The sequence below is a fragment of the Oncorhynchus keta genome, unplaced genomic scaffold, assembly GCF_023373465.1.
Source record: "Oncorhynchus keta strain PuntledgeMale-10-30-2019 unplaced genomic scaffold, Oket_V2 Un_contig_13151_pilon_pilon, whole genome shotgun sequence".
NCBI lineage: Eukaryota > Metazoa > Chordata > Actinopteri > Salmoniformes > Salmonidae > Oncorhynchus > Oncorhynchus keta.
The window spans coordinates 442-72,530 of NW_026278134.1; the positions used below are offsets into that span (position 1 = coordinate 442).

General features: G+C 44.3%; 2 long non-coding RNA genes across 8 annotated transcripts; one reads left to right on the forward strand and one right to left on the reverse strand.

The window, feature by feature from the left end:
• The first annotated feature begins 34,386 nt into the window (after positions 1-34,386).
• On the forward strand, positions 34,387-38,804 carry LOC127918091 (uncharacterized). Of its 7 annotated transcripts, none has more exons than XR_008098772.1 (3): positions 34,387-34,861; positions 38,288-38,529; positions 38,588-38,804. It is a non-coding gene; the product is annotated as an uncharacterized LOC127918091 (long non-coding RNA). The 7 variants fall into 7 exon arrangements; XR_008098769.1 differs by having other exon boundaries at positions 38,288-38,403; positions 38,467-38,804; XR_008098771.1 differs by having other exon boundaries at positions 38,288-38,403; positions 38,530-38,804.
• A 3,523-nt stretch (positions 38,805-42,327) lies between these two features.
• On the reverse strand, positions 42,328-43,637 carry LOC127918092 (uncharacterized). The gene is made up of 3 exons (XR_008098774.1): positions 43,463-43,637; positions 43,065-43,232; positions 42,328-42,699 (listed from the first exon to the last, which is right to left on the reverse strand). It is a non-coding gene; the product is annotated as an uncharacterized LOC127918092 (long non-coding RNA).
• Between the last annotated feature and the right edge of the window lie 28,452 nt (positions 43,638-72,089).

A 72,089-nucleotide genomic window follows, 5' to 3' on the forward strand; every position in this document is an offset into this window, starting at 1 on the left:
TAAACAAAGATGTAGGCCTACTCAATAACATTAATAACTATTTTAGTGGTGACTCAAATCTGTAGCCTATAGTACGGTGAGTGGTCTAGATAGCTAATTTAGAAACATCTGTAGTACAGTGAGTAGTCTAGATAGCTCATTTAGAAACATCTGTAGTACAGTGAGCAGTCTAGATAGCTCATTTAGAAACATCTGTAGTACAGTGAGTAGTCTAGATAGCTCATTTAGAAACATCTGTAGCCTGTAGTACAGTGAGTAGTCTAGATAGCTAATTTAGAAACATCTGTAGCCTATAGTACAGTGAGTAGTCTAGATAGCTCATTTAGAAACATCTGTAGTACAGTGAGTAGTCTAGATAGCTCATTTAGAAACATCTGTAGTACAGTGAGTAGTCTAGATAGCTCATTTAGAAACATCTGTAGTACAGTGAGTAGTCTAGATAGCTCATTTAGAAACATCTGTAGTACAGTGAGTAGTCTAGATAGCTCATTTAGAAACATCTGTAGTACAGTGAGTAGTCTAGATAGCTCATTTAGAAACATCTTTAGTACAGTGAGTAGTCTAGATAGCTCATTTAGAAACATCTTTAGTACAGTGAGTAGTCTAGATAGCTCATTTAGAAACATCTGTAGTACAGTGAGTAGTCTAGATAGCTCATTTTAGAAACATCTGTAGTACAGTGAGTAGTCTAGATAGCTAATTTAGAAACATCTGTAGCCTGTAGTACAGTGAGTAGTCTAGATAGCTCATTTAGAAACATCTGTAGCCTGTAGTACAGTGAGTAGTCTAGATAGCTCATTTAGAAACATCTGTAGCCTATAGTACAGTGAGTAGCCTAGATAGCTCATTTAGAAACATCTGTAGCCTGTAGTACGGTGAGTAGCCTAGATAGCTAATTTAGAAAAATGTGATATTATTCTTCCCTTTTCAACATTGCAAGTAATAATAGAAATCGACATCTCTGTCTAATTCAATCTCCATCTGTTTCTTTCTCGTAAGCCTTTTCCCCATCCTGGAATCTGAGACTTTATGGGAATCTGTGGTAGAGAAGAAGAATGTATGACAATTTTGGCATAGACACTATACATTACTCCCTAGTTATCATCATCGTGATTTCTATAGTTTAGGCATATAGCTAGTTACCTAGCTAGTGTTTGTGTTATCCAGCTAGCAATAACAGTGTTTGGTAACATTAATACGTTTGCTAGCGTTTAGTTACATTGAAAAGGGGTAAACGTTACTCATAGTGTGTTGACTCAAGTAGCTAGCTATAGCTACAGTAAGGGACCTAAATATTACAGTAAGGGACCTAAATATTACAGTAAGGGACCTAAATATTACAGTAAGGGACCTAAATATTACAGTAAGGGACATAAACATTACAGTAAGGGACCTAAATATTACAGTAAGGGACCTAAATATTACAGTAAGGTACCTAAACATTACAGTAAGGTACCTAAATATTACAGTAAGGGACCTAAATATTACAGTAAGGGACCTAAATATTACAGTAAGGGACCTAAATATTACAGTAAGGTACCTAAACATTACAGTAAGGGACCTAAATATTACAGTAAGGGACCTAAATATTAAATATTACAGTAAGGGACCTAAATATTACAGTAAGGGACCTAAATATTACAGTAAGATACCTAAACATTGCAGTAAGGGACCTAAATATTACAGTAAGGGACCTAAATATTACAGTAAGGTACCTAAATATTACAGTAAGGTACCTACATATTACAGTAAGGGACCTAAATATTACAGTAAGGGACCTAAATATTACAGTAAGGGACCTAAATATTACAGTAAGGGACCTAAATATTACAGTAAGGGACCTAAATATTTCAGTAAGGGACCTAAATATTACCCAGAAATGATTTGATATCGAGATGTTTTTAAAAACAGGATCTTTTAAAGCTAGAATCTTTAGTTTGACCGAAAATTATAGTTTAAACTATAATCTGTTTTGAGGCTCATATTACAATGTGTGTTTACATTTACATTGTTTACAAAACATTGGTGCAAATCAAGCGTGTATTTTGGAATCTGAGTATGACAGTTGAACTAAGCTCATGAGGCATTTTTATAAGTTATGTTCAATCAAGAATCAATGAGTATCATTAATTTAGAAGTTTTTTAAAAAGTAGGCAGCAACTAAGGATTCTATCATCGAACCAAGTTGATTTTACGTGACATGAACAAAAACACTACTTCTCAGTCAAAAACTTAAGTCAGAACACAGCTTCTTCATTCTCTCATGTGCTTTCAGGCACCATAACCGGGTAAAACTCTTGCCACACCGGGAACAGTGGTATGGCTTCTCTCCCGTGTGTGTCCTCTCGTGCTCTTTCAGGCTCCCTAACTGGGTAAAACTCTTTCCACAATGAGAGCACAATGGTTTTTCGTCTGTGTGTATTTTTTCATGCGCTTTCAAATGACAACGCTGGATAAATCTCTTTCCACACTGAGAGCATTTGAAAGGCCTCTCTACAGAGTGTGTTCGCTCATGTTTTTTCAGGTCCCATGGTGATAAAAACACGTTTTCACACTGGGAGCATTGATACGGCTTCTCTACAGCGTGTGATCTTTTATGCCTTTTTAAGTTCCCTAAATGGGTAAAACTCTTTCCACACAGGGAGCAATAGTAAGGCTTCACTCCTGTGTGTGTCCTCTCGTGCTCTTTCAGTTGCCCTGGCCAGCTAAAACTCTTGCCACACTGGGAACAGAGGTATGGCTTCTCCCCGGTGTGTGTTCTCTTATGTGACTTCAGGGCTCCTGATGAAACATATCTATTTTCACACTGGGAGCAGTGGTAGGGCTTCTCCCCTGTATGTGTCATTTCATGCATTTTCAGTTTCCTTAACTGGATAAAACCTTTTCCACATTGGGAGCAGTAATAAGACTTCTCCCCTGTGTGCGTTCTCTTGTGTTCTTTCAGGTGGCTTGACCGGATAAAACTCTTTCCACACTGGGAGCAGTGATGAGGTTTTTCCCCTGTGTGTGTCCTCACATGTTCTTTTAGGTTCCAGAACCTTGTAAAACTCTTTCCACACTGGGAACATTGGTAGGGCTTTTCTCCTGTGTGTGTCCTCTCATGGTTTTTAAGGCTCCCTAACTTGGTAAAACTCTTTCCACACTGGGAAGAGTGGCGTCGTCTTGCTGGTTTGGACGTCTCTGGTTCTTCTGAAAGACGCTTTTCGCTGTCAGAGTGAGAGTCTTGTCTCTCTCCTGCCAAAGACAAATAAATAGAGCATTTAGTTAAATACTAAACTGAAGACCCTAAAACAAACCTGAATTATACCTAGGGTTCAATCCAGACTCGGTCTCTCAAAATCCTGAGTTCAGTTTGAAGAACATTCTAGAACATCCTGGTTGGGTTCTGGAATGCGTGGCTATATTTGAAACGAACTGACTTCTTTTCAAAATAATTGTCAACGCATAGCCCAATGTTAAGGTGTGAGAGGTTCACCGAGGCTCCGCATAATCTGTCTGTGGGAAGGAACAATGGCTGCTCTCAACACCAGACACCAGAAAGAGTTGGCCACGACTATCCAAGAGACTGTGCGTGAGGAAATTACCTCTCTGCCCTCCACTTGCAATTAAGACCGATAAATTAATCTCTTGCAGTGCTCACTTCTAAAGTGGACACCTACTAAGTCTCGCAATGAACTCAAAATAGCATTGGTCCTCGAGGGCTTTGAATAAAGGCAAATCAGCTGGATCGGATGGTATTCCTACTGAGGTCTATTTAAAAATGTTGGTATCAATATTTAGACTTTGGTACTTTCTTTGCTTTCGGGCCCCTGGGGAAGGAGTGTTACGGGGGGTGGGGTCTCTGGTAATTTTTGGGGGAGGGTGTAAGGGGGCTGAAAAGCTGGGGGGGCGAGGTGGGGAGGGAAACATGGTTTCTGGCTGTGGAGGGAGGATGAGGGCGGGTGGGGGCTGTGGAGGGAGGATGAGGGGGCTGTGGAGGGAGGATGAGGGCGGGTGGGGTCTGAGGAGGGAGGATGAGGGGGCTGTGGAGGGAGGATGAGGGCGGGAGGGGGCTGAGGGGCTGTGGAGGGAGGAGGGGCTGTGGAGGGAGGATGAGGGCGGGAGGGGGCTGAGGGGGCTGTGGAGGGAGGATGAGGGCGGGAGGGGGCTGTGGAGGGAGGATGAGGGCGGGTGGGGACTGAGGGGGCTGTGGAGGGAGGATGAGGGCGGGTGGGGACCGAGGGGGTAATGGGTTGGTGGGGAGGGAAACCTGGTTTCTGGCTGTGGAGGGAGGATGAGGGCAGGTGGGGGCTGAGGAGGGAGGATGAGGGCGGATGGGGGCTGAGGGGTCTGTGGGGGCTGTGGAGGGAGGATGAGGGCGGGTGGGGACTGTGGAGGGAGGATGAGGGCGGGTGGGGACTGAGTGGGCTGTGGAGGGAGGATGAGGGCAGGTGGGGGCTGTGGAGGGAGGATGAGGGCGGTTGGGGGCTGAGGAGGGAGGATGAAGATAATGTCATGTTTATAGGCTGAGCAGAGCTCTATAATAATAGATAATGTCATGTTTATAGGCTGAGCAGAGCTCTATAATAGATAATGTCATGTTTATAGGCTGAGCAGAGCTCTATAATAATAGATAATGTCATGTTTATAGGCTGAGCAGAGCTCCATGATAATAGATAATGTTATGTTTATAGGCTGAGCAGAGCTCTATAATAATAGATAATGTCATGTTTATAGGCTGAGCAGAGCTCTATAATAGATAATGTCATGTTTATAGGCTGAGCAGAGCTCTATAATAATAGATAATGTCATGTTTATAGGCTGAGCAGAGCTCTATAATAGATAATGTCATGTTTACAGGCTGAGCAGAGCTCTATAATAGATAATGTCATGTTTGTAGGCTGAGCAGAGCTCTATAATAATAGATAATGTCATGTTTATAGGCTGGGCAGAGCTCCATGATAATAGATAATGTAATGTTTATAGGCTGAACAGAGCTCTATAATAATAGATAATGTCATGTTTATAGGCTGGGCAGAGCTCTATAATAATAGATAATGTCATGTCTTCAGGCTGGGCAGAGCTCTATAATAATAGATAATGTCATGTTTATAGGCTGGGCAGAGCTCCATGATAATAGATAATGTCATGTTTATAGGCTGGGCAGAGCTCCATGATAATAGATAATGTCATGTTTATAGGCTGAGCAGAGCTCCATGATAATAGATAATGTCATGTTTATAGGCTGGGCAGAGCTCCATGATAATAGATAATGTCATGTTTATAGGCTGAGCAGAGCTCCATGATAATAGATAATGTCATGTTTACAGGCTGGGCAGAGCTCCATGATAATAGATAATGTCATGTTTACAGGCTGGGCAGAGCTCCATAATAATAGATAATGTCATGTCTTCAGGCTGAGCAGAGCTCTATAATAATAGATAATGTCATGTTTATAGGCTGGGCAGAGCTCTATAATAATAGATAATGTCATGTTTATAGGCTGAACAGAGCTCTATAATAGATAATGTCATGTTTGTAGGCTGAGCAGAGCTCTATAATAATAGATAATGTCATGTTTATAGGCTGGGCAGAGCTCCATGATAATAGATAATGTAATGTTTATAGGCTGAACAGAGCTCTATAATAGATAATGTCGTATTTATAGGCTGGTAAGGCTCTATAATAGATAATGTCATGTTGCATAGGCTGGGCAGAGCTCCATGATAATAGACCAATGTCATGTTTATAGGCTGGGCAGAGCTCCATGATAATATAGATAATGTCATGTTTATAGGCTGAGCAGAGCTCCATGATAATAGATAATATCATGTTTATAGGCTTGGGCAGAGCTCCATGATAATAGATAATGTCATGTTTATAGGCTGAGCAGAGGCTCCATGATAATAGATAATGTCATGTTTATAGGCTGAGCAGAGCTCCATGATAATAGATAATGTCATGTTTACAGGCTGGGCAGAGCTCCATGATAATAGATAATGTCATGGTTACAGGCTGGGCAGAGCTCCATGATAATAGATAATGTCATGTTTATAGGCTGAGCAGAGCTCTATAATAATAGATAATGTAATGTTTATAGGCTGGGCAGAGCTCTATAATAATAGATAATGTCATGTTTGTAGGCTGGGCAGAGCTCTATAATAATAGATAATGTCATGTTTATAGGCTGAGCAGAGCTCTATAATAATAGATAATGTCATGGTTACAGGCTGAACAGAGCTCTATAATAATAGATAATGTCATGGTTACAGGCTGAGCAGAGCTCTATAATAATAGATAATGTCATGTTTATAGGCTGGGCAGGCTCCATGATAATAGATAATGTCATGTTTATAGGCTGGGCAGAGCTCCATGATAATAGATAATGTCATGTTTATAGGCTGAGCAGAGCTCCATGATAATAGATAATGTCATGTTTATAGGCTGGGCAGAGCTCCATGATAATAGATAATGTCATGTTTATAGGCTGAGCAGAGTTTAATAGATAATGTCATGTTTATAGGCTGAGCAGAGCTCCATGATAATAGATAATGTCATGTTTATAGGCTGGGCAGAGCTCATGATAATGTCATGTTTATAGGCTGAGCAGAGCTCCATGATAATAGACAATGTCATGTTTACATGATAATAGATAATGTCATGTTACATAGGCTCCATGATAATAGATAATGTAATGTTTATAGGCTGGGCAGAGCTCTATAATAGATAATGTCAGAGCTGAGCAGAGCTCCATGATAATAGATAATGTCATGTTTATAGGCTAGGCTCTATAATAATAGATAATGTCATGTTTGCACTGAGCAAGAGCTCTATAATAATAGATAATGTCATGTTTATAGGCTGAACAGAGCTCTATAATAATAGATAATGTCATGATAATAATACAATGTCATGTTTATGAGGCTATAATAATAGATAATGTAATGTTTACAGGCTGAACAGAGCTCCATGATAATAGATAATGTCATGTTTTATAGGCTGGGCAGAGGCTCAGGCTCCATGATAATAGATAATGTCATGTTTACAGGCTGGGCAGAGCTCCATGATAATAGATAATGTGGACTAATGTCATTGGATGCATTCGATCCATTGTTTCCGTATTGTTAGTGGCCCACTGTTTAATGGTGTACACGTCTTACATTGCAGCTTTAATCATTCCCACAGTAGAGAACGTATTGAAGTATCGAACTTCAGTGGAATGCCCCTTTATAACCACACATTGATTTGCGCCCCTGTTGTTAAGATAGTACTCACTGGTGTTAATCAGATCTCATTCTCTGGTGTTAATCAGATCTCCATTCTTCTCTTCTTCCTCCTCTATAACTGTGACAGTAATCTCATCCTCCTCCTCTTTCACTCTGAACGCGTCTTCCTCTTCTTCAACAGTAACATCCACCTCTTCTTTCACTGAAACGTCTTCCTCTTTCACTGTAACAGCCTCACCCTCTACTTCCTTTTTAACCGTGATAGCCTCATCTTCCTTCTCCTCTTTCACTGGACCTTCTTTCTCCGTCCAGCAGACCTCCTCTTCTTTAGCAGGTGGGGAGTAGGACAGTGAACTCATGGTCGGGAACGTTAGACTATCCCAGTGCTAACTAAAACAGCTAGCTAGCTGACAACGTAAATATTAAAGTAACTAGTAAACAGTGTGTTTGAAACACTGAGGTTAATATACACACAAATTGTCTAAATATGACCGGTTTTATGTTTGCTAGCGAACAACCGATGTGGTTTAATCAGTAGCCTGTCGTCCTTGTTGAAGAAGTGTCCCGTCCCGTCCACTAGATTATACGTCACGCAACGAGCATCAGCTGAAAGACTCCCATCGCCATCTGTTGACTGGAGTGGGTACCGCAGTTAATAAGGAAAATATTCACCACATTGTTTATACTGTCTAAAATATCAAATGAACTGATATGTTTTCTCTTACTTCTTACAAGTAATACTTTCCTACACACATATATAGAAGCTGAATATAAAATACATATAAACTGAACAAAAATATAAATATATATATAATATAACATAAAATATAAACACAAAGTGTAAAGTGTTGGTTCCGTGTTTCATGAGCTGAAATAAAAGATATCATAAATGTTCCATATACACAAAAAGCTGAGCATTTCTCCTTTGTTAACAAAACGAAGGAGCTGATTGTGGACTTCAGGAGACAGTAGAGGGAGCAGGCCCCCATCCACATCGACAGGACAGGAGACAGCAGAGGGAGCACACCCCATCCACATCGACAGGACAGGAGACAGTAGAGGGAGCACGCCCCCATCCACATCGACAGGACAGGAGACAGCAGAGGAGCACGCCCCATCCACATCGACAGGACAGGAGACAGCAGAGGGAGCAGGCCCCCATCCACATCGACAGGACAGGAGACAGCAGAGGGAGCACGCCCCCATCCACATCGACAGGACAGGAGACAGCAGAGGGAGCACGCCCCCATCCACATCGACAGGACAGGAGACAGCAGAGGGAGCAGGCCCCCATCCACATCGAGACAGGGAGGCAGAGAACACGCCCCCATCCACATCGACAGGACAGGAGACGGCAGAGGGAGCACGCCCCCATCCACATCGACAGGACAGGAGACGGCAGAGGGCAGCCCATCACTCCAGACGGGAGGGCAGGGAGCCCACCATCGACAGGACAGGAGACGGCAGAGGGAGCAGGCCCCATCCACATCGACAGGACAGGAGACAGCAGAGGGAGCAGGCCCCCATCCACATCGACAGGACAGGACAGGAGACAGCAGAGGGAGCACGCCCCCATCCACATCGACGGCAGAGGGGCACGCCCCATCCTCGACAGGACAGGAGACGGCAGAGAGCAGCTCCATCACATCGACAGGACAGGACAGGAGACGGCAGAGGGAGCAGAGGGCACCCCCATCCATCCACGACAGGGACAGGAGACGGCAGAGGGAGCAGGCCTCATCCACATCGACAGGACAGGACAGGAGACAGCAGAGGAGCAGGCCCCCATCCACATCGACAGGACAGGAGACAGCAGAGGAGCACGCCCTCATCCACATCGACGGGACAGGAGACAGCAGAGGGAGCACGCCCTCATCCACATCGACGACAGGCAGACAGTAGAGAACGCCCCTATCCACATCGACAGGACAGGAGACAGCAGAGAGAGCAGACAGCAGACAGGACAGGAGACAGCAGAGGCCCCCATCCACATCGACAGGACAGGAGACAGCAGAGAGGAGCACGCCCCCATCCACATCGACAGGACAGGAGACAGCAGAGGGAGCATGCCCCCATCCACATCGACAGGACAGAGACACAGAGGAGCAGGCTCCCCATCCACACAGCAGACAGGAGACAGCAGAGGGACAGGCCCCATCCACATCGACAGGACAGGGAGACAGCAGGGAGCACGCCCCCATCCACATCGACAGGACAGAGACAGCAGAGGGAGCACGCCCATCCACATCGACAGGACAGGAGACGGCAGAGGGAGCAGGCCCTCATCCACATCGACAGGACAGGAGACGGCAGAGGGAGCAGGCCCCCCATCCACACCGACAGGACAGGAGACAGCAGAGGAGCACGCCCCATCCACATCGACAGGACAGGAGACGGCAGAGGGAGCACGCCCCCATCCACACGACAGGACAGGAGACGGCAGAGGGAGCAGGCGCCATCCACATCGACAGGACAGGAGACAGCAGAGGGAGCAGGCCCTCATCCACACGACAGGACAGGAGACAGCAGAGGGAGCACGCCCCCATCCACATCGACAGGACAGGAGACGGCAGAGGGGAGCAGGCCCTCATCCACATCGACAGGACAGGAGACGGCAGAGGGAGCACGCCCCCATCCACATCGACAGGACAGGACAGGAGACGGCAGAGGAGCACGCCCCATCCACATCGACAGGACAGGAGACGGCAGAGGGAGCAGGCCCCCATCCACATCGACAGGGACAGGAGACAGCAGAGGGAGCACGCCCCATCCACATCGACAGGACAGGACAGGAGACAGCAGAGGGAGCACGCCCCATCCACATCGACAGGACAGGAGACAGCAGAGGGAGCACGCCCCTCATCCACATGGACAGGACAGGAGACGGCAGAGGAGCACGCCCCATCCACATGGACAGGACAGGAGACAGCAGAGGGAGCACGCCCCCATCCACATCAACGGGACAGAGACAGCAGAGAGGGAGCACGCCTCATCCACATGGACAGGACAGGAGACGGCAGAGGGAGCACGCCCCCATCCACATCGACGGACTACAGTGGAGCAGTGGAAAAGTTCAGTTCCTCGGCGTACACATCTCTGACAATCTGAAATGGTCCACCCACACAGACAACGTGGCTGAAAAAGTTTGGCTTGGCCCCCAATACCATCACAAACTTTTCCAGATGCACCATTGAGAGCAACGTGGTATCACCGCCTAGTACGGCAACAGCACTGTCCGCAACCCCTCTCCAGAGGGCGGTGCAACTGCCCAAAGCATCACCGGGGCACACTGCCTGCCCTGCAGGACACCTACAGCACCCGATGTCACAGGAAGGCCAAAAAGACCATCAACCACCTGAACCACGGCCTGTTCACCCCGCTATCATCCAGAAAGCAAAGTCAGTACAGGTGCATCAAAGCTGAGAGACTGAAAAACAGCTTCTATCTCAAAGCCATCAGACTGTTAAATAGGTGTTATTTTGCCCCCCAAGTTTTCAGAGCTGTGACTTCTACAGGCTCCACACAAAGAAATAAATAGAGATGAGAAATCTATTTCCATTAATAGAAGGTGTTTGTACGGGTTGTTTGGTTTGCATTCATTCCCTCAAAAGGTCCATTCTGTTACATGACTGAACGTACATGGGCTGTACAGTGGGAGAACAAGTATTTGATACACTGCCGATATTGCGATTTTTCATACTTACAAAGCATGTCGAGGTCTGTTATTTTTTTATGTCCTGCAATATAATGCAAATGAATTACTTAAAATCATACAATGTGATTTTCTGGATTTTTGTTTTAGATTCCGTCTCACAGTCTGAAGTACCCATGATAGAAAAAAATTACAGACCTCCACATGCTTTGTAAGTAGGAAAACCTACAAAATCAGGCAATGTAACAAATACGTGTTCTCCCCACTGTATACATTATGGTTCATTTGCCATTTTTTAAGACCAACATTTTATTCTAATCCCGATGAATAGGTCTTCTATTTATAAACCCCTTTTATACAGTTAGTGGGTGAATGCTTTTTTATTTCTACAAAAGGATTGTCGCTACAACAGTAATGTGGTGAAACTCAATCCAAAGATTGACAGAGAATATTTAAGGTATACTACAAAACAAATCTTGAATCGAGCAGCTGAGGTAGATCTCTCTCTGATTCAGTCAGGAAGGAAGCTCCCACAGTAAATGGTTCCATGTCTCTTATATAGCGAGGAGATCTCTCTCTGATCTCAGTCAGGAAGGAAGCTCCCACAGTAAATGGTTCCATGTATCTTATATAGCGAGGCAGATCTCTCTGATCTCAGGAAGGAAGGAAGCTCCCAGAGTAAATGGTTCCATGTATCTTATATAGCGAGGTAGATCTCTCTCTGATCTCAGTCAGGAAGGAAGCTCCCAGAGTAAATAGTTCCAATGTCTCTGATATAGTGGAGTGTAATAAGGTACAGTGCCTTGCGAAAAGATGGCCCTTGAACTTTGGGCGTAATCTTTTGCCACATTTCAGGCTCAAACATAAAGATATAAAACTGTATTTTTTGTGAAGAATCAACAACAAGTGGGACACAATCATGAAGTGGAATGACATTTATTGGATATTTCAAACTTTTTTAACAAATCAAAACTGGAAAAATTCATGCAAAATTATTTTCATATCATTATCATATCCAAGGCTGAACAATGTTCTATCATGGACCTCTGGGGATCCATAGGCTGAACAATGTTCTGTCATGGACCTCTCAGATCCATAGGCTGAACAATGTTCTGTCATGGACCTCTGTGATCCATAGGCTGAACAATGTTCTATCATGGACCTCTCAGATCCATAGCTGAACAATGTTCTGTCATGGACCTCAGATCCATAGGCTGAACACAAGTTCTGTCATGGGACCTCTCAGATCCATAGGCTGAACAATGTTCTATCATGGACCTCTCAGATTCATAGGCTGAACAATGTTCTGTCATGGACCTTTCAGATCCATAGCTGAACAATGTTCTGTCATGGACCTCTCAGACCCATAGGCTGAACAATGCTCCTATCATGGGCCTCTCAGATCCATAGGCTGAACAATGCTCCTATCATGGACCTCTCAGATCCATAGGCTGAACAATGTCTTTATCATGGACCTCTAGATCCATAGGCTGAACAATGTCTCTATCATGACCTCTCAGATCCATAGGCTGAAAAATGTTTCTATCATGGACCTCTCAGATCCATAGGCTGAACAATGTTCTGTCATGGACCTCTCAGATCCATAGGCTGAACAATGTTCTATCATAGACCTCTCAGATCCATAGGCTGTACAATGTTCTATCATGGACCTCTCAGATCCATAGGCTGAACAATGTTCTATCATGGACCTCTCAGATCCATAGGCTGAACAATGTTCTATCATGGACCTCTCAGATCCATAGGCTGAACAATGCCCTATCATGGACCTCTCAGATCCATAGGCTGAACAATGTTCTATCATGGACCTCTCAGATCCATAGGCTGAACAATGTTCTATCATGGACCTCTCAGATCCATAGGCTGAACAATGTTCTATCATGGACCTCTCAGATCCATAGGCTGAACAATGCCCTATCATGGACCTCTCAGATCCATAGGCTGAACAATGTTCTATCATGGACCTCTCAGATCCATAGGCTGAACAATGTTCTGTCATTGACCTCTCAGATCCATAGGCTGAACAATATTCCTATCATGGACCTCTCTCAGATCCATAGGCTGAACAATGTTCTATCATGGACCTCTCAGATCCATAGGCTGAACAATGTTCTATCATGGACCTCTCAGATCCATAGGCTGAACAATGTTCTGTCATTGACCTCAGATCCATAGGCTGAACAATGTTCTGTCATGACTCTCAGATCCATAGGCTGAACAAATGTTCTGTCATGGACCTCTCAGATCCATAGGCTGAACAATGTTCTGTCATTGACCTCTCAGATCCATAGGCTGAACAATGTTCTATCATGGACCTCTCAGATCCATAGGCTGAACAATGTTCTATCATGGGCCTCTCAGATCCATAGGCTGAACAATGTTCTGTCATGGACCTCTCAGATCCATAGGCTGAACAATGTTCTATCATGGACCTCTCAGATCCATAGGCTGAACAATGTTCTGTCATGGACCCTCTCAGACCCATAGGCTGAACAATGTTCTATCATGGGCCTCTCAGATCCATAGGCTGAACAATGTTCTATCATGGACCTCTCAGATCCATAGGCTGAACAATGTTCTATCATGGACCTCTCAGATCCATAGGCTGAACAATGTTCTATCATGGACCCCTCAGATCCATAGGCTGAACAATGTTCTATCATGGACCTCTCAGATCCATAGGCTGAACAATGTTCTGTCATGGACCTTCAGATCCATAGGCTGAACAATGTTCTATCATAGACCTCTCAGATCCATAGGCTGTACAATGTTCTATCATGGACCTCTCAGATCCATAGGCTGAACAATGTTCTATCATGGACCTCTCAGATCCATAGGCTGAACAATGTTCTATCATGGACCCTCAGATCCATAGGCTGAACAATGTTCTATCATGGACCTCAGATCCATAGGCTGAACAATGTTCTATCATGGACCTCTCAGATCCATAGGCTGAACAATGTTCTATCATGGACCTCTCAGATCCATAGGCTGAACAATGTTCTATCATGGACCTCTCAGATCCATAGGCTGAACAATGTTCTATCATGGACCTCTCAGATCCATAGGCTGAACAATGCTCCTATCATGGACCTCTCAGATCCATAGGCTGAACAATGTTCTGTCATTGACCTCTCAGATCCATAGGCTGAACAATATTCTATCATGGACTCTCAGATCCATAGGCTGAACAATGTTCTATCATGGACCTCTCAGATCCATAGGCTGAACAATGTTCTATCATGGACCTCTCAGATCCATAGGCTGAACAATGTTCTGTCATTGACCTCTCAGATCCATAGGCTGAACAATGTTCTGTCATGGACCTCTCAGATCCATAGGCTGAACAATGTTCTGTCATGGACCTCTCAGATCCATAGGCTGAACAATGTTCTGTCATTGACCTCTCAGAGATCCATAGGCTGAACAATGTTCTATCATGGACCTCTCAGATCCATAGGCTGAACAATGTTCTATCATGGGGCTCTCAGATCCATAGGCTGAACAATGTTCTGTCATGGACCTCTCAGATCCATAGGCTGAACAATGTTCTATCATGGACCCTCAGATCCATAGGCTGAACAATGTCCTGTCATGGACCTCTCAGACCCATAGGCTGAACAATGCCTCTATCATGGGCCTCTCAGATCCATAGGCTGAACAATGTTCTATCATGGACCTCTCAGATCCATAGGCTGAACAATGTCTCTATCATGGACCTCTCAGATCCATAGGCTGAACAATGTTCTATCATGGACCTCTCAGATCCATAGGCTGAACAATGTTTCTATCATGGACCTCTCAGATCCATAGGCTGAACAATGTTCTGTCATGGACCTCTCAGATCCATAGGCTGAACAATGTTCTATCATAGACCTCTCAGATCCATAGGCTGTACAATGTTCTATCATGGACCTCTCAGATCCATAGGCTGAACAATGTTCTATCATGGACCTCTCAGATCCATAGGCTGAACAATGTTCTATCATGGACCTCTCAGATCCATAGGCTGAACAATGTTCTATCATGGACCTCTCAGATCCATAGGCTGAACAATGTTCTATCATGGACCTCTCAGATCCATAGGCTGAACAATGTTCTGTCATGGACCTCTCAGATCCATAGGCTGAACAATGTTCTATCATGGACCTCTCAGATTCATAGGCTGAACAATGTTCTATCATGGACCTCTCAGATCCATAGGCTGAACAATGTTCTATGAAGTCTAATACATCCACAGTGCGATGTCATCTGATTACATTTTTTGGGGGAGTAAATTAACAAATTATTGTCTTTTGTTGTATTTATACAACATTTCAAACATAATCTGGTCCAAATATGGAGTGATTCCACTATATGAATCTGTTTGCTTCCGTTTCAAATGCGGGACTTTATTTTGAAGACAAACCGCAAATTCTACTATTGAGCAAAGCGCTGTGACATTGATCAGAAACCACAGACACAGACATTTACTTGACACCACCTCGTTATCATATTGTGTGTTAGTTACCACAGACAGACAGACAGACAGACATTGGCTTGACACCACCTCATTATCATATTGGTGTGTTAGTTACCACAGACAGACAGACAGACATTGGCTTGACACCACCTCATTACCATATTGGTGTGTTAGTTACCACAGACAGACAGACATTGGCATGACACCACCTCATTATCATATTGGTGTGTTAGTTACCACAGACACACAGACATTGGCTTGACACGACCTCATTACCATATTGGTGTGTTAGTTACCACAGACAGACAGACAGACATTGGCTTGACACCACCTCATTATCATATTGGTGTGTTAGTTACCACAGACACACAGACAGACAGACATTGGCTTGACACCACCTCATTATCATATTGGTGTGTTAGTTACCACAGACACACAGACAGACAGACATTGGCTTGACACCACCTCATTACCATATTGGTGTGTTAGTTACCACAGACAGACAGACAGACATTGGCTTGACACCACCTCATTATCATATTGGGTGTTAGTTACCACAGACAGACAGACATTGGCATGACACCACCTCATTATCATATTGGTGTGTTAGTTACCACAGACACACAGACAGACATTGGCTTGACACCACTTCATTACCTCATTATCATATTGGTGTGTTAGTTACCACAGACACACAGACAGACATTGGCTTGACACCACCTCATTATCATATTGGTGTGTTAGTTACCACAGACAGACAGACATTGGCTTGACACGACCTCATTACTTCATATTGGTGTGTTAGTTACCACAGACACACAGACAGACATTGGCTTGACACCACTTCATTACCTCATTATCATATTGAGGAAGAAACACAGACATTAATAAATATATAAGATGAATAACATTTATTGGAGATTGAAGAATTAAATAATAGATCATTATGGCAGGTTTTGTCCTCGTGATTCACAATTGATTATTTTGATTCACCAGAATCCTAACTAATACAAATGATGAAGTGAATCATTTGTTTGCAAAAAACAACAAAACAAGAAGAAAACAGTTTAAATGAATTGTCCAAAAAAAGTGAATAAACTTTGCATGGCCTTAACCGGCAAGTGTCGGTGGAATAAATGCTAACAGCTAAACAGTTAACTAGCATGAATAAATGCTAACAGCTAAACAGTTAACTAGCATGAATAAATGCTAACAGCTAAACAACTAGCATGAATAAATGCTAACAGCTAAACAACTAGCATGAATAAATGCTAACAGCTAAACAGTTAACTAGCATGAATAAATGCTAACAGCTAAACAGTTAACTAGCATGAATAAATGCTAACAGCTAAACAGTTAACTAGCATGAATAAATGCTAACAGCTAAACAGTTAACTAGCATGAATAAATGCTAACAGCTAAACAGTTAACTAGCATGAATAAATGCTAACAGCTAAACAACTAGCATGAATAAATGCTAACAGCTAAACAGTTAACTAGCATGAATAAATGCTAACAGCTAAACAGTTAACTAGCATGAATAAATGCTAACAGCTAAACAACTAGCATGAATAAATGCTAACAAATGCTAACAGCTAAACAGTTAACTAGCATGAATAAATGCTAACAGCTAAACAGTTAACTAGCATGAATAAATGCTAACAGCTAAACAGTTAACTAGCATGAATAAATGCTAACAGCTAAACAACTAGCATGAATAAATGCTAACAGCTAAACAGTTAACTAGCATGAATAAATGCTAACAGCACTTGAGGCCCACTCCACGGTGCTACTGTCTCTCTCCCCTTGAGGCCCACTCCACAGTGCTACTGTCTCTCCCCTTGAGGCCCACTTCACAGTGCTACTGTCTCTCTCCCCTTGAGGCCCACTCCACAGTGCTACTGTCTCTCTCCCTTGAGGCCCACTCCACAGTGCTACTGTCTCTCTCCCCTTGAGGCCCACTCCACAGTGCTACTGTCTCTCTCCCCTTGAGGCCCACTCCACAGTGCTACTGTCTCTCTCCACTTGAGGCCCACTCCACAGTGCTACTGTCTCTCTCCCCTTGAGGCCCACTCCACAGTGCTACTGTCTCTCTCCCTTGAGGCCCACTCCACAGCTCTACTGTCTCTCTCCTTGAGGCCCACTCCACAGTGCTACTGTCTCTCTCCCCTTGAGGCCCACTCCACAGTGCTACTGTCTCTCCCCTTGAGGCCCACTCCACAGTGCTACTGTCTCTCTCCCTTGAGGCCCACCTCCACAGCTCTACTGTCTCTCTCCCCTTGAGGCCCACTCCACAGTGCTACTGTCTCTCCCCTTGAGGCCCACTCCACAGTGCTACTGTCTCTCCCCTTGAGGCCCACTCCACAGTGCTACTGTCTCTCTCCCCTTGAGGCCCACTCCACAGTGCTACTGTCTCTCTCCCCTTGAGGCCCACTCCACAGTGCTACTGTCTCTCTCCACTTGAGGCCCACTCCACAGCTCTACTGTCTCTCTCCCTTGAGGCCCACTCCACAGTGCTACTGTCTCTCTCCCCTTGAGGCCCACTCCACAGTGCTACTGTCTCTCTCCCTTGAGGCCCACTCCACAGTGCTACTGTCTCTCTCCCTTGAGGCCCACTCCACAGCTCTACTGTCTCTCTCCCTTGAGGCCCACTCCACAGTGCTACTGTCTCTCTCCCCTTGAGGCCCACTCCACAGTGCTACTGTCTCTCTCCACTTGAGGCCCACTCCACAGTGCTACTGTCTCTCTCCCCTTGAGGCCCACTCCACAGTGCTACTGTCTCTCCCCTTGAGGCCCACTCCACAGCTCTACTGTCTCTCTCCCTTGAGGCCCACTCCACAGTGCTACTGTCTCTCTCCCCTTGAGGCCCACTCCACAGTGCTACTGTCTCTCTCCCTTGAGGCCCACTCCACAGTGCTACTGTCTCTCTCCACTTGAGGCCCACTCCACAGTGCTACTGTCTCTCTCCCCTTGAGGCCCACTCCACAGTGCTACTGTCTCTCTCCCCTTGAGGCCCACTCCACAGCTCTACTGTCTCTCTCCCTTGAGGCCCACTCCACAGTGCTACTGTCTCTCTCCCCTTGAGGCCCACTCCACAGTGCTACTGTCTCTCTCCCTTGAGGCCCACTCCACAGTGCTACTGTCTCTCCCCTTGAGGCCCACTCCACAGCTCTACTGTCTCTCTCCCCTTGAGGCCCACTCCACAGTGCTACTGTCTCTCTCCCCTTGAGGCCCACTCCACAGTGCTACTGTCTCTCTCCCTTGAGGCCCACTCCACAGTGCTACTGTCTCTCTCCCTTGAGGCCCACTCCACAGTGCTACTGTCTCTCTCCCTTGAGGCCCACTCCACAGTGCTACTGTCTCTCTCCACTTGAGGCCCACTCCACAGCTCTACTGTCTCTCTCCCTTGAGGCCCACTCCACAGTGCTACTGTCTCTCTCCCCTTGAGGCCCACTCCACAGTGCTACTGTCTCTCTCCCCTTGAGGCCCACTCCACAGTGCTACTGTCTCTCCCTTGAGGCCCACTCCACAGCTCTACTGTCTCTCTCCCCTTGAGGCCCACTCCACAGTGCTACTGTCTCTCTCCCCTTGAGGCCCACTCCACAGTGCTACTGTCTCTCTCCACTTGAGGCCCACTCCACAGTGCTACTGTCTCTCTCCCCTTGAGGCCCACTCCACAGTGCTACTGTCTCTCTCCCCTTGAGGCCCACTCCACAGCTCTACTGTCTCTCTCCCCTTGAGGCCCACTCCACAGTGCTACTGTCTCTCTCCCCTTGAGGCCCACTCCACAGTGCTACTGTCTCTCTCCCTTGAGGCCCACCCACAGTGCTACTGTCTCTCTCCCTTGAGGCCCACTCCACAGTGCTACTGTCTCTCTCCCTTGAGGCCCACTCCACAGTGCTACTGTCTCTCTCCCTTGAGGCCCACTCCACAGTGCTACTGTCTCTCTCCCTTGAGGCCCACTCCACAGTGCTACTGTCTCTCTCCCTTGTATGTGCAGGTGATGCGGTCACACAGCATTAAAGCATTCTGATCCTGGTTGATATGGTGATTTGCATGTGATTAATAACATATTTACAAACTATGCCTAAATAAATGGCTAACAGAAGTTCAATTCATTTCCATTGACTTTTTGAAAACACTTTTTGGAAAACACAACAACAAAAAAATTCATGACTTTTCCCAGATTTTCATGACCGAACCCAGGAAAACACATTCTCAGTCGAAAAGTGTGGAGCACTGCGTGTTATGAGATGTGAAAATCTCTTTCCACACTGGGAGCAGTGGTACGGCATCTTCCCCGGTGTGTGTTCCGTCGTGGTCTTGCAGGTTCCCTAACTATTGTTAATGGATGCCTTTTCTAACCATTTCTTTCCACACTGGGAGCATTGGAAATGCTGATCTCCTGTGTGTACTCTGTGTGTTTTTAGTGTGCTTAACCTGGTAAAACCCTTTCCACACTGAGAGCATTGGAAATGCTGATCTCCTGTGTGTACTCTTGTGTGTTTTTAGTGTGCTTAACCTGGTAAAACCCTTTCCACACTGGGAGCATTGGAAATGCTGATCTCCTGTGTGTACTCTTGTGTGTTTTTAGTGTGCTTAACCTGGTAAAACCCCTTTCCACACTGAGAGCATTGGAAATGCTGATCTCCTGTGTGTACTCTTGTGTGTTTTTAGTGTGCTTAACCTGGTAAAACCCTTTCCACACTGAGAGCAGTGGAACGGTTTTTCTCCTGTGTGTGTTGTCATGTGATCTTTCAGATGTACATGACTGGATGAATCTCTTTCCACACTGAGAGCATTGGAACGGCCTCTGCCTCTCTACTAAGTGGGTTCTTTCATGTGATTTCAGGTCCCTTAATGCGGAAAAGGTATTTTGACACTGGGAGCAGCGATATGGCTTCTCTCCAGTGTGTGTCCTCTCATGCGTTTTCATGGACCCTAACTGGGTAAAAGTCTTTCCGCACAGGAGCAGTGGAAATTATTCTCTCTTGTATGTGTCCTCTCATGTGTTTTCAGGGCCCCTAACTGGGTAAAAATGCTTTCCACACAGGGAGCAGTGGAAAGGCTTCTCTCCAGTGTGCGTCCTCTCATGTATTTTCAGGGGCAGCTAACTGGTAAAACTCTTTCCACACTGGGAGCAGTGGAAAGGCTTTCTCCTGTGTGTATTCGCTCATGCATTTTCAGATTCCCTAACTGAGTAAAACTCTTTCCACACTGCGAGCAGTGGTAAGGCTTTTCTCCTGTATGTACTCTTTGATGAACTTTTTAGACTTTAAATTAATAATACTCTTTCCACAGTGGGAGCAGTGGTGTGGTCTCGCTGGTTTGGCCATCTTTGGGTCTGGTTGCCCTGAAGTACTCTTTCCTCTGTCCAAGTGAGAGTCTGGTCTCGCTCCTGCCAAAGACAAAAACAAGTATTTAGTTTAATACTAAAAACATGGATGTTTTGACTATACAGTGTTTGTTTTACAATTACAAGCTTATCTTTGGGGTTCTGAGGGGTATACTACGACACTAGAGAGATCTAGTCAGGGTTTTCTAAAGCTAGCCAGCTTCAGTTAGCTTCACATTCCAGCTCAGGCTTCATCCCATATTATAAAGGTGAATATTGATCCTGCAGCTGCACAAAGACCATAAACACAAACAACTTTTAATTAATTTTTCTGAAAGCTGGTTCCCGTTTGCTGTTCTCCTTTTGTTGTTAATTAGTTCAACTTGTCTTTCTAAAGACCGTTTCTAATCTCCCTAATCTACTCTAATCTACTCTAATCTACTCTTGTATTAGAAAGGTACAGGTGGTGAAACCCCTATTGTTGTTAGTTAGTTCAACTTGTCTTTCTAAAGACCGTTTCTAATCTCCCTAATCTACTCTAATCTACTCTTGTATTAGAAAGGTACAGGTGGTGAAACCCCTATTGTTGTTAGTTAGTTCAACTTGTCTTTATAAAGCCAAAGACCCTTTCTAATCTACTTCTAACCTACTCTTGTATTAGAAAGGTACAGGTGGTGAAACCCCTAAAAACAGAATCACCTGGATGAAGGCAGGACAACAATATGACACCCCGGCCCGAACTGCCACGAGTATTCGGTCAGTAGTCATCTTCTTGTCCTTCATTTGTTTGCCCAGATCTTCTATCCTTGATATCCTTCAACCCTGACCTTCTTCTTCTTTCTCTCTGCATCAACAACTACCTGTCTACTTCTAACGTGCTGCAGAGAGTACAGAGGTTTCTAGTTGTTCTTAATGATTTCATCTTGGTAAAGGACACTATGAATAATGTGCATAACTGTAGTTTGAGTACTTTAATCAACTTAAATCTGAAGAAAAAAAACATTTATGCTCGGGTTTATTGATTTATTAGGTGATAAACACAATCTCCATGTGTTTCAATGCAAACTGGGCTTATTTGGAACATCAAGGATTTATGGTATAAAAAAATACAGAATAGCAAAAATGTACTTCACATATTTGGAAACCATTGGGTATAAATATACACAATATATTACAACATTATGCAAAGTTAGTATTGATCATAAAGTTAGTATTGATCATACTGAACAATATTTATTTATTTTGATTTTCATTTTGTATAGCTTTGTTGCTACTGTATTTCAGGACAAGCCTCTGAATGTCCTTGAGTGGCCCAGCCAGAGCCCGGACTTGAGCCCGATCTAACATCTCTGAAAAGACCTGAAAATAACTGTGCAGCAACACTCCCCATCCAACCTCACACAGCCTGATAGGATCTGCAGAGAAGAATGGGAGAAACTCTCCAAATACAGTGTGCCAAGCTTGTAGCGTCAAAACCCAAGAAGACTGGAGGCTGTAATCGCTGCCAAAAGGTGCTTCAACAAAGTACTGACTTCTTATGTAATGTGATATTTCCTGTTTTTTTATTTATTTATATACATTACCTCAAATTAAAATAAAACAGTTTTTGATTTGTCATTATTGGGTATTGTGATGTCATTATTGGGTATTGTGATGTCATTATTGGGTATTGTGATGTCATTATTGGGTATTGTGATGTCATTATTGGGTATTGTGATGTCATTATTGGGTATTGTGTAGATTGAAGGGAAAAATAAGTTAAAGCAATTTTATAACAAGGCTGTAAGAGTTAGTTGAACTAAGTTCATTCAGCATGTATCAGTTATTTTCTCCAATAAACAATAGCTAGGCCTATATATTATTAATTTAAAAGGTAAAAAATGCATGTACCAATGGCAGATTGCCTCGAACAATTTCTACAGTCCTGAATAACCTATTGAAGTATATCACTTCAGTAGAACGCCTATTTAAACAACATATTACTTCACAAGTGCAACGTTTGTGTCCCTGTTTTTAAGACAATACTCACCGGTGCTAATCCGATCTTCAGTCTCCTCTTCTTCTCCTTCCTCCTCCTCTTTCACTCCCAGAATGTCGTCCCTCCTCTTTTACTGAGATAGCCTCCTCTTCCTCTTTCACTCTAAAAGGTTCTTCCTCTTCTTCTTTCAATGTGATAGCCTCTTCCTCCTTTTCATTGTCGAAGCTTCTACCTCCTCCCTTCCACTGTGACAGCCTCTATCCTGTCTTTCTTCTTCACTCTAATGGGTTCTTTCTCTTCTTTCACTGTAACACCATCCTCCTCTTTTAATATGATAGCCTCCCTCTTCCTTTCCAAAAGGTTCTTTCACAATAACATCTTCCTCTTTCAATGCGATGCTGATAGACTCCTCTTCCTCCTTTTAATTCTGAAAGCTTCTTCCTCTACTTTCACTGAGATATCTTCCTCTTCTTCTTTTATGACAACGTTCAGTCCGAGAGATTCTTTCTCCGCCAACACATCGCTCTTCTTTACCTGGGGGCGAGTAGCTTAAAGAGCTCATGGTTGTGGGATGCTAGCTAGCTAGTTAGCATTAGCGACAGCCGAGTACTAGGCTCAGAACAAGTTTGCAAATGTAACAAGTACATTACGTTAAAGTTAACCAGTAGATACCTCAACAGAACTGTTTTTAAAACAACAAGATTAATATTCACAAAAGTGGTCTAACGAGCTTAAATGTTTCGGTTGCATGTTGGCTAGCAAGCTACCGAGGTGTTTTAAACAGTAGCTGTGTTGTGGTTCTAGAGCCGTCTTGTCCACTAGATTATTATTCTTTTTTTTTTTTGGTGGTTAAAATAATTTATTTACAATCAATACCATTCACACTTTACAAAATCATATCTCTCATTCATTCTTAATTACTTATATTTACAAAACCAAATCACCAAACACCAAGACAAAACAAACCTCAGGGGAGCATCGTCCCTCCCCGTCATACCTAACCAATACCTAACCCTTTCCCTATCTCCCCTTCCCTAATCTATCCCCTTACCAAACTCACTCTAACACTCCCAGCCCTAAACCCCCTTTCCACCTCTCCCGTGCCGCATGCTTCCCCACTTCCTCTCCTCCCTCTTCATCCTCCCCCTCAAATCACCTTCCACCCTTCTCACTATCCCTTCCACCCCCAATCTCTCCCTGTCTTGACTAAATTCTTCCTGGCTTCCCACAGTCCCTTTTTAAAGAGACTCATGAGAAGCCAGAGCAGAAACCTGTCCCTATCCGTTCCTTTGCTCTCCCTACGCCTCTCTCTAGCCTAGCCCATGTCAAAACAAAATCACTCCTAACCACACCTAGCATCACCCGTGCCCTAGCCCAGACTAGTCCGGCAAAGGCACAGTCCCAGAAGGCATGGTGCACAGTCTCCTCCCTGCCACAAGAGGATCTTGGACAGGTGGGGGATTGCACCAAACTATACCGGTACAAGATGGAAAGTACCGGCAAACGCTTATGAAGGCTCAACCACCAGGTCCTTGAGCCCGTTGTCCAGGCCCCGCGCCTGCACTCCTCCCAGACCACTGACGAGATGCCCGCACGGGCGCAGGACTCCCTGCCTGCCTGACCTCCTCGCACAGGTGCCTGTGGTCTAAACCTACTCGGGCAACTCAACCTCGGGGTGCGCACGCAGCCACTTGGCCGCATGACCAAAGTGCCACGGCAGCTGTTCCGCCCGAGGACCCCGCGACCACACCATTACGCTTCTCGCCTGATACGAGAAGAACACCTCAGGAGGTAACCGGACGGGTGTATCACTGGCTGAGCAAGCTCCGTTAACAAGAAAGAAACAAAATTGAGTCCAGCTTGAGGGGGAAATGTGGTACCCCCTACCTCCCCCCCGATAGGACAGATCATGCGTGCCCTGGCGACCCACTCGCACCTGCCACCCACATAAACTGAAACACAAGCCTCACTAGAGGCCTCTCCTCAGACAAGCCGGCAATGGGTAGATGTACGCCAAATACAAAAGAGACGGCAACACATCCACCTTTAGGACCAGGACTTTGCCCATAAAAGACAAATACCTAGCCTTCCACATTGCTAGCTTCCTCTGTACCACTGCGATACGCATGTTCCAGTTTAGCCGCTGAGCCGGAGGTCTCAAAATGAACCCGAGAATCCTCAGGGCCCCTCACAGAGAGAGAACCCCCAGGCACATCCGTTCTACCGCGCCATCTTCCGAAAAACTTGACGGAAGACTTTGCATGGTTCAGAACTGCTCCCGACGCTCGGGTGAAATCCCCAAAGATGGCAAGGGACCTAGTCAGGCACAAGTCCTTGCACAACAGCAAGGAAGTGTCGTCATCTTAACACGCAGCCCACCACTTCCAGGTATCAACAAGCCTTCCACCCCTGTGTCTGCCCTAATGGCAGCCCCCAGAGGCTCCATGTACAGAACGAAGAGGAGAGCCGAGAGTGGGCATCCCTGCCTGACCCCAGACGAGAGGTCAAAAACGTCACCTAAGTGACTATTTACACTAACTCGACACCCCGCTCCGACATATAAAGTACGGATCCATCCTATAAACTTCTCCCCAAATCCTAATCTACCTAACACCCTGAATAGAAAATATCTATTCACGCGATCAAAAGCTTTCGCCTGATCTAGCGCTGCTACCATTAAAGGCAGCCTCTATCTTCAACCCAAGCGATGGAATTCCTGATCAACTGTAGGTTCCATCTTATAGAGCGGCCCTCTTCCCCGCACGTCTGATCCTCGTGGACGACGTAGGGAAGAGCTTGCAAGAATCTTGTAATCTACGCACAGCATGGTCAATGGCCGCCAGTTGCCAAGGTCAGTTGCTTCCCCTTCTTATAAAGAAGTGACAGCACACCAACAGCCATTGATCCCCCGGGACCCCACGCCTCAAGGATGGCCTTCAAGACTTCGAGAATCACTGGTCCAAGTATACCCCAAAACTTGAGGTAAAACTCAGCCGGCAGCCCATCCATCCCAGGCACCTTCCTTTTCCCCATCCTCCTAAGAGCGCTCTCAACCTCTTCTAGTGAGATCTGGGCCTCCATCACGTCTCTAATGTCCTCTGGCAACCGCCGGGACAAGTGTTCTAAAACACGTTTCCCTGCTCTACATCTATTTCCTTTCCTTAAATAAACCTTGGAAATGATCAGTTGTCACCCTGACCATTTCCTCTGGTTTACTTACTATACTACCATTTTCTTCCCTAACTCCATGCATTACCTTCCTACTCTGCCTGGCCCTAACCGACTTACGTCACGCAAGAAGCATCACCTTAAAGACTCACGTCGCCATCTGCTGCCTGGAGTTTAATTACAATTTGACAGCGGTTATGGCTGTGAGTCTTTCTGGGAAAATCTCTAAGAGCTCGTTGTCCATTTTATTTTATTTTTTACATTCTTCAAGCTCTGTCAAATTGGTTGTTAATCATTGCTAATGAACCATTTCCAGACCTTGCCATAGATTTTCAAGTAGATTTAAGTCAAACCTGTAATCGGTCAATCAGGAACACTCACTGTCTTCTTAGTAAGCAACCCCAGTGTAGATTTGGCCTTGTGTTTTAGGTTGTTGTCCTGTTGATATGTGAATTCATCTCCCAGTGTCTGGTGGAAAGCAGACTGAACCAGGTTTTCTTCTAGGATTTTGCCTGTGTTTAGCTCATTCAGTTCATTTTTTTATTCTGAAAAACTCTCCAGTCCTTAACGCTACAAGCATACCCATAACATGATGCAGCCACCACTATGATTGAAAATATGTAGAGTGGTACTCAGATTTACCTCAAACATAACACTTTGTATTCAGGACAAAAATTGAATTGCTTTGCCACATGTTTTGCAGTATTACTTTAGTGGCTTGTTGCAAACAGGATGTGTGTTTTGGAATATTTATAAATATTTAAAATATTTGTATTCGGTACAGACTTCCTTCTTTTCACTCTGCCAATTAGGTGAGTATTGTAGAGCAACTACATTGTCGTTGATCCATCCTCAGTTCTCCTATCACAGCTATGAAACAGATACAAAGTTTTAAAGTCACCATTGGCCTCATGGTGAAATCACTGAGCGGTTTCCTTCCTCTCCAGCAACTGAGTTAGGAAGGAAGCCTGTATCTTTTGTAGTGACTGGGTGTATTGATACACCATCCAAAGTGTCATTAATAACTTCACCTCAAAAGGATATTCAATCTCAGATGTGTTTTTGTTTTCCCCTCTACCAATAGGATTCAATCTCAGATGTGTTTTTGTTTTTCCCCTCTACCAATAGGATTCAATCTCAGATGTGTTTTTGTTTTTCCTCTCTACCAATAGGATTCAATCTCAGATGTTTTTTTTGTTTTTCCTCTCTACCGATAGGTGTCCTTCTTTGTGAGGTATTGGTTGAAACTGTGATGTAAATTCCCTCCTTGACTGAGAGACCTTACAGATAATTGTATGTGTGGGGTATGGAGATGAGAGACCTTACAGATAATTGTATGTGTGGGGTACGGAGATGAGGGACCTTACAGATAATTGTATGTGTGGGGTACGGAGATGAGAGACCTTACAGATAATTGTATGTGTGGGGTACGGAGATGAGGGACCTTACAGATAATTGTATGTGTGGGGTACAGAGATGAGGGACCTTACAGATAATTGTATGTGTGGGGGTACAGAGATGAGGGACTCCACAGATAATTGTATATGTGGGGTACAGAGATGAGGGACCTTACAGATAATTGTATGTGTGGGGGTACAGAGATGAGGGACCTTACAGATAATTGTATGTGTGGGGTACAGAGATGAGGGACCTTACAGATAATTGTGTATGTGTGGGGTACAGAGATGAGAGACCTTACAGATAATTGTATGTGTGGGGGTACAGAGATGAGGGACCTTACAGATAATTGTATGTGTGGGGTACAGAGATGAGGTAGTCATTCAAAAATCATGTTAAACACTATTATTGCACACAGTGAGTCCATGCAATTTATTATGTGACTTGTTAAGCAAATGATTACTCCTGAACTTACATAACAAAGGGGTTGAATACTTATTGACTCAAGACATTTCAGATTTCTTTATTTTTTTATTTTTGTTAAATGTTTTATTATTATTATTATAAACATACAAATATACTTGCAGTGAAGCCGCTCAACAACACCAGTCATCCAACAGACTCCCATCCAACAACTACATCATACCAGTCATCCAACAGACTCCCATTCAACAACTACATCATACCAGTCATCCAACAGACTCCCATCCAACAACTACATCATACCAGTCATCCAACAGACTCCCATCCAACAACGACATCATACCAGTCATCCAACAGACTCCCATCCAACAACGACATCATACCAGTCATCCAACAGACTCCCCATCCAACAACTACATCATACCAGTCATCCAAAGACTCCCATCCAACAACTACATCATACAAGTCATCCAACAGACTCCCATCCAACAACGACATCATACCAGTCATCCAACAGACTCCCATCCAACAACTACATCATACCAGTCATCCAACAGACTCCCATCCAACAACGACATCATACCAGTCATCCAACAGACTCCCATCCAACAACTACATCATACCAGTCATCCAACAGACTCCCATCCAACAACTACATCATACCAGTCATCCAACAGACTCCCATCCAACAAATCACATCATACCAGTCATCCAAACAGACTCCCATCCAACAACTACCATCATACCAGTCATCCAACAGACTCCCATCCAACAACTACATCATACCAGTCATCCAACAGACTCCCATCCAACAACTACATCATACCAGTCATCCAACAGATTCCCATCCAACAACTACATCACACCAGTCATCCAACAGACTCCCATCCAACAGCTACATCATACCAGTCATCCAACAGACTCCCATCCAACAACTACATCATACCAGTCATCCAACAGACTCCCATCCAACAACTACATCATACCAGTCATCCAACAGACTCCCATTCAACAACTACATCATACCAGTCTTCCAAACAACTACATCATACCAGTCATCCAACAACTAGATCATACCAGTCATCCAACAACTACATCATACCAGTCATCCAACAACTACATCATACCAGTCATCCAACAGACTCCCATTCAACAACTACATCATACCAGTCATCCAACAGACTCCCATCCAACAACTACACCACACCAGTCATCCAACAACGACATCATACCAGTCATCCAACAGACTCCCCATCCAACAACTACATCATACCAGTCCTACAACAGACTCCCCATCCAACAACGACATCATACCAGTCATCCAACAACTACATCACACCAGTCATCCAACAACGACATCATACCAGTCATCCAACAGACTCCCATCCAACAACTACATCACACCAGTCATCCAACAGACTCCCATCCAACAACTACATCACACCAGTCCTCCAACAGACTCCATCCAACAACTACATCATACCAGTCATCCAACAGACTCCCATCCAACAACTACATCACACCAGTCCTCCAACAGACTCCCATCCAACAACTACATCATACCAGTCATCCAACAGACTCCCATTCAACAACTACATCATACCAGTCATCCAACAGACTCCCATCCAACAACTACATCATACCAGTCATCCAACAGACCTCCCATTCAACAACTACATCATACCAGTCATCCAACAGACTCCCATTCAACAACTACATCATACCAGTCATCCAACAGACTCCCATCCAACAACTACATCATACCAGTCATCCAACAACTACATCATACCAGTCATCCAACAGACTCCCATCCAACAACTACATCATACCAGTCATCCAACAGACTCCCATCCAACAACTACATCATACCAGTCATCCAACAACTACATCATACCAGTCATCCAACAGATTCCATTCAACAACTACATCATACCAGTCATCCAACAGACTCCCATCCAACAACTACATCATACCAGTCATCCAACAGACTCCCATCCAATAACTACATCATACCAGTCATCCAACAGACTCCCATCCAACAACTACATCACACCAGTCATCCAACAGACTCCCATCCAATAAACTACATCACACCAGTCATCAACAGACTCACATCCAATAACTACATCATACCAGTCATCCAAACAGACTCCCCATCCAACAACTACATCATACCACATTTACATTTACATTTACATTACATTTACATTTTGGATACCAGTCTCCAACAGACTCCCATCCAATAACTACATCACACCAGTCATCCAACAGACTCCCATCCAACAAAACGACATCATACCAGTCATCCAACAACTACATCACACCAGTCATCCAACAACGACATCATACCAGTCCTCCAACAGACTCCCATCCAACAACTACATCATACCAGTCATCCAACAGACTCCCATCCAACAACTACATCACACCAGTCATCCAACAGACTCCCATCGAACAACTACATCACACCAGTCCTCCAACAGACTCCCATCCAACAACTACATCATACCAGTCATCCAACAGACTCCCATCCAACAACTACATCACACCAGTCCCTCCAACAGACTCCCCATCCAACAACTACATCATACCAGTCATCCAACAGATTCCCATTCAACAACTACATCATACCAGTCATCCAACAGACTCCCATCCAACAACTACATCATACCAGTCATCCAACAGACTCCCATCCAATAACTACATCATACCAGTCATCCAACAGACTCCCATTCAACAACTACATCATACCAGTCATCCAACAGACTCCCATCCAACAACTACATCATACCAGTCATACAACAAACTACATCATACCAGTCATACAACAGACTCCCATCCAACAACGACATCATACCAGTCATACAACAGACTCCCATCCAACAACTACATCATACCAGTCATACAACAGACTCCCATTCAACAACTACATCATACCAGTCATCCAACAACGACATCATACCAGTCATACAACAGACTCCCCGGCCAACAAACTACATCATACCAGTCATACAACAAACTCCCATCCAACTACATCATACCAGTCATCCAAACAGACTCCCCATCCAACAAACACATCATACCAGTCACAAACAGACTCCCCATCCAACAACGCTACATCATACCAGTCATCAAACAGACTCCCATTCAACAAAACTACATCATACCAGTCATCCAACAACTACATCATACCAGTCATCCAACAACTACATCATACCAGTCATCCAACAAACGACATCATACCAGTCATACAACAGACTCCCATCCAACAACTACATCATACCAGTCATCCAACAGACTCCCATTCAACAACTACATCATACAGTCATCCAACAACTACATCATACCAGTCATCCAACAACTACATCATACCAGTCATCCAACAACTACATCATACCAGTCATCCAACAACTACATCATACCCAGTCATCCAACAACGACATCATACCAGTCATACAACAGACTCCCATCCAACAACTACATCATACCAGTCATCCAACAGACTCCCATTCAACAACTACATCATACCAGTCATCCAACAACTACATCATACCAGTCATCCAACAACTACATCATACCAGTCATCCAACAACTACATCATACCAGTCATACAACAACTACATCACCAGTCATCCAACAGACTCCCATCCAACAACTACATCATACCAGTCATCCAACAGACTCCCATCCAACAACGACATCATACCAGTCATACAACAGACTCCCATCCAACAACTACATCATACCAGTCATACAACAGACTCCCATCCAACAACTACATCATACCAGTCATCCAACAGACTCCCATCCAACAACGACATCATACCAGTCATACAACAGACTCCCATCCAACAACGACATCATACCAGTCATCCAACAGACTCCCATCCAACAACTACATCATACCAGTCCTCCAACAGACTCCCCATCCAACAACTACATCATACCAGTCATCCAACAGACTCCCATCCAACAACGACATCATACCAGTCATACAACAGACTCCCATCCAACAACTACATCATACCAGTCCTCCAACAGACTCCCATCCAACAACTACATCATACCAGTCATCCAACAGACTCCCATCCAACAACTACATCATACCAGTCATACAACAGACTCCCATCCAACAACGACATCATACCAGTCATCCAATAGACTCCCATCCAACAACTACATCACACCAGTCCTCCAACAGACTCCCATCCAACAACTACATCATACCAGTCATACAACAGACTCCCATCCAACAACGACATCATACCAGTCATCCAATAGACTCCCATCCAACAACTACATCATACCAGTCATCCAACAGACTCCCATCCAACAACTACATCATACCAGTCATACAACAACTACATCATACCAGTCATACAACAGACTCCCATCCAACAACTACATCATACCAGTCATCCAATAGACTCCCATTCAGAGCGACACACAGAAGCATCAGGGTCAATGCCCTGCTCAGGGGCATGTTGACTGATCTACCACCAGGCCCTGCTCAAGGGCACGAGGTGACCAAGAACTGACGGTCACTCTGACAGAGTTCCAGAGTTCCTCTCTCTGTGGAGACGGGAGAACCTTCCAAGAAGGACAACCATCTCTGCAGCACTCCACCAATCAGGCATTTTTGTAGTAGAGTGGCCAGACAGAAGCCACTCCTCAGTAAAAGGTACATGACAGCCCACTTGGAGTTTTCCAAAAGGGTCCTTACTCTTTATCTCTGGTTGGATATCATGTTGTGTTCCATCCATCTATCTTTAGTGATGGTTATGAACACCTGGAGAGATTTCACCAAGCTGTTATAACACCTTATCCATCTATCTTTAGTGATGGTTATGAACCCCTGGAGAGATTTCACCAAGCTCTGTTATAACACCTCATCCATCTATCTTTAGTGATGGTTATGAACCCCTGGAGAGATTTCACCAAGCTCTGTTATAACACCTCATCCATCTATCTTTAGTGATGGTTATGAACACCTGGAGAGATTTCACCAAGCTGTTATAACACCTCATCCATCTATCTTTAGTGATGGTTATGAACCCCTGGAGAGATTTCACCAAGCTCTGTTATAACACCTCATCCATCTATCTTTAGTGATGGTTATGAGCTGGAGAGATTTCACCAAGCTGTCAAGAGTTGCTGACTAAGACATTTATTATGTCATGTTTATAACCATGTGATGGATGCTGTTATAACACGTTATCCACATATCTTAGTGATGGCAGCGTAGCCTAGTGGTTAGAGTGTAGGGACGGCAGCGTAGCCTAGTGGTTAGAGTGTAGGGGCGGCAGCGTAGCCTAGTGGTTAGAAGATCGAATCCCCGAGCTCACAAGGTAAAAATCTGTCGTTCTGCTCCTGAACAAGGCATTTAACCCACTGTTCCCGGTAGGCAGTCATTGAAAATAAACATTTGTTCTTAACTGACTTGCCTAGTTAAATTAAGGTAACATTTAAAATGTATAAAATAATAACACCTAAAGGACTCTCACCATGAGAAACACAATTCTCTGCTCTGATGAAACCAAGCTTGAACTCTTTTGGCCTGAATACCAAAGTCAGGTCTGGAGAAACCTGGCACCATCCCTACGGTGAAGCATGGTGGTGGCAGCATCATGCTGTGGGGATGTTTTTCAGCGGCAGTGATAGAGGAAATTATGGTTGAAATGACTAATTATGTATACATTCCAATCAGAACTGACTAGTCCAAATGCTATAATGTACTGTACATGTGAATTTTCTCTCTTGCTCCCTTTCCCAATTGTATATAATGTAGTCAGGAGTTTAGTAACAATGAAGGTCTGTTCCTTAGTTCATTCAGTTGTACAAATCTCCAGGTGGTGGGAACAGGCCATCTCCAGATTGTCGAGAATGTTGATTTATACTGACTGGCCTTGACTTCGTGCTGATAACGCGAAGGCTCAAGAGCTAGGGGGCCCCTCTGCTTGTGAAATGGAACGTTTGGAAAACGCTGACGTCATTTTCAGTTTATAACCTGTGGAAATGTGTGTAAGCATTTAGTACTCTCTTGTAATAAACACTGTTTACCTTTGGCTTTTAAGACTGGTCTCAATCTACTTCATGCATAATTAATGAACTTACAACTCATTAATGAAATAGAAATGAGTACGAATTGATTTTGGCAATAAAACATACAGGAATATAGAATTCCTCTATCAGGCAGGGACTGTGAGACTAGTCAGGATCGAGGCAAAGGCGAACAGAGCAAAGTACAGAGATATCCTTAATGAAAACCTACTCCAGGACCTCAGAATAGGACCTCAGACTGGGGCAAAGTTTAACCTTCAGGACAATGACCCTAACTACACAGCCAAGAGAACGCAGGAGTGGCTTCGGGACAAGTCTCTGAATGTCCTTAGTGGCCCAGCCAGAGCCCGGACTTGAACCTGATCAAACATCTCTGGAGAGCCCTGAAAATAGCTGTGCAGCAACGAGGAGGATCTGCAGAGAAGAATGGGAGAAACTCCCCAAATACAGGTGTGCCAAGCTTGTAGCGTCAAACCCAGAAGACTGGAGGCTGTAATCGCTGCCAAAGATGCTTCGAAACAGCACTGAGTAACAAAGGGTCTGAATACTGACAATATCAGTCAAAAGTTTGGACACACTTACTCATTCTGAATATTTCAGTTGTTTATTTTTAATACATTTGCAAACATTTTACAAAACCAGTTTTGCGTTTGTAATTTTGAGGTATTGTTTGCAGATTCAGGGGAAAAAACTATTTCATATATTTTCGAATAAGGCCGTAACGTAACAAAATGTGGGGAAAAGTCAAGGGGTCTGAACACTTTCCAAATGCTCTGTATATATTTATAGAAACAATGTGAACAAATGCTCTGAATATAAGGAACGTAACAATACATTATGTAGATGTATATAATGAACAGACTAGGTCTATACTGCTCCTACATGGTGTAACAATACATCATGTATATAATGAACAGACTAGGTCTATACTGCTCCTACATGGTGTAACAATACATCATGTATATAATGAACAGACTAGGTCTATACTGCTCCTACATGGTGTAACAATACATCATGTATATAATGAACAGACTAGGTCTATACTGCTCCTACATGGTGTAACAATACATCATGTAGATGTATATAATGAACAGACTAGGTCTATACTGCTCCTACATGGTGTAACAATACATCATGTAGATGTATATAATGAACAGACTAGGTCTATACTGCTCCTACATTGTAACGAAGTTTCCTCCTCTTCTTCCCGAAGAGGAGAGGCGAAACGGATCAGAGGACCAATACGCGGCGTGGTAATTTTCCATGGTACTTTTTAATGCTATAAGGTACACATAGAACAAAACTAACAAAACAAAAAAATGTGAAACTCAAAACAGTCCTATCTGGTGCACACACTGAGACAGGAAACAATCACCCACAAACACATAGTGAAACCCAGGCCACCTAAGTATGATTCTCAATCAGAGACAACTAATGACACCTGCCTCTGATTGAGAACCATACTAGGCAGCTATAGAAATTCCCAAAACCTAGACAAACAAACATAGACTGCCCACCCAACTCACGCCCTGACCATACTAACTAAACACAAAACACAGAAAATAAAGGTCAGAACGTGACAGTACCCCCAAAGGTGCGGACTCCGGCCGCAAACCTTGACCTATAGGGGAGGGTCTGGGTGGGCATCTGTCCCTTGGAGCGGTTCTGGCGCGGGACGCGGGACCCCACTTCACCATTGTCTTTGTCCGCCTCCGTGGCTTTCTCACCATGGCAACCCCTCTCAATGACCCCACTGGACAGAGGGGCAGCTCGGGACAGAGGGGCAGAAGCTCTGGACAGAGGGACAGGGGCTCTGGACAGAGGGACAGGGGCTCTGGCGCTTCTGGGCTGAGGGCTCTGGCGCCTCTGGGCTGAGGGCTCCGGCGCCCGGACAGGCGGGGACGCTCTGGCAGCGGCGCCGGGCGGGAGGCTCCGGCAGCGGCGCCCGGACAGGCGGGACGCTCCGGCAGTGGCGCCCGGACAGGCGGGGGACGCTCGGCAGCGGCGCCCGGACAGGCGGGAGGCTCCGGCAGCGGCGCCGGACAGGGCGGGACGCTCCGGCTGAGGGCTCGGCGCCGGACAGGCGAAGCACCTGCAGAGAGGAGACAGAGAGACAGCCTGGTGCGTGGAGCTGCTACAGGAGGCGCGGCGCCGGACAGGCGGGGACGCTCCAGCAGCGGCGCCGGACAGGAGGGACGCTCCCCGGCGCCAGACAGGCGGGACGCTCGGCAGCGGCGCCAGACAGGCGGGACGCTCCAGCAGCGGCGCCGGACAGGCGGGCGCTCCGGCAGCAGCGCCGGACAGGCGGGAGGCTCCGGCAGCAGCGCCGGACAGGCGGGAGGCTCCGGCAGCGGCGCCGGACAGGCGGGAGGCTCCGGCAGCGGCGCTGGACAGGCGGGAGGCTCCGGACGGGGCGGGAGCTCCGGCAGCGGCGCCGGACAGCGGGAGGCTCCGGCAGCGGCGCCGGACAGGCGGGAGGCTCCGGCAGCGGCGCCGGACAGGCGGAGAGCTCCGGCAGCGGCGCCGGACAGGCGGGAGGCTCCGGTGGGGAGGCTCCGGCAGCGGCGCCGGACAGGCGGGAGGCTCCGGACAGGCGGGAGAGCTCCGGCAGCAGCGCCGGACAGGCGGGAGGCTCCGGCAGCAGCGCCGGACAGGCGGGAGGCTCCGGCAGCGGCGCCCGGACAGGCGGGGAGGCTCCGGCAGCGGCGCCGGACAGGCGGGGAGGCTCCGGACAGGCGGGAGGCTCCGGCAGCGGCGCCGGACAGGCGGGAGGCTCCGGCAGCGGCGCCGGACAGGCGGGAGGCTCCGGCAGCGGCGCCGGACAGGCGGGAGGCTCCGGACAGGCGGGAGGACAGCGGCGCCGGACAGGCGGGAGGCTCCGGCAGCGGCGCCGGACAGGCAGGAGCACCTGCAGGGAGGAGACTGAGAGACAGCCTGGTGCGTGGGGCTGCCACAGGAACTACCAGGCTGGGGAGACTTTCAGGAGGCTTGGTGTTAGGAGGAGCCTGAAAGACCGGGCTGTGGGGAGCACTGGAGCTCTGGTGCGCAACCTTGGCACCACTTCCCCAGGCTGGACAACTACTCGAGCCCGGACCTCAAGAGTGCAGGCACAGGTTGAACCGGGCTGTGGGTAAGCACGGGAGATCTAGTGCTTACTACACGCACCCTCCCCTAGGCTCCACTCCCACAGTTGCCCGGTACGAGCGGAGCGCAGGCAGAGGACACTGCACCCTCCCAGCGCCCCGGAGACACAGCACGCAGAGCCGGCGCAGGATAACCTGGACCAAGACTGCGTACCGGCGACCAGACCCGCTGAGCAGGCACCATACGCCCTGGCTCAATGCCCACACTCGCATGGCACTCTCGGGGGCTGCCCTATAGCGCACCGGGCTATGGACACGCACTGGCGACACCGTGCGCTCAACCATAACACGGTGCCTGACCAGTAATGCGCTGCTCATAATAAGCACGAGGTGAGCTCAGGTCTGCTACCTGGCTTAGTACCACACCTCGTGTGCCCCCTAAAAAAATTTGGGGCTGCCTCTCGTACCTGTCGCACTGCCGTGCTGGCTCCTCATATTGCCGCCCGATCAGCTTTCGCTGCCTCCAGCTCTCCTTGGGGCTACGATTTTCCCCAGCCAACCTCATTCTCCTGTAACCTTCCTTGCATTGCTCCATCAGAATCCCAGGCGGGCTCCGGCACTCTCCTGGGTCGACCGCCCACCTATCTATCTCCTCCCAAGTTGTGTAGTCCAGATTCAGCTCTGATGCTGGCCCGCTGTTGTTGTTGCTGCTGCTGCTGTCGTCGCTGTCCTTTACCACGCCGCTTGGTCCGATTTTGGTGGGTGATTCTGTAATGAGTTTCCTCCTCTTCTTCCGAAGAGGAGGCGAAACGGATCAGAGGACCAATACGCGAGGCGTGGTAATTTTTTTCCATGGTACTTTTTAATGCTATAAGGTACACATGAACAAAACTAACAAAACAAAAAATGTGAAACTCAAAACAGTCCTATCTGGTGCACACACTGAGACAGGAAACAATCACCCACAAACACATAGTGAAACCCAGGCCACCTAAGTATGATTCTCAATCAGAGACAACTAATGACACCTGCCTCTGATTGAGAACCATACTAGGCCAGCATAGAAATTCCCAAAACCTAGACAAACAAACATAGACTGCCCACCCAACTCACGCCTGACCATACTAACTAAACACAAAACACAGAAAATAAAGGTCAGAACGTGACATACATGGTGTAACAATACATCATGTAGATGTATATAATGAACAGACTAGGTCTATACTGCTCCTACATGGTGTAACAATACATCATGTAGATATATATAATGAACAGACTAGGTCTATACTGCTCCTACATGGTGTAACAATACATCATGTATATAATGAACAGACTAGGTCTGTACTGCTCCTACATGGTGTAACAATACATCATGTAGATGTATATAATGAACAGACTAGGTCTATACTGCTCCTACATGGTGTAACAATACATCATGTATATAATGAACAGACTAGGTCTATACTGCCAATACATCATGTAGATGTATATAATGAACAGACTAGGTCTATACTGCTCCTACATGGTGTAACATCATGTAGATGTATATAATGAACAGACTAGGTCTATACTGCTCCTACATGGTGTAACATCATGTAGATGTATATAATGAACAGACTAGGTCTATACTGCTCCTACATGGTGTAACAATACATCATGTAGATATATATAATGAACAGACTAGGTCTATACTGCTCCTACATGGTGTAACAATACATCATGTAGATGTATATAATGAACAGACTAGGTCTATACTGCTCCTACATGGTGTAACATCATGTAGATGTATATAATGAACAGACTAGGTCTATACTGCTCCTACATGGTGTAACAATACATCATGTAGATGTATATAATGAACAGACTAGGTCTATACTGCTCCTACATGGTGTAACAATACATCATGTATATAATGAACAGACTAGGTCTATACTGCTCCTACATGGTGTAACAATACATCATGTATATAATGAACAGACTAGGTCTATACTGCTCCTACATGGTGTAACAATACATCATGTAGATGTATATAATGAACAGACTAGGTCTATACTGCTCCTACATGGTGTAACAATACATAGATATAGGTGTATAAAATTAACATCCACAGTTTAAAAAAATATCAGTTTACTTTTATTCAGTTAAATGTTGAAATAATCCAATCATTTTTACAAATCAGCACCTGTGTTTTATCTGATGGAACAGTACTGATGGACACTACATGATGGACCAGTACTGATGGACACTACATGATGGAACAGTACTGATAGACACTACATGATGGACCAGTACTGATAGACACTACATGATGGAACAGTACTGATAGACACTACATGATGGACCAGTACTGATAGACACTACATGATGGAACAGTACTGATGGACACTACATGATGGAACAGTACTGATAGACACTACATGATGGACCAGTACTGATAGACACTACATGATGGACCAGTACTGATAGACACTACATGATGGAACAGTACTGATGGACACTACATGATGGAACAGTACTGATAGACACTACATGATGGAACAGTACTGATGGACACTACATGATGGAACAGTACTGATAGACACTACATGATGGAACAGTACTGATGGACACTACATGATGGAACAGTACTGATAGACACTACATGATGGAACAGTACTGATAGACACTACATGATGGAACAGTACTGATGGACACTACATGATGGAACAGTACTGATAGACACTACATGATGGACCAGTACTGATGGACACTACATGATGGACCAGTACTGATAGACACTACATGATGGAACAGTACTGATGGACACTACATGATGGAACAGTACTGATGGACACTACATGATGGAACAGTACTGATGGACACTACATGATGGAACAGTACTGATAGACACTACATGATGGACCAGTACTGATGGACACTACATGATGGAACAGTACTGATGGACACTACATGATGGACCAGTACTGATGGACACTACATGATGGACCAGTACTGATGGACACTACATGATGGAACAGTACTGATAGACACTACATGATGGAACAGTACTGATGGACACTACATGATGGAACAGTACTGATGGACACTACATGATGGAACAGTACTGATGGACACTACATGATGGAGTACTGATGGTACATGATGTACTGATGGACACTACATGATGGAACAGTACTGATGGACACTACATGATGGAACAGTACTGATGGACACTACATGATGGAACAGTACTGATGGACACTACATGATGGAACAGTACTGATGGAACACTACATGATGGAACAGTACTGATGGAACACTACATGATGGAACAGTACTGATGGACACTACATGATGGAACAGTACTGATAGACACTACATGATGGAACAGTACTGATAGACACTACATGATGGAACAGTACTGATGGACACTACATGATGGAACAGTACTGATGGACACTACATGATGGAACAGTACTGATGGAACACTACATGATGGAACAGTACTGATGGAACAGTACTGATGGACACTACATGATGGAACAGTACTGATAGACACTACATGATGGAACAGTACTGATGGAACAGTACTGATGGAACAGTACTGATGGACACTACATGATGGAACAGTACTGATGGACACTACATGATGGAACAGTACTGATGGACATTGAGGTAGTAAATGTTTTATAACGTCAACAACTTAACAATGTTATCAGAACAACGTCATCTAATTATCACACAGCTTAATAATAACTACTCTACACAAATGAACTCAATGAAAAACACAACGACTAAATTCAAGAGGTTAAGATCAGAATCTAGAAAAACACATGAATGATTCATGAATTTTTTGTTTTTTTTTAAATAACAATATCCAAATCATATAATGAAGACACAGGGGTTTATATTTATCAATAAAACAATTCATAATGAAAATGAAATACATGCAAAATCTATTCTAATTTTAGATGTGAACATGTTTTGAGAGAAAAAATTAACTAAAGAACAAAAGTAAGCCTATTTTTTTTCTTACAATTTTATTTAATGTGGCATAAACCAAAGCACAAAAAGATTGTTAAAACTATAAGTCAGAACACAGCCTCTCTATTCTCTCATTCTTGATTCTATCCTGTGTGTGTTCCTTCATGCCTTTTCAGGTTCACTAACTGGGTAAAACTCTTTCCACACTGGGAGCATTGGAAAGGCTTCTCTCCTGTGTGTGTCATCTCGTGCTTTTTCAGTGTCCCTAAAAAGGTAAAACTCTTTCCGCACAAGGAGCAGTGGAAAGGCTTCTCTCCTGTGTGTATTCTCTCGTGCATTTTCAAGTTCCCTAACCAGGCAAAACTTTTCCACACTGAGAGCATTGGAAAGGCTTATCTCCTGTGTGTGTCCGCTCATGTGATTTCAGGTCCCGAGCTGGATAAATCTCTTTCCACAGTCTGAACAGTGGTATGGCTTCTCCCCTGTGTGTGTTCTCAAATGCATATTCAGATTCCCTAACCGGGTAAAACTCTTTCCACACTGAGAGCATTGGAAAGGCCTCTCTACAGTGTGTGTTCTCTCGTGTGATTTCAGGTCCCCTGATGAGAAAAATTTACTTTCACATTGGGAGCATTGATATGGCTTCTCTCCAGTGTGTGTTCTTTCATGCACCTTTAGATGCCCTGAGTGTCCAAAACCTTTTCCACACTGGGAGCAGTGATAAGGCTTATTTCCTGTGTGTGTCATCTCATGCATTTTCAGGTTCCCTAAATGGGTAAAACGTTTTCCACAGAAGGAGCAATGGAAAGGCTTCTCTCCTGTGTGTGTCATCTCATGTGTTTTCAAGTTCCCCAAACGGGTAAAACTTTTCCACAATGAGAGCATTGGAATGGTTGTTCGCCTGTGTGTATTCTCTTGTGTTTTTCAGATGTGATGACTGCATAAATCTCTTTCCACATTGAGAGCATTGGAAAGGCCTATCTACTAAATGTGTTCTCTCATGTTTTCTCAGGTCCCCTGGTGAGAAAAAACCCTTTTGACACTGGGAGCATTGATACGGCTTCTCTCCAGTGTGTGTTCTTTCGTGCACTTTTAAATGCCCCGAGTATCTAAAACCCTTTCCACACTGAGAGCATTGATACGGCTTCTCTCCTGTGTGTATTCTTTCATGCTCTTTCAGATGCGATGACTGGATAAATCTCTTTCCACACTGAGCGCATTGGAAAGGCCTCTCTAAAGACTGTGTGTGTGTTCTCTCATGTGACTTCAGGTCCCCTGGTGAGAAACATTTCTTTTCACACTGGGAGCATTGATATGGCTTCTCTCCAGTGTGTCTTCTTTCATGCACCTTTAGATGCCCTGACTGTCCAAAACCCTTTCCACACTGGGAGCAGTGGTAAGGCTTCTCCCCTGTATGTGTTTTCATGTGTTCTTTCAGGTGCCCTAACCGGATAAATCTCTTGCCACACTGGGAGCAGTGGTGTGCTCTCGCTGGTTTGGACGTCTCTGGGTCAGGTTCTTCTGAAGGCCTCGTCCCGCTTTCAGAATGAGAGTCTGATCTCTCTCCTGTCAAAGACAGAGTATTTGGTTAAACAGAGAGACCTGAATGAAACCTCGACATGGTAAAACGGTCTACCTATGAGGTTTAATCTAGACTAGATCCCTCAATAAAAGAGCAGAGCTTGTCATCACAGAGTGGCTGTAGCGCTTTGAGGCCAATAAATATAAATATAATAATAAATATAAATATATACTAACATATTGTTGTTTTACATGTATTAGACCTGATAAATAGACTAGTCAGTATAGGATACATGTACTAGACCTGATGGATAAATAGACTAGTCAGTATAGGATACATGTATTAGACTAGTCAGTATAGGATACATGTATTAGACTAGTCAGTATAGGATACATGTAATAGACTAGTCAGTATAGGATACATGTATTAGACCTAATAGATAAATAGACTAGTCAGTATAGGATACATGTATTAGACTAGTCAGTATAGGATACATGTATTAGACCTAATAGATAAATAGACTAGTCAGTATAGGATACATGTATTAGACTAGTCAGTATAGGATACATGTATTAGACCTAATAGATAAATAGACTAGTCAGTATAGGATACATGTAATAGACTAGTCAGTATAGGATACATGTATTAGACCTAATAGATAAATAGACTAGTCAGTATAGGATACATGTATTAGACTAGTCAGTATAGGATACATGTATTAGACTAGTCAGTATAGGATACATGTATTAGACTAGTCAGTATAGGATACATGTATTAGACCTAATAGATAAATAGACTAGTCAGTATAGGATACATGTATTAGACTAGTCAGTATAGGATACATGTAATAGACTAGTCAGTATAGGATACATGTATTAGACTAGTCAGTATAGGATACATGTAATAGACTAGTCAGTATAGGATACATGTATTAGACTAGTCAGTATAGGATACATGTATTAGACCTAATAGATAAATAGACTAGTCAGTATAGGATACATGTATTAGACTAGTCAGTATAGGATACATGTATTAGACTAGTCAGTATAGGATACATGTATTAGACCTAATAGATAAATAGACTAGTCAGTATAGGATACATGTATTAGACTAGTCAGTATAGGATACATGTATTAGACTAGTCAGTATAGGATACATGTATTAGACTAGTCAGTATAGGATACATGTATTAGACTAGTCAGTATAGGATACATGTAATAGACTAGTCAGTATAGGATACATGTAATAGACCTAATAGATAAATAGACTAGTCAGTATAGGATACATGTAATAGACCTAATGGATAAATAGACTAGTCAGTATAGGATACATGTATTAGACTAGTCAGTGTAGAATACATGTAATAGACTAGTCAGTATAGGATACATGTAATAGACTAGTCAGTGTAGAATACATGTATTAGACTAGTCAGTACCAGTTTTAAATCTATTTCCTGTTTCAACCAGTTAATGTGGTGGTTGTATCCATACCAGTTTTAAATTCTAAGCCAATGAGATGCTTTATTATGTAGTCATTGACAGTTTTGGAAAGTTTCTACTCGTTGACAATTTCAAAAGCTGAAAAAAGATAAACTTGTGTTGAGTTCTTGACTCTCAAGTTAAAACATTTTCCCCAATATTTTTAGTACCTTGTGAGATAAGTGATCATACTTAATGTAAAAACGAAGATAATATAAGATAAGATGTGACTGTGTTGATAATAGATCTACTTCCTTCCACTTTCACTTGGGTGATGACTATTTCCTGCTAATTAAATTTTTTCAGTTAAGAACACATTCTTATTTTCAATGACGGCCTGGGAACAGTGGGTTAAAAAAAAATGTTTAACCACTATAGCCTCATCTCTGGTTAAGAAGTTACCGACCTTCTCTGGACACTATGAACAGTTTGCATTACCAACTTTTACCATAGCAAAGGTATCACAAATGATTTGTTTGCGCTGTGCATGATAACAGAGGACCAAGTGAACAATCTACGATGCTTAAAGAGCACCAACAAAAGCAACTGGACTGGATAATCTTCCTGCAAGGTTCATAAAGGGTAGTGCTGGCCTCCCGGGTGGCGCAGTGGTTAAGGGCTGTGCCATCAGAGTCCCTGGGTTCGCGCCCAGGCTATGTCAGACCGGGGGAAGTCCGTGGGGGCGACGCACAATTGGCCTAGCGTCGTCCGGGTTAAAAAAAAAAAAATTCAAACAAATAAAGGGTAGTGCTTGTGTCACTGCTAAAGGATAACACATATTTGTAAACCTTTCTATTAGTAGTGGTACATTTCCCAAGGATCTCAAAACAGCCCGGGCGGTTCCACTCCACAAGAAGAGCATGTAGGAAACTACAGGCCTGTGTCAATCCTCAGCACCTCATCCAAGAAGAGCATGTAGGAAACTACAGGCCTGTGTCAAGCCTCAGCACCTCATCCAAGAAGAGCATGTAGGAAACTATTGTCAATCCTCAGCACCTCATCCAAAGTTGTTGAGAGATTTGTTTTATTAATCAACTTGAGAGATAAAACTTCTTTATGAACTCCAGTCTGGCTTCATTCCACGGATTACTTGCCTTATTCACCTTTCACATTAAGCAGGAAAGTGAGAAGGGGGAACTATTCAGGTATGGTCATGTTAGACTTGCAGAAAGCTTTTGACACTGTGGACCAATGACATTCCCCTGATGAAACTGACATGCATGGGTCTAAACTATGTAGCAGTGAATTGGTTTAGGTCTTATCTGACCAACAGAACACAAGTATGTAATGTTGGTGATGTTCCGTCAGAGGCCAAATAAATATTTTATGGAGTACCGCAGGGATCCATTTTAGGTCCTCTCTTATTTCTAATATATGTTATGTGCGGCAGGGTAGCCTAGTGGTTAGAGCATTGGACTAGTAACCGAAAGGTTGCAAGTTCAAATCCCCGAGCTGACAAGGTACAAAATCTGTCGTTCTGCCCCTGAACAGGCAGTTAACCCACTGAAAATAAGGATACATTGAAAATAAGAATTTGTTCTTAACTGACTTGCCTAGTAAAATAAAGGTAAAAAATAAAAAATGATATGCCAGATACAGTAAACCTGTATAAACTCTTTATTTATGCTGATGATTCAGCCATACTGGTATCAGGGAAGGATACAGTTTACATAGAAGAGACCCTCAGTAAGGAATTGCATTTTTTTTTGTGATTGGTTGTGTGACAGCAAATTGTCACTACATTTTGGGAAACCCGAATCGATTTTGTTTGGAACAAAACGTAGATTGCTTAGGGGTGACAAGATAACAGTAAACTGTGCAGGCAAGGAGATTGAATCTAAAACAAGTGTATCTTATCTTGGTGTGTCCCTAGATTATCCCATTCTGGAGACCTGATTGCTACTAAAATTATTTCTAAAATGGCGAACAAATATATATATTTTTATATCGTAACGTTAGACATTTTAACATTAACGTTAAGGAACTGCTTGTCTCAACCTTGACTCAGTGTCATTTTGATTATGCCTGCTCTGTTTGGTATAGTGGGCTATCAAAAAAAGGTCATGCAAAATAATGTTATCAGGTACAGTTGAAGTCTGAAGTTTACATACACCTTAGCCAAATACATTTAAACTCAGTTTTTCACAATTCCTGACATTTAATCCTAGTAAAAATTCCCTGTTTTAGGTCAGTTAGGATCACCACTTTATTTTAAGAATGTGAAATGTCAGAATAATAGCAGAGAGAATGATTTATTTCAGCTTTTATTTATTTTATCACATTCCCAGTGGGTCAGAAGTTTACATACACTCAATTAGTATTTGGTAGCATTGCCTTTAAATTGTTTAACTTGGGTCAAATGTTTCGGGTAGCCTTCCACAAGTTTCCCACAATAAGTTGGGTGAATTTTGGCCCATTCCTCCTGAGAGAGCTGGTGTAACTGAGTCAGGTTGGTAGGCCTCCTTGCTCGCACATGCTTTTTCAGTTCTGCCCACAAATTGAGGTCAGGGCTTTGTGATGGCCACTCCATTACCTTAACTTTGTTGTCCTTAAGCCATTTTGCCACAACTTTGGAAGTATGCTTGTGGTGATTGTCCATTTGGAAGAACCATTTGCGACCAAACTTTAACTTCCTGACTGATGTCTTGAGATGTTGCTTCAATATATCCACATAATTTTCTTTCTTCATGATACCATCTATTTTGTGAAGTGCACCAGTCCCTCCTGCAGCAAAGCACCCCCACAACATGATGCTGCCACCCCCGTGCTTTACGGTTGGGATGGTGTTCTTCGGCTTGCAAGCCTCCCCTTTTCATCCAAACATAACAATGGTCATTATGGCCAAACAGTTTTATTTTATCAAACCAGGGGACATTTCTCCAAAAAGTACGATCTTTGTCCCCATGTGCAGTTGCAAACCGTAGTCTGGCTATTTTATGGCGGTTTTGGAGCAGTGGCTTCTTCCTTGCTGAGCAGCCTTTCAGCTTATGTCGATATAGGACTCGTTTTACTGTGGATATAGATACTTTTGTACCTGTTTCCTCCAGCATCTTCACAATGTCCTTTGCTGTTGTTCTGGGATTGATTTGCACTTCTCGCACCAAAGTACGTTCATCTCTAGGACACAGAACGTGTCTCCTTCCTGAGCAGTATGACGGGAGCATGGTCCCATGGTGTTTATACTTGCGTATTATTGTTTGTACAGATGAACGTGGTAACTTCAGGCATTTGGAAATTGCTCCCAAGGATGAACCAGACCCGTGGAGGTCTTGTAATGAACCTCGTCTGTCGTTTGAAGAGAGTCAGACCGAAATGCAGCGTGTAGGTTACTCATGACGTTTAATGAAGATAAAGCGGTACATGAAATAACGGAAAATACAAAAACAACAAACGAGTGAAACTAATACAGCCTATCTGGTGACTAACACAGAGACAGGTACAATCACCCACGAAATACAACGCGCACTCAGGCTACCTAAATACGGTTCCCAATCCGAGACAACGAGAATCAGCTGACTCCAATTAGGAATCGCCTCAGGCAGCCAAGCCTAACTAGACACACCCCTAATAATACACACTCCCAATTAATACAAACCCCAATACGAAATACAACATATAAACCCATGTCACACCCTGGCCTACCCAAACATATAACAAAAACACAAGATACAATGACCAAGGCGTGACAGAACCCCCCCCCCCCTAAGGTGCGGACTCCGGGACGCACCTCAAGAGCATAGGGAGGGTCCGGGTGGGCGTCTGTCCATGGTGGCGGTTCTGGCTCGGGACGTGGACCCCACTCCATAAATGTCCTAGTTCCTCCCCTTCGCGTCCTAGGATAATCCACCTTCTCCGCCGACCATGGCCTAATAGTCCTCACCCTGATCCCCACATAACTGAGGGGCAGCTCGGGACCGAGGGGCAGCTCGGGACAGAGGGGCAGCTCGGGACAGAGGGGCAGCTCGGGACAGAGGGGCAGCTCGGGACAAAGGGGCAGCTCGGGACAGAGGGGCAGCTCGGGACAGAGGGGCAGCTCAGGATAGAGGGGCAGCTCAGGACAGAGGGGCAGCCCGGGACAGAGGAGCAGCCCGGGACAGAGGAGCAGCCCGGGACCGAAGCAGCCCGGTACTGAGGGGAAGCCCGGTACTGAGAGGGAGCCCAGTACAGAGAGGAAGCCTAGTACTGAAAGGAAGCTCAGTACTGAGAGGAAGCTCAGGCAGGTAGTAGGCTCCGGTAAATCCTGGCTGGCTGGTGGACCTGGATGATTCAGGTTGTCTGGCCGATCTAGAAGATCTAGGTTGACGGGCAGATCTGGAAGAGACTGGTTGTCGGGCAGATCTGGAAGAGACTGGTTGTCGGGCAGATCTGGAAGAGACTGGTTGTCTGGCAGATCTGGAAGAGACTGGTTGTCTGGCAGATCTGGAAGAGACTGGTTGTCTGGCAGATCTGGAAGAGACTGGTTGTCTGGCAGATCTGGAAGAGACTGGTTGTCTGGCAGATCTGGAAGAGACTGGTTGTCTGGCAGATCTGGAAGAGACTGGTTGTCTGGCAGATCTGGAAGAGACTGGTTGTCTGGCGGCGCTGGGAGGACTGGCGGCACTGGCGGCGCTGGGCAGACTGGCGGTACTGGCGGCGCTGGGCAGACTGGGAGCACTGGCGGCGCTGGGCAGACTGGGAGCACTGGCGGCGCTGGGCAGACTGGGAGCACTGGCGGCGCTGGGCAGACTGGCGGCACTGGCGGCGCTGGGCAGACTGGCGGCACTGGCGGCGCTGGGCAGACTGGCGGCGCTGGGCAGACTGGCACTTCTGGCGGATCCTGGCAGACTGGTGACGCTGGGCCGACTGGCGGCGCTGGGCAGACAGGAGACTCCGGCAGCGCAGGAGAGGAGAAAGGCACTGGCTGCGCTGAACAGGCGAGGCGCACTGGAGGCCTGGTGCGTGGTGCTGGAACTGGTGGTACTGGCGCGAGGACACGCACAGGAAGCCTGGTGCGGGGAGTTGCTACCGGAGGACTGGTGTGTAGAGGTGGCTCTGGATAGACCGGACCGTGCAGGCGCACTGGAGCTCTTGAGCACCGAGCCTGCCCAAGCTTACCTGGCTCGATGCCCACTCTAGCCCGGCCAATAGGAAGGGCTGGTATGTGCCGCACCGGGCTATGCTCCCGCACTGAAAACACAGTGCGCTCCATAGCATAACACGGTGCCTGCCCGGTCTCTCTAGCCCAACGGTGAGCACAGGGAGTATGCGCAGGTCTCCTACCTGGCATAACTATTCTCCCTTCTAGCTCCCCCCCAATATTTTTTTTGGGCTGCTTTTCCGGTTTCCTTGCCAACCGTGTTCCCTCGTATCTTCGGCTCCTATCTCCCGCTGCCTCTGCTCTCCTTAGTGCCTCCACCTGTTCCCATGGGAGGCGATCTCTTCCGGCCAATATCTCCTCCCAAGTGTAACAACCTTTACCATCCAACACGTCTTCCCATGTCCATTCTCCAAATAATTCATCCTCCCTTTGCTGCTCCAGCTGTCGCTGCCTGTTTAAACCAGCGCTTCTCCGTTTTTTCCGGCGTGTCTTTTTCTTTAAATCGATTCCCCTGTAGCCTTCTTCGCACTGCTGTAGGGAATCCCAGGCGGGCTCCTGCACTCGCTCTGGGTCGGCCGCCCACCTGTCGATTTCTTCCCACGTCGTATATTCCTTGCTTCTGTTGTCCATAACGTCCTCCTTTAGATCCTGCCAGTTCACACGCTGCTCGGTCTGTGAATGGTGGGTGATTCTGTAATGAACCTCGTCTGTTGTTTGAAGAGAGTCAGACCGAAATGCAGCGTGTAGGTTACTCATGACGTTTAATGAAGATAAAGCGGTACATGAAATAACGGAAAATACAAAAACAACAAACGAGTGAAACTAATACAGCCTATCTGGTGACTAACACAGAGACAGGTACAATCACCCACGAAATACAACGCGCACTCAGGCTGCCTAAATACGGTTCCCAATCCGAGACAACGAGAATCAGCTGACTCCAATTAGGAATCGCCTCAGGCAGCCAAGCCTAACTAGACACACCCCTAATAATACACACTCCCAATTAATACAAACCCCAATACGAAATACAACATATAAACCCATGTCACACCCTGGCCTACCCAAACATATAACAAAAACACAAGATACAATGACCAAGGCGTGACAGGTCTACAATTTTTATTTCTGAGGTCTTGGATGATTTCTTTTGATTTTCCCATGATGTCAAGCAAAGAGGCACTGAGTTTGAAGGTAGGCCTTGAAATACATCCACAGGTACACCTCCAATTGACTCAAATTATCAGAAGCTCAGAAGCTTCTAAATCCATGGCATAATTTTCCAAGCTGTTTAAAGGCACAGTCAACTTAGTGTGTGTAAAATTCTTACCCACTGGAATTGTGATACAGTGAATTATAAGTGAAATAATCTGTCTGTAAATAATTGTTAAGAATATTAAGAACAATTAAAAACTATTAGAAACCTCTGTACTCTCTCCAAGACGTTTGGAGTAGACCGCTCGGGAACGCCTGAAACAGGACGAGAGTAGGAATGGTAGCTCTGAACGGCTGAAACAGGATGACATTAGGAATGGTAGCTCTGAACGGCTGAAACAGGGTGACATTAGGAATGGTAGCTCTGAACAACAGACAGGATGACATTAGGAATGGTAGCTCTGAACGGCTGAAACAGGATGACATTAGGAATGGTAGCTCTGAACTGCTGAAACAGGATGACATTAGGAATGGTAGCTCTGAACGGCTGAAACAGGATGACATTAGGAATGGTAGCTCTGAACGGCTAAAACAGGATGACATTAGGAATGGTAGCTCTGAACGGCTGAAACAGGATGACATTAGGAATGGTAGCTCTGAACGGCTGAAACAGGATGACATTAGGAATGGTAGCTCTGAACGGCTGAAACAGGATGACATTAGGAATGGTAGCTCTGAACGGCTGAAACAGGATGACATTAGGAATGGTAGCTCTGAACGGCTGAAACAGGATGACATTAGGAATGGTAGCTCTGAACGGCTGAAACAGGATGACATTAGGAATGGTAGCTCTGAACGGCTGAAACAGGATGACATTAGGAATGGTAGCTCTGAACAACAAACAGTATGACATTAGGAATGGTAGCTCTGAACAACAAACAGGATGACATTAGGAATGGTAGCTCTGAACGGCTGAAACAGGATGACATTAGGAATGGTAGCCCTGAACAACAGACAGGATGACATTAGGAATGGTAGCTCTGAACGGCTGAAACAGGATGACATTTGGAATGGTAGCTCTGAACGGCTGAAACAGGGTGACATTAGGAATGGTAGCTCTGAACAACAGACAGGATGACATTAGGAATGGTAGCTCTGAACAACAGACAGTATGACATTAGGAATGGTAGCTCTGAACAACTGAGACAGTATGACATTAGGAATGGTAGCTCTGAACGGCTGAAACAGGATGACGTTAGGAATGGTAGCTCTGAACAACAGACAGGATGACATTAGGAATGGTAGCTCTGAACAACAGACAGTATGACATTAGGAATGGTAGCTCTGAACGGCTGAAACAGGATGACATTAGGAATGGTAGCTCTGAACTGGTGAAACAGGATGACATTAGGAATGGTAGCTCTGAACGGCTGAAACAGGATGACATTAGGAATGGTAGCTCTGAACGGCTAAAACAGGATGACATTAGGAATGGTAGCTCTGAACGGCTGAAACAGGATGACATTAGGAATGGTAGCTCTGAACAACAAACAGGATGACATTAGGAATGGTAGCTCTGAACGGCTGAAACAGGATGACATTAGGAATGGTAGCTCTGAACGGCTGAAACAGGTTGACATTAGGAATGGTAGCTCTGAACGGCTGAAACAGGATGACATTAGGAATGGTAGCTCTGAACGGCTGAAACAGGATGACATTAGGAATGGTAGCTCTGAACTGCTGAAACAGGATGACATTAGGAATGGTAGCTCTGAACAACAAACAGGATGACATTAGGAATGGTAGCTCTGAACAACAAACAGTATGACATTAGGAATGGTAGCTCTGAACAACAAACAGGATGACATTAGGAATGGTAGCTCTGAACGGCTGAAACAGGATGACATTAGGAATGGTAGCTCTGAACGGCTGAAACAGGATGACATTAGGAATGGTAGCTCTGAACGGCTGAAACAGGATGACATTAGGAATGGTAGCTCTGAACTGCTGAAACAGGATAACATTAGGAATGGTAGCTCTGAACGGCTGAAACAGGATGACATTAGGAATGGTAGCTCTGAACGGCTGAAACAGGATGACATTAGGAATGGTAGCTCTGAACGGCTGAAACAGGATGACATTAGGAATGGTAGCTCTCTGAAACAGGATGACATTAGGAATGGTAGCTCTGAACGGCTGAAACAGGATGACATTAGGAATGGTAGCTCTGAACGGCTGAAACAGGATGACATTAGGAATGGTAGCTCTGAACGGCTGAAACAGGATGACATTAGGAATGGTAGCTCTGAACGGCAGAAACAGGATGACATGAGGAATGGTAGCTCTGAACAACAAACAGTATGACATTAGGAATGGTAGCTCTGAACAACAAACAGGATGACATTAGGAATGGTAGCTCTGAACGGCTGAAACAGGATGACATTAGGAATGGTAGCCCTGAACAACAGACAGGATGACATTAGGAATGGTAGCTCTGAACGGCTGAAACAGGATGACATTAGGAATGGTAGCTCTGAACGGCTGAAACAGGGTGACATTAGGAATGGTAGCTCTGAACAACAGACAGGATGACATTAGGAATGGTAGCTCTGAACAACAGACAGTATGACATTAGGAATGGTAGCTCTGAACAACAGACAGTATGACATTAGGAATGGTAGCTCTGAACGGCTGAAACAGGGTGACGTTAGGAATGGTAGCTCTGAACAACAGACAGGATGACATTAGGAATGGTAGCTCTGAACAACAGACAGTATGACATTAGGAATGGTAGCTCTGAACGGCTGAAACAGGATGACATTAGGAATGGTAGCTCTGAACTGGTGAAACAGGATGACATTAGGAATGGTAGCTCTGAACGGCTGAAACAGGATGACATTAGGAATGGTAGCTCTGAACGGCTAAAACAGGATGACATTAGGAATGGTAGCTCTGAACGGCTGAAACAGGATGACATTAGGAATGGTAGCTCTGAACAACAAACAGGATGACATTAGGAATGGTAGCTCTGAACGGCTGAAACAGGATGACATTAGGAATGGTAGCTCTGAACGGCTGAAACAGGTTGACATTAGGAATGGTAGCCCTGAACAACAGACAGGATGACATTAGGAATGGTAGCTCGGAACGGCTGAAACAGGATGACATTTGGAATGGTAGCTCTGAACGGCTGAAACAGGGTGACATTAGGAATGGTAGCTCTGAACAACAGACAGGATGACATTAGGAATGGTAGCTCTGAACAACAGACAGTATGACATTAGGAATGGTAGCTCTGAACAACAGACAGTATGACATTAGGAATGGTAGCTCTGAACGGCTGAAACAGGGTGACGTTAGGAATGGTAGCTCTGAACAACAGACAGGATGACATTAGGAATGGTAGCTCTGAACAACAGACAGTATGACATTAGGAATGGTAGCTCTGAACGGCTGAAACAGGATGACATTAGGAATGGTAGCTCTGAACTGGTGAAACAGGATGACATTAGGAATGGTAGCTCTGAACGGCTGAAACAGGATGACATTAGGAATGGTAGCTCTGAACGGCTAAAACAGGATGACATTTTAGGAATGGTAGCTCTGAACGGCTGAAACAGGATGACATTAGGAATGGTAGCTCTGAACAACAAACAGGATGACATTAGGAATGGTAGCTCTGAACGGCTGAAACAGGATGACATTAGGAATGGTAGCTCTGAACGGCTGAAACAGGTTGACATTAGGAATGGTAGCTCTGAACGGCTGAAACAGGATGACAATAGGAATGGTAGCTCTGAACGGCTGAAACAGGATGACATTAGGAATGGTAGCTCTGAACTGCTGAAACAGGATGACATTAGGAATGGTAGCTCTGAACAACAAACAGGATGACATTAGGAATGGTAGCTCTGAACAACAAACAGTATGACATTAGGAATGGTAGCTCTGAACAACAAACAGGATGACATTAGGAATGGTAGCTCTGAACGGCTGAAACAGGATGACATTAGGAATGGTAGCTCTGAACGGCTGAAACAGGATGACATTAGGAATGGTAGCTCTGAACGGCTGAAACAGGATGACATTAGGAATGGTAGCTCTGAACTGCTGAAACAGGATAACATTAGGAATGGTAGCTCTGAACGGCTGAAACAGGATGACATTAGGAATGGTAGCTCTGAACGGCTGAAACAGGATGACATTAGGAATGGTAGCTCTGAACGGCTGAAACAGGATGACATTAGGAATGGTAGCTCTGAACGGCTGAAACAGGATGACATTAGGAATGGTAGCTCTGAACGGCTGAAACAGGATGACATTAGGAATGGTAGCTCTGAACGGCTGAAACAGGATGACATTAGGAATGGTAGCTCTGAACGGCTGAAACAGGATGACATTAGGAATGGTAGCTCTGAACGGCTGAAACAGGATGACATTAGGAATGGTAGCTCTGAACAACAAACAGTATGACATTAGGAATGGTAGCTCTGAACAACAAACAGGATGACATTAGGAATGGTAGCTCTGAACGGCTGAAACAGGATGACATTAGGAATGGTAGCCCTGAACAACAGACAGGATGACATTAGGAATGGTAGCTCGGAACGGCTGAAACAGGATGACATTAGGAATGGTAGCTCTGAACGGCTGAAACAGGGTGACATTAGGAATGGTAGCTCTGAACAACAGACAGGATGACATTAGGAATGGTAGCTCTGAACAACAGACAGTATGACATTAGGAATGGTAGCTCTGAACAACAGACAGTATGACATTAGGAATGGTAGCTCTGAACGGCTGAAACACACGTTAGGAATGGTAGCTCTGAACAACAGACAGGATGACATTAGGAATGGTAGCTCTGAACAACAGACAGTATGACATTAGGAATGGTAGCTCTGAACGGCTGAAACAGGATGACATTAGGAATGGTAGCTCTGAACTGGTGAAACAGGATGACATTAGGAATTAGCTCTGAACGGCTGAAACAGGATGACATTAGGAATGGTAGCTCTGAACGGCTAAAACAGGATGACATGAGGAATGATAGCTCAGGACGTCTGAAACAGGATGACATGAGGCATGGTAGCTGTGAAGAACAAACAGGATGTCATTAGGAATGGTAGCTCTGAACGGCTGAAACAGGATGACATTAGGAATGGTAGCTCTGAACGGCTGAAACAGGTTGACATTAGGAATGGTAGCTCTTAACGGCTGAAACAGGATGACATTAGGAATGGTAGCTCTGAACGGCTGAAACAGGATGACATTAGGAATGGTAGCTCTGAACTGCTGAAACAGGATGACATTAGGAATGGTTCTGAACAACAAACAGGATGACATTAGGAATGGTAGCTCTGAACAACAAACAGTATGACATTAGGAATGGTAGCTCTGAACAACAAACAGGATGACATTAGGAATGGTAGCTCTGAACGGCTGAAACAGGATGACATTAGGAATGGTAGCTCTGAACGGCTGAAACAGGATGACATTAGGAATGGTAGCTCTGAACTGCTGAAACAGGATGACATTAGGAATGGTAGCTCTGAACGGCTGAAACAGGATGACATTAGGAATGGTAGCTCTGAACAACAAACAGGATGACATTAGGAATGGTAGCTCTGAATGGCTGAAACAGGATGACATTAGGAATGGTAGCTCTGAACGGCTGAAACAGGATGACATTAGGAATGGTAGCTCTGAACGGCTGAAACAGGATGGATGACATTAGGAATGGTAGCTCTGAACGGCTGAAACAGGATGACATTAGGAATGGTAGCTCTGAACGGCTGAAACAGGTTGACATTAGGAATGGTAGCTCTGAACAACAAACAGGATGACATTAGGAATGGTAGCTCTGAACGGCTGAAACAGGATGACGTTAGGAATGGTAGCTCTGAACAACAAACAGGATGACATTAGGAATGGTAGCTCTGAATGGCTGAAACAGGATGACATTAGGAATGGTAGCTCTGAACGGCTGAAACAGGATGGATGACATTAGGAATGGTAGCTCTGAACGGCTGAAACAGGATGACATTAGGAATGGTAGCTCTGAACGGCTGAAACAGGTTGACATTAGGAATGGTAGCTCTGAACAACAAACAGGATGACATTAGGAATGGTAGCTCTGAACGGCTGAAACAGGATGACGTTAGGAATGGTAGCTCTGAACAACAAACAGGATGACATTAGGAATGGTAGCTCTGAACGGCTGAAACAGGATAACATTAGGAATGGTAGCTCTGAACGGCTGAAACAGGATGACATTAGGAATGGTAGCTCTGAACGGCTGAAACAGGATGACATTAGGAATGGTAGCTCTGAACAACAAACAGGATGACATTAGGAATGGTAGCTCTGAACAACAAACAGGACGACATTAGGAATGGTAGCTCTGAACGGCTGAAACAGGATGATATTAGGAATGGTAGCTCTGAACGGCTGAAACAGGATGACATTAGGAATGGTAGCTCTGAACAACAGACAGGATGACATTAGGAATGGTAGCTCTGAACAACAAACAGGATGACATTAGGAATGGTAGCTCTGAACGGCTGAAACAGGATGACATTAGGAATGGTAGCTCTGAACAACAGACAGCATGACATTAGGAATGGTAGCTCTGAACGGCTGAAACAGGATGACATTAGAAATGGTAGCTCTGAACAACAGACAGTATGACATTAGGAATGGTAGCTCTGAACGGCTGAAACAGGATGACATTAGGAATGGTAGCTCTGAACGACTGAAACAGGATGACATTAGGAATGGTAGCTCTGAACGGCTGAAACAGGATGACATTAGGAATGGTAGCTCTGAACGGCTGAAACAGGATGACATTAGGAATGGTAGCTCTGAACAACAAACAGGATGACATTAGGAATGGTAGCTCTGAACAACAAACAGGACGACATTAGGAATGGTAGCTCTGAACGGCTGAAACAGGATGATATTAGGAATGGTAGCTCTGAACGGCTGAAACAGGATGACATTAGGAATGGTAGCTCTGAACAACAGACAGGATGACATTAGGAATGGTAGCTCTGAACAACAAACAGGATGACATTAGGAATGGTAGCTCTGAACGGCTGAAACAGGATGACATTAGAAATGGTAGCTCTGAACAACAGACAGTATGACATTAGGAATGGTAGCTCTGAACGGCTGAAACAGGATGACATTAGGAATGGTAGCTCTGAACGACTGAAACAGGATGACATTAGGAATGGTAGCTCTGAACGGCTGAAACAGGATGACATTAGGAATGGTAGCTCTGAACGGCTGAAACAGGATGACATTAGGAATGGTAGCTCTGAACAGTCATCTTTTGAATCACCAAGTCCATTGTGCCTGGATTAGCTAGGCTAACGTTAGTTAGACCCTGCTGTACATCTACAGGGGTGGTGGTATTAGCTTCGTTAGTTAGCTCCTCCTAAACACGGTGGTGGTTCTGGTCGAGTTCTTAGTAGTTCTGCTGGGCATGTTGTTGGGAAACTTTTGAGAAATAGCCGTCAAGACTCATTGTAGGGTAACTTATTTCAGGTTAGGGTGTTCTACCACTTTTTCAAGCGAAAAAGAAAGCAAATTAACGAATGCCACGGGAGCTCTCTGAAACACAGTGTTTTCTTTTACGGGAGCTCTCTGAAACACAGTGTTTCCTTTACGGGAGCTCTCTGAAACACAGTGTTTTCTTTACGGGAGCTCTCTGAAACACAGTGTTTTCTTTACGGGAGCTCTCTGAAACACAGTGTTTTCTTTACGGGAGCTCTCTGAAACACAGTGTTTTCTTTACGGGAGCTCTCTGAAACACAGTGTTTTCTTTACGGGAGCTCTCTGAAACACAGTGTTTTCTTTACGGGAGCTCTCTGAAACACAGTGTTTCCTTTACGGGAGCTCTCTGAAACACAGTGTTTTCTTTACGGGAGCTCTCTGAAACACAGTGTTTTCTTTACGGGAGCTCTCTGAAACACAGTGTTTTCCTTTACGGGAGCTCTCTGAAACACAGTGTTTCCTTTACGGGAGCTCTCTGAAACACAGTGTTTCCTTTACGGGAGCTCTCTGAAACACAGTGTTTTCTTTTACGGGAGCTCTCTGAAACACAGTGTTTTCTTTACGGGAGCTCTCTGAAACACAGTGTTTTCTTTACGGGAGCTCTCTGAAACACAGTGTTTTCTTTACGGGAGCTCTCTGAAACACAGTGTTTTCTTTTATGGGAGCTCTCTGAAACACAGTGTTTCCTTTACGGGAGCTCTCTGAAACACAGTGTTTTCTTTACGGGAGCTCTCTGAAACACAGTGTTTTCTTTACGGGAGCTCTCTGAAACACAGTGTTTCCTTTACGGGAGCTCTCTGAAACACAGTGTTTTCTTGTACGGGAGCTCTCTGAAACACAGTGTTTCCTTTACGGGAGCTCTCTGAAACACAGTGTTTTCTTTTACGGGAGCTCTCTGAAACACAGTGTTTTCTTTACGGGAGCTCTCTGAAACACAGTGTTTTCTTTACAGCGCCATTTTGTCCTCCCCATCCCGGGTGTAACTTTTGCAGGCAACTTTGACACCTTTTGGAAGCAGACAATGCTCTATAAGGAGGGTGGGATCCACCATAATCATTTGGATGCCTGGATCCTGTCCAAAATAAAGTGGTGATCCTAACTGACCTAAGACAGGGAATTTTTTACTAGGACTAAATGTCCGGGATTGTGAAAAACAGAGTTTAAATGTATTTGGCTAAGGTGTATGTAAACTTCCGACTTCAACTGTATATCATATTGAGGTGTTTAGCTATGTGTTAAACCTGATCAATCAACACTAGACAGACATAGAGGGGGGGGACGGATGAAAGTGAGAGAGGTGGGAAGAGAGTGGAAGACAGAGAGAGGGGGGGAACGGATGAAAGTGAGAGAGGTGGGAAGAGAGTGGAAGACAGAGAGAGGGGGAACGGATGAAAGTGAGAGAGGTGGGAAGAGAGTGGAAGACAGTGAGAGAGGTGGGAAGAGAGTGGGGGTGAAAGTGAGAGAGGTGGGAAGAGAGTGGAAGACAGAGAGAAAGTGGGGGTGGGAAAGAGTGGAAGACAGAGAGAGGGGGGTGAAGAGAGGTGGGAAGAGAGTGGAAGACAGAGAGAGGGGGGGGGGGTGAAAGTGAGAGAGGTGGGAAGAGAGTGGAAGACAGAGAGAGGGGGGGGGTGAAAGTGAGAGAGGTGGGAAGAGAGTGGAAGACAGAGAGAGGGGGGGTGAAAGTGAGAGAGGTGGGAAGAGAGTGGAAGACAGAGAGAGGGGGGGTGAAAGTGGGGGTGGGAAGAGTGGAAGAGAGAGGTGGGAAGAGAGTGGAAGACAGAGAGGGGGGTGAAAGTGAGAGAGGTGGGAAGAGAGTGGAAGATAGAGAGAGGGGGGTGAAAGTGAGAGAGGTGGGAAGAGAGTGGAAGAAAGACAGCAGTGGAAGACAACTTGTTAGGCAATCATATATCTACCTACCGGGGAAAGGATGGCCAGCCACACAGGAGGGTGATTTTTTTACTAAGGAGGAGATGCATGCGAGATGCATGCTGGTAATTTCGGAGTGAAGCGCATGAATGCCAAAATCAACTTTACGCTTCCTTCTGACGGGGAATTACCAAGGAGGTGCAAGTGGATTAACCTTTTTGTTTATCAATCACATTCTATCATATCTGGAATGATTATGAATTCAATGAATGTCATATCAGAGAGCACACCATGTTTCAATTTCACACTTATTTTTTTTTTTTTTTTGCTTAAGAAGGTCAGCACCCTGTCTAGCCTGCCAGAGGTTTGAGAGGGCGAAGACTGTGGTGCCGGAGTTGAAGCCCATCAAACCCGTTTTCACCACGGCACATGATCGGTAAGTGTCCCAATTCAAATGTTGCCCTGATAAGTTGTTTTGTGATGGTTTCTTTGTATTTGACCACAGCAGAGTTTTTTTACAATTAGTTTTTTCATGGTACATAATCAGACATTTTTCAATATCTTCCATTATCAATAGATCCCTTTCCTATCCCCTCTTCCAGGTGTGGTGAACAGAGGGCCTGTATGGTGGTTCTTATCCACAGAGGGCCGGTGTGGTGGTTCTTATCCACAGAGGGCCGGTGTGGTGGTTCTGTTCCACAGAGGGCCTGTGTGGTGGTTCTTATCCACAGAGGGGCGGTGTGGTGGTTCTTATCCACAGAGGGCCGGTGTGGTGGTTCTTATCCACAGAGGGGAGGTGTGGTGGTTCTTATCCACAGAGGGCCGGTGTGGTGGTTCTTATCCACAGAGGGCCGGTGTGGTGGTTCTTATCCACAGAGGGGAGGTGTGGTGGTTCTTATCCACAGAGGGCCGGTGTGGTGGTTCTTATCCACAGAGGGCCGGTGTGGTGGTTCTTATCCACAGAGGGCCGGTGTGGTGGTTCTTATCCACAGAGGGGAGGTGTGGTGGTTCTTATCCACAGAGGGCCGGTGTGGTGGTTCTTATCCACAGAGGGCCGGTGTGGTGGTTCTTATCCACAGAGGGCCGGTGTGGTGGTTCTTATCCACAGAGGGCCTGTGTGGTGGTTCTTATCCACAGAGGGCCTGTGTGGTGGTTCTTATCCACAGAGGGCCGGTGTGGTGGTTCTTATCCACAGAGGGGAGGTGTGGTGGTTCTTATCCACAGAGGAGCCTGTGTGGTGGTTCTTATCCACAGAGGGCCGGTGTGGTGGTTCTTATCCACAGAGGGCCTGTGTGGTGGTTTTTATCCACAGAGGGGAGGTGTGGTGGTTCTTATCCACAGAGGGCCGGTGTGGTGGTTCTTATCCACAGAGGGCCGGTGTGGTGGTTCTTATCCACAGAGGGCCGGTGTGGTGGTTCTTATCCACAGAGGGGAGGTGTGGTGGTTCTTATCCACAGAGGGCCGGTGTGGTGGTTCTTATCCACAGAGGGCTGGTGTGGTGGTTCTTATCCACAGAGGGCCAGAGGGCTGGTGTGGTGGTTCTTATCCACAGAGGGCCGGTGTGGTGGTTCTTATCCACAGAGGGCCAGTGTGGTGGTTCTTATCCACAGAGGGCCGGTGTGGTGGTTCTTATCCACAGAGGGCCAGTGTGGTGGTTCTTATCCACAGAGGGCCGGTGTGGTGGTTCTTATCCACAGAGGGCCGGTGTGGTGGTTCTTATCCACAGAGGGCCAGTGTGGTGGTTCTTATCCACAGAGGGCCGGTGTGGTGGTTCTTATCCACAGAGGGCCTGTGTGGTGGTTCTTATCCACAGAGGGCCAGTGTGGTGGTTCTTATCCACAGAGGGCCGGTGTGGTGGTTCTTATCCACAGAGGGCCTGTGTGGTGGTTCTTATCCACAGAGGGCCAGTGCGGTAGTAGATTTTTGTTCTAACCAATCAGTAACAACAAATCAAGTCGTGATTGAAGTCTATGATTGGTTTATAAGTTGAATAGGGTGTGTACTGGTTGATCTCTGCGGATGTGATTGGACTTGTGATGAGTGCTACTTCCATGACTAATAGTAATAAATGATTTCAGTAACTTCAGTATCATTCAAGATCACATAACAAAATGTCTGTTTTTAACAGTTGGAATTTTTATTTATTATATTTAAAAAATGTATTATTTAATGGGTAATGTTTTTAACAGTTGGAATTTTTTATTTATTATATTTAAAAATGTATTATTTAATGGGTATGGCTATTAAACCCAGTCTGGACATTTCACATATTTTATTTATAAAACTAAACGTGAACGATTCCTCTTTAATTTTAGCTCCACTTTCTTTCAGGAACATTAGGACTGTATACGTTAGAAATGTCTACGTTTAGATTTGTGTTTTGCTTAATGTACAACTTAACCTATATTATTGGTTCTGATGGGAACTGTGACAGTTGAACTAAAGCTCGTGGGGGCATTTATAAATGAGGCTATATTTAAATAATAAGGCCCTGGGGGCAATATTCACGGCTGTGGGCTGTTCTTAAGCACGACGCAACGCAGAGTGCCTGGATACAGCCCTTAGCCGTGGAATATTGTCCATATACCACAAACACCCGAGTTGCCTTATTGTTATTATAAACTGGTTGCCAACGTAATTAGAGCAGTAAAATGTATGTTTTGTCATACCCATGGTATACCATGGCTTTCAGCCAATCAGCATTCAAGGCTCCAACCTCCCAGTTTATAATCTCCCAATAAAGAATGGCTATAGGCCGATATATCACTAGTTTAACCGTTTTAAAAACCGCAAGGACCAATCGCAGAATCGTTCAGTAAAGAACAACATTCATGTGTCGAACATCAGTAGAATCCCTTAAAAACAACACAGTTCAACCACTGGTCCTTCTGTAGCTCAGTTGGTAGAGCATGGCGCTTGTAACGCCAGGGTAGTGGGTTCGATCCCCGGGACCACCCATACGTAGAATGTATGCACACATGACTGTAAGTCGCTTTGGATAAAAGCGTCTGCTAAATGGCATATATATTTTTTTATATTTATACTGCAGAGTTCCTGCCCCCTGTTTTTAAGACAATACTCACTGGTGTTAATCAGATCTTCTGTCTCCTCCTCCTCCCCTCCTCCTCCTTCTTCTTCTTCCTCCTCATCATCATCCTCTTTCGCTCCCAAAACGTCTTCCTTCTCCTCTTTTATTGATATAGCATCCTCTTCCTCTTTCACTCCAAAATGTCCTCTCTCTTCTTTCAGTATAACATCCTCCTCCTCTTTTTTCAATGTGATATCTTCCTCTTCCTCCCTTTTCATTATTGAAGCTTCCACCTCCTCCTCTTCCACTGTGACAGCCTCATCTTCCTCCTTTTTAATTCTGAAATCTTCTACCTCCTCCTCTTCCACTGTGACAGCCTCTATCCCCTCTTCCTCTTTCATTCCAAATTGTTCTTTCTCTTCTTTCACTGTAACATCCTCCTCCTCTTTTTTCAATGTGATATCTTCCTCTTCCTCCTTTTTCATTCTGAAAGCTTCTACCTCCTCTTCTTCCACTATGACAGCCTCTATCCCCTCTTCTGGCCCAAAATGTTCTTTCTCTTCTTTCACTGCAACATCCTCCTCTTCCTCCTTTTTAATTCTGAAAACATCTTCATCTCCTTTCACTGTAACACCCTCATCTTCTTCTTTCACGACAATGTTCAGCCCCAGAGCTTCGGTCTCCGTGCAACAAACCTCCTCTTCTTTAGCAGAGGGGGAATAATTTAATGAGCTCATGGTCGGAGATATCAGCTAGCTATTTAGCATTAGCGACTATCCTAGTGCTAGGCTCAGTATCAATCTTAACAGGTTTGCAAATGTATTGAGCAAATTAGGTCAAACTTAACCAGTAGATACGTAAACAGACGCGTGTTTAAAACACTAAGATTAGTTAATGTTCACAAAAATGGCCTATGACCGTCAATGTTTCGGTTTATTTTGGGCTATCAAGCTGGTTGAAAGAATAGCTTTGTTGACCGCTGCGAAACAGGCAAGAAGACCTAAGTGCGTCCGGGTCAAAGGTTTTTGGAATCCTTCAGGATAAGAGTCCCATCCTGTTTACTTTGAAAAGGAATAATTATGGCGAAAATTATGGAAAATGTGCACAATTCTGGATATATTTTGTACTATCTGTCATTAAAAGACCAATCAGTGTTGATTTCGAGACCGACTCAAGACCAAGACAAATGTGAGTCCAATTCAGGACCATGATTGTAATTTTGTCAAATCGCCGCCATAATAAAGAGTCCAAAATGTTCAGTGTTTCTGTGTTCATATTTCAGAACAACATTAATTATTTAGACGTTCAGAATGTTGAAAAAAAAGAAGCAAATAGAGCCGCTTTACAAATTATTACTAACTGAAACACAGTGGCGAACAACGAGGGCCTTTTCCGCTTTCAAAGAAAGGCTAAGGATTTATAAAATACAATTAAAAATAATTATTATATTATTATTTTCAATGATGTTCTGATTCTTCAGTTTTTTTGTTAAAAAGGAAAGCGTTAACACTGAAGAGAAAAAATATCCAATCAGGATTTTCTTTGGTGGTCACTGGGGAGATAAATCTAGCTAGCGAAGTCAGCCATTGGCTAGGCTTTATTCAACATAATAACATGGCCTATATTACCCTATCAGGACAGCTTATTCAATATAATAACATGGTCTATATTACCCTATCAGGACAGCTTATTCAATATAATAACATGGTCTATATTACCCTATCAGGACAGCTTATTCAATATAATAGCATGGTCTATATTACCCTATCAGGACAGCTTATTCAATATAATAACATGGTCTATATTACCCTATCAGGACAGCTTATTCAATATAATAACATGGTCTATATTACCCTATCAGGACAGCTTATTCAATATAATAGCATGGTCTATATTACCCTATCAGGACAGCTTATTCAATATAATAGCATGGTCTATATTACCCTATCAGGACAGCTTATTCAACATAATAACATGGTCTATATTACCCTATCAGGACAGCTTATTCAATATAATAACATGGTCTATATTACCCTATCAGGACAGCTTATTCAATATAATAACATGGCCTATATTACCCTATCAGGACAGCTTATTCAATATAATAACATGGTCTATATTACCCTATCAGGACAGCTTATTCAACATAATAACATGGTCTATATTACCCTATCAGGACAGCTTATTCAATATAATAACATGGTCTATATTACCCTATCAGGACAGCTTATTCAATATAATAACATGGTCTATATTACCCTATCAGGACAGCTTATTCAACATAATAACATGGTCTATATTACCCTATCAGGACAGCTTATTCAGTATAATAACATGGTCTATATTACCCTATCAGGACAGCTTATTCAACATAATAACATGGTCTATATTACCCTATCAGGACAGCTTATTCAATATAATAGCATGGTCTATATTACCCTATCAGGACAGCTTATTCAATATAATAGCATGGTCTATATTACCCTATCAGGACAGCTTATTCAATATAATAGCATGGTCTATATTACCCTATCAGGACAGCTTATTCAATATAATAACATGGTCTATATTACCCTATCAGGACAGCTTATTCAATATAATAGCATGGTCTATATTACCCTATCAGGACAGCTTATTCAATATAATAACATGGCCTATATTACCCTATCAGGACAGCTTATTCAACAGAATAACATGGTCTATATTACTCTATCAGGACAGCTTATTCAATATAATAACATGGTCTATATTACCCTATCAGGACAGCTTATTCAATATAATAACATGGCCTATATTACCCTATCAGGACAGCTTATTCAATATAATAACATGGTCTATATTACTAAAGCTAACTCTCTCTCCTCTGCTCTCATCCTTCTAGACCTATCGGCTGCCTTGATACTGTGAACCATCAGATCCTCCTCTCCACCCTCTCCGGGTTGGGCATCTCCGGCTCGGCCCACGCTTGATTGCGTCCTACCTGACAGGTCGCTCCTACCAGGTGGCGTGGCGAGAATCTGTCTCCTCAAACGCGCTCTCACCACTGGTGTCCCCCAGGGCTCTGTTCTAGGCCCTCTCCTATTCTCGCTATACACCAAGTCACTTCGCTCTGTCATAACCTCACATGGTCTCTCCTATCATTGCTATGCAGACTGGACACACAATTAATCTTCTCCTTTCCCCCTTCTGATGACCAGGTGGCGAATCGCATCTCTGCATGTCTGGCAGACATATCAGTGTGGATGACGGATCACCACCTCAAGCTGAACCTCGGCAAGACGGAGCTGCTCTTCCTCCTGGGAAGGACTGCCCGTTCCATGATCTCGCCATCACTGGTTGACAACTCCATTGTGTCCTCCTCCCAGAGCGCTAAGAACCTTGGCGTGATCCTGGACAACACCCTGTCGTTCTCAACTAACATCAAGGCGGTGGCCCGTTCCTGTAGGTTCATGCTCTACAACATCCGCAGAGTACGACCCTGCCTCACACAGGAACTGGCGCAGGTCCTAATTTGTCATCTCCCGTCTGGATTACTGCAACTCGCTGTTGGCTGGGCTCCCTGCCTGTGCCATTAAACCCCTACAACTCATCCAGAACGCCGCAGCCCGTCTGGTGTTCAACCTTCCCAAGTTCTCTCATTCACCCCGCTCCTCCGCTCAAACTCTCCACTGGCTTCCAGTTGAACCTCGCATCCGCTACAAGACCATGGTGCTTGCACTGAACGGAGCTGTGAGGGGAACGGCACCTCAGTACCTCCAGGCTCTGATCAGGCCCTACACCCAAACAAGGGCACTGCGTTCATCCACCTCTGGCCTGCTCGCCTCCCTACCACTGGCTGAATACAGTTCCTTTTCAGCCCAGTCAAAACTGTTGCTGCTCTGGCCCCCAATGGTGGAACAAACTCCCTCACGACGCCAGGACAGCGGAGTCAATCACCACCTTCCGGAGACACCTGAAACCCCACCTCTTTAAGGAATACCTAGGATAGGATAAGTAATCCTTTCACCCCCCTATTAAGATTTAGATGCACTATTGTAAAGTGACTGTTCTCTGGATGTCATAAGGTGAATGCACCAATTTGTAACTCGCTCTGGATAAGAGCGTCTGCTAAATGACTTAAATGTAAATGTATGTAAATGTATATTACCCTATCAGGACAGCTTATTCAATATAATAACATGGTCTATATTACCCTATCAGGACAGCTTATTCAACATTCAAACTGGCATAATAACATGGTCTATATTACCCTATCAGGACAGCTTATTCAATATAATAACATGGTCTATATTACCCTATCAGGACAGCTTATTCAATATAATAACATGGTCTATATTACCCTATCAGGACAGCTTATTCAATATAATAACATGGTCTATATTACACTATCAGGACAGCTTATTCAACAGAATAACATGGTCTATATTACCCTATCAGGAAGCTTATTCAGTATAATAACATGGTCTATATTAACCTATCAGGACAGCTTATTCAACATAATAACATGGTCTACAGCTGTGGTTCCCAAACGTTTTATAGTCCCGTACACCTTCAAACATTAAACCTCCAGCTCTAGTGTAACAGTATAACTTTAGTCCGTCCCCACCTGGCTCGAACCAGGGACCCTCTGCACATTCAAACAGTCACCCTGAAGAGTCCTTTACCCATCGCTCAAAAAGCCTGAAACCCTTGCCGAGCAAGGGGAACCACTACTTCAGGGTCTCAAAGCAAGTGACGTCACCGATTGAAACGCTTTAGCGCGCACCACCGCTAATAGCTAGCCGTTTCACATCGGTTCAAACTGGCACCAGGGTCAGCGCACTCTCAAATCTTGTTTTTTCCATCATTGTAAACCTGCCACACACACACACTAGTTTTTGTCACAGCCTGGCTCGTGGGAAGTGACAAAGAGCTCTTATTCAGGACTAGGGCACAAATAATAATATAATAATAATCAATAAATTTGCTCTTTATTTAACCATCTTACATCTAAAACCTTATTTGTTCATTGAAAATTGTGAGTAACTCACCACAGGTTAATGAGAAGGGTGTGTTTGATGCACATAACTCTGATGTTGGGTTGTATTCAAGAGTCTTAAAAATAATCCACACACAGTCTGTGTCTGTATTTAGTTTTCATGCTAGTGATGGCCGAGAATCCTTTTCTCACATAGGTATGTGGTTGCAAAGGGTATCAGTGTCTTAACAGCGCGATTTGCCAAGGCAGGATACTCTGAGCGAGCCCTATCCAGAAATCTGGCAGTGGCTTCTGATTTAAATTACATTTTCACAGAACAGCTTGTTGCAATTTCGATGAGGCTCTCTTTGTTCAGATATCGATAAGTGGACTGGAGGCAGGGCATGAAAGGGGATAACGAATCCAGTTGTTTGTGTCAATCCGTTTCAGGGAAAGTACCTGTGTAATTGCGCTATTCAAACTCACTCAGGTGCTTCGCTATATCACATTGACATAATAATAATATATAATAATAATAATAATAATATATGCCATTTACCAGACGCTTTTATCTATTTACAGTCATGTGTGCATACATTCTACTATTCAAACTGGTCCCTGAATGAACCCACTACCCTGGCTGAATGCGCCTTTGCTCTATTCAAACTGGCTGAAGGACCACCCATTTTGTCTCAAACTTGAGTTCATTCCACAAAAACATCATACAACAATGGAATGATCTGTTTAATGCAGACAGAGAAGAGCTCTGACAGTTTAACCAGCAGCCTGAATGTTGTCCTTTTCTCTATTAAATATAGTTGCGGAGAGTCCCTGTAATCCTAGATTCAGATCACTGGCTGAAAAAAACAATTTCCCTACGGGCCAAACTGGTGGGAAACTTTTCACCATGCAAAGGGGGCTGACAAGTGAACATTATGGTCAGTAAAGAAAACTTTAAGCTCTTCTCTCAAATAAAAAATAATTTAAAAAAATGAGTCATTTACTTTCCATCTATTAACCACTTCTGTTGTTGTAAAAGCATTACATAGTGCAGAAAATACATGAGAGTTCAGGGGCCTTTGCTTTATTCAAAGTTAACCATTTTCACTGTAGTGTCAAACGTCTTTCAAGCTGTCAGGCATTCCCTTGGCAGCAGGAGCCTCTGGTGGATGCTGCAGTGGACCCAAGTTCAGCAACTCTTGCACGTGTTACAACTCCATTATCTCTCCCTGTCATGGCTGAATGATTCCTGGTTGAATGAGTCCTTTGCGCCATCAGTACAGATACCAACACATCTTGACCACCAAAGTCAAATCAAATCAAATGTATTTATATAGCCCTTAGTACATCAGCTGATATCTCAAAGTGCTGTACAGAAACCCAGCCTAAAACCCTGAACAGCAAGTAATGCAGGTGTAGAAACATGGTGGCTGAGAAACTCCCCTTTCTCTATTCAAACTGGTTGAATGAGTCCTTTTCTCTATTCAAACTGGTTGAATGAGTCCTTTCTCTATTCAAACTGTCTGAATGAGTCCTTTTCTCTATTCAAACTGGTTGAATGAGTCCTTTTCTCTATTCAAACTGGTTGAATGAGTCCTTTTCTCTATTCAAACTGGCTGAATGAGTCCTTTTCTCTATTCAAACTGGCTGAATGAGTCCTTTTCTCTATTCAAACTGGCTGAATGAGTCCTTTTCTCTATTCAAACTGTCTGAATGAGTCCTTTTCTCTATTCAAACTGGCTGAATGAGTCCTTTTCTCTATTCAAACTGGTTGAATGAGTCCTTTTCTCTATTCAAACTGGCTGAATGAGTCCTTTTCTCTATTCAAACTGGTTGAATGAGTCCTTTTCTCTATTCAAACTGGCTGAATGATTCCTTTTCTCTATTCAAACTTGTTGAATGAGTCCTTTTCTCTATTCAAACTGGCTGAATGAGTCCTTTTCTCTATTCAAACTGGCTGAATGAGTCCTTTTCTCTATTCAAACTGTCTGAATGAGTCCTTTTCTCTATTCAAACTGGCTGAATGAGTCCTTTTCTCTATTCAAACTGGCTGAATGAGTCCTTTTCTCTATTCAAACTGGTTGAATGAGTCCTTTTCTCTATTCAAACTGGCTGAATGAGTCCTTTTCTCTATTCAAACTGGCTGAATGAGTCCTTTTCTCTATTCAAACTGGTTGAATGAGTCCTTTTCTCTATTCAAACTGGTTGAATGAGTCCTTTTCTCTATTCAAACTGGTTGAATGAGTTTTCTCTATTCAAACTGGCTGAATGAGTCCTTTTCTCTATTCAAACTGGCTGAATGAGTCCTTTTCTCTATTCAAACTGGTTGAATGAGTCCTTTTCTCTATTCAAACTGGTTGAATGAGTCCTTTTCTCTATTCAAACTGGTTGAATGAGTCCTTTTCTCTATTCAAACTGGCTGAATGAGTCCTTTTCTCTATTCAAACTGGCTGAATGAGTCCTTTTCTCTATTCAAACTGGCTGAATGAGTCCTTTTCTCTATTCAAACTGGCTGAATGAGTCCTTTTCTCTATTCAAACTGGCTGAATGAGTCCTTTTCTCTATTCAAACTGGCTGAATGAGTCCTTTTCTCTATTCAAACTGGTTGAATGAGTCCTTTTCTCTATTCAAACTGGTTGAATGAGTCCTTTTCTCTATTCAAACTGGTTGAATGAGTCCTTTCTCTATTCAAACTGGCTGAATGAGTCCCTTTCTCTATTCAAACTGGCTGAATGAGTCCTTTTCTCTATTCAAACTGGCTGAATGAGTCCTTTTCTCTATTCAAACTGGCTGAATGAGTCCTTTTCTCTATTCAAACTGGCTGAATGAGTCCTTTTCTCTATTCAAACTGGCTGAATGAGTCCTTTTCTCTATTCAAACTCTGAATGAGTCCTTTTCTCTATTCAAACTGGCTGAATGAGTCCTTTTCTCTATTCAAACTGGTTGAATGAGTCCTTTTCTCTATTCAAACTGGTTGAATGAGTCCTTTTCTCTATTCAAACTGGTCTGAATGAGTCCTTTTCTCTATTCAAACTGGCTGAATGAGTCCTTTTCTCTATTCAAACTGGTTGAATGAGTCCTTTTCTCTATTCAAACTGGTTGAATGAGTCCCTTTCTCTATTCAAACTGGCTGAATGAGTCCTTTTCTCTATTCAAACTGGCTGAATGAGTCCTTTTCTCTATTCAAACTGAATGAGTCCTTTTCTCTATTCAAACTGGTTGAATGAGTCCTTTTCTCTATTCAAACTGGTTGAATGAGTCCTTTTCTCTATTCAAACTGGCTGAATGAGTCCTTTTCTCTATTCAAACTGGCTGAATGAGTCCTTTTCTCTATTCAAACTGGTTGAATAAGTCCTTTTCTCTATTCAAACTGGTTGAATAAGTCCTTTTCTCTATTCAAACTGGTTGAATGAGTCCTTTTCTCTATTCAAACTGGCTGAATGAGTCATTTTCTCTATTCAAACTGGCTGAATGAGTCCTTTTCTCTATTCAAACTGGCTGAATGAGTCCTTTTCTCTATTCAAACTGGTTGAATGAGTCCTTTTCTCTATTCAAACTGGTTGAATGAGTCCTTTTCTCTATTCAAACTGGTTGAATGAGTCCTTTTCTCTATTCAAACTGGTTGAATGAGTCCTTTTCTCTATTCAAACTGGCTGAATGAGTCCTTTTCTCTATTCAAACTGGCTGAATGAGTCCTTTTCTCTATTCAAACTGGCTGAATGAGTCCTTTTCTCTATTCAAACTGGCTGAATGAGTCCTTTTCTCTATTCAAACTGTCTGAATGAGTCCTTTTCTCTATTCAAACTGGCTGAATGAGTCCTTTTCTCTATTCAAACTGGTTGAATGAGTCCTTTTCTCTATTCAAACTGGCTGAATGAGTCCTTTTCTCTATTCAAACTGGTTGAATGAGTCCTTTCTCTATTCAAACTGGCTGAATGATTCCTTTTCTCTATTCAAACTTGTTGAATGAGTCCTTTTCTCTATTCAAACTGGCTGAATGAGTCCTTTTCTCTATTCAAACTGGCTGAATGAGTCCTTTTCTCTATTCAAACTGGCTGAATGAGTCCTTTTCTCTATTCAAACTGGTTGAATGAGTCCTTTTCTCTATTCAAACTGGTTGAATGAGTCCTTTTCTCTATTCAAACTGGCTGAATGAGTCCTTTTCTCTATTCAAACTGAATGAGTCCTTTTCTCTATTCAAACTGGTTGAATGAGTCCTTTTCTCTATTCAAACTGGTTGAATGAGTCCTTTTCTCTATTCAAACTGGCTGAATGAGTCCTTTTCTCTATTCAAACTGGCTGAATGAGTCCTTTTCTCTATTCAAACTGGTTGAATGAGTCCTTTTCTCTATTCAAACTGGCTGAATGAGTCCTTTTCTCTATTCAAACTGGTTGAATGAGTCCTTTTCTCTATTCAAACTGGCTGAATGAGTCATTTTCTCTATTCAAACTGGCTGAATGAGTCCTTTTCTCTATTCAAACTGGCTGAATGAGTCCTTTTCTCTATTCAAACTGGCTGAATGAGTCCTTTTCTCTATTCAAACTGTCTGAATGAGTCCTTTTCTCTATTCAAACTGGCTGAATGAGTCCTTTTCTCTATTCAAACTGGTTGAATGAGTCCTTTTCTCTATTCAAACTGGTTGAATGAGTGCTTTTCTCTATTCAAACTGGTTGAATGAGTTTTCTCTATTCAAACTGGCT